General features: G+C 46.5%; 1 long non-coding RNA gene across 1 annotated transcript; it reads right to left on the bottom strand.

Moving 5' to 3' along the window:
* Nucleotides 1–28,532: 28,532 nt before the first annotated feature.
* On the bottom strand, nucleotides 28,533–45,591 carry LOC119971928. Its single transcript, XR_005461947.1, has 3 exons — nucleotides 45,544–45,591; nucleotides 33,344–34,291; nucleotides 28,533–29,083 (listed from the first exon to the last, which is right to left on the bottom strand). It is a non-coding gene; the product is annotated as an uncharacterized LOC119971928 (long non-coding RNA).
* Between the last annotated feature and the right edge of the window lie 26,498 nt (nucleotides 45,592–72,089).

Genomic DNA, 72,089 nt, shown 5'->3' with positions numbered 1-72,089 from the left:
AGTTCTTTGATGAGGTGACGCAGGCAGTAAATGAGGGTAGTGCTGTGGATGTTGCATATTTGGGCTCGCAGGAAGCATTTGATACAATGCCACATGGCACGTTTGTTAGCAAATTAGAAATGTTTGGAATTGATTGCTCCTTGGCAGCATGGATTAGAAGTTAGAAGTTGGCTAAGAGATAGGAAACACAGGATTGATATAAATGGGCATTCCTCAAACTGGAGACGAGTTGAAAGTGGTGTTCCCCAGGGCTCAGTGTTGGGACCCTTGCTTTATCCGATTTATATAAATTATACAAATTTACATTGGTTAGCACAGTGGTTAGCACTGCTGCCTCACAACTCTAGGGTCCCAGATTTAATTCCAGCCTTGGGTAACTGTCTGTGTGGAGTTTGCACTTTCTCTCCATGTCTGTGTGGGTTTCCTCCGGGGGCTCTGGTTCCCTTGTTGCACGTTTTACTATGGGCGCAAAACGCGTTTATTGGGGTGTATTAACTTCCAAGTGCTTAACACCGCTAGGCTCTGTTGTATGTATTTATTCAGCTTTAGGAGTCGCCAGTTGCCGTATAGACAACGTCACTAGTATTCCAAGGTCAAGTTCAAAGTAATAAAGACGATACACCGATTAGTAAGGTCCAAACGATTATATTTATTATACAGTAATAATAAATATTCATGCACACACTAAGAGACTAAGCTATGACTAAACTAAAGTAATCAGAATGCTTATCTAACAGGAACAGGCAAGGTCAGGGAGCGAGGCCTTCGTCCTGGTCTTGGGCTGCAACCTTCAGCAAGCGTTCTGGTCACTGGGGGTTCTAGCAGGCTTAGTTCGCGTAGCGAGCGTCGTACTGGCACTTACGGTTCGGCGGCTGGTGCTCAACGGCTGGAGTCAGAGTGGATCTTCTAGGTCGTGGTCGGAGCTGGAGCACGGAAAAACAGACCGGACAACACGAGGTCCCTATCTTTTATAGGGGTTCCATTGTCCTTCCCTCTTCTCGGGCGGGCTCTACCTATTGGATCAATTTCTTATCGATACTGGATTAATTCCCCAATGCGAGGGGGTCTCCGTGATGGAGGGGGCGTTTCTTATGTCCTTTTGTTTGGAGGTTTCTGGTGCCTCGATGTCTGGGCCTTGATTAGAATGTGTCCATTCAGAACCAAATGTATCTATTGTGTGGGTGTTCAAGTCTGATGGCCTCATTAGCATGCAAAGCGTTTTGCCATTTGCACCTAGCTAAGGTCTTCTCACCTGAGCCCAAACTGGTTTCTGCTGCTGCAGAATGCAAAATGCTCTTTGCAGACTGCTGTTCTGGCTAAACTGTCTGTTTCCCAGCAGTCTTAGCGCTTGACCTAATTTTGTAGCTCAGCATCCATTTTAGGTGGCTACATTCCCTCCTTGTGATCCTCACAATCAAAATATTGTGAAGGATCACAATGTACGTCGCCTTGAGTGCATCTGGGTTGCCTTCTTTGTGTCCCCTGACCTCTTGCCAGTTCCTGGGCTACTCTATCTTAAACTATGGGAGGAAAAATTTTTTTTACCTAACATTCTACTTGGCGCTATGTCAAAGGGGACATGCATTACCATAAACTGGGAACCTCTACCTATCACAATTATCCTTAACTTACTTAAACATTTCCTCACACTCTAAAACCTTAACCATTCACACCACAACATCACATTTCCTAACTCGGCAGTCGAGTATAGGACAATACAATACAGGGTCGAATTTTTATTCATTCTTTACACAGTGCTTTATTCATCATGGGGCAGAGGGGATTGATGAAATCAGAAAATAGGAGATCGAACTCCATAGACGGAAGGGCAAGAACGGGAGGCTCTCCTCTTCCACTTCCTCAACCTGAGGGTCTGTACAAGGATAACGAGGATCACAATCACCAGTAGTGATTCGATTACGTATGACATGGAGTACCATGTCATAAATTTAGTGCACCAGGTCTGAACCTCACTGATCAGAGCTGAGCACTGGGGAGTGGTTGTAAGGGAAACATTTACGGTGGGGGTTGTGGGGGAAACGTGTCTTGTTTCCACACAAACAGATATAACAGTTAACAACAATAGGTGAGCTTCCATCATCTTTATCTTGGTTTTCTTCTTTCTTCCTCCTGTATGGACAATCCTTGCTTCGATCCCTGTCTCGACCTTCGAAAGCTATGGGATCAAGCACAGTATCTGTCAATACACAGTTTAAGATCTTTACCTGTTAGTGCATCTGTCTTTTATATTCCGATTGACCCTTTAAAAATGACTGGCCAAGTCACACCCTGTGACTCCCCTCATTTTTTTTTTTCAAAAGCGAATTTGAAGACCAGAATACACCTAACAATCCTTCTCCTGCGAGCCGTCTCGCAGGCTTTGCTAGTTTACCATCCGAATGTTCCTGGATGTAAATAGCATGTGGGATGGCGGCCGAAGGGCTGCCTAACGAAAAATGAAAACAAAATTTGGAAAGAAACGTCCGAATGAGTTGCGTATGGGCCGCTACGGGTACGAGTTGGATGGGATCCCCGGGTAGGGTGTGCTGTGCCGTACCCGAGTTTGGCTGACCAAAGTGGGTTCTCAGACAGGGCGGGTCCTCAGTGCCGTTTGTCCACTGCCTGAGTAACCTGGATTAAACGGGTACGAATGTGGTTACCGTGACTTGCAGCCTCTATTCGCCGAATAGAGGGGCACCTAAAAACAAGGGAGCCAAGATGCTCCTTTCTGAAAACAGGGAACAAGTCGTGAACCGTGTCGGTTCACCAGAGGATACAACTGAAGTTCTCAGAAGTTTCGGCAGACAAACTATTGGGTGTGTAAGGCTGTCACAAGTCTTACAACTTTGAAAAGATCTCCAATCAAACTGGGTTTTTGGAACCGAAGTTCTCAAAGGTGTCTGCGGACAAACTAACGTGTATGTGAGGTGGTCACAATCTTTTCAGCTGAAAAGAAGATGTCCATCCTCCAACTGAACCATTTACAGTACTGAAACAAACAAACATAAAACGAAGACAAACATATGTGCAGGTTCCATCAGAAAGGACATCGCTTCCCTCAAACGATTCCTATTTTACATCATCTGGACACCTCACTTTTCCTCTGTCTCTGTGAACAGGGTCACAAAGGGGTTGCCGTGTCGGGATTCAGACACCGTGTCGTCCTGCTCTCCCGGATCCCACACCCTTGTGTGGATCAGGCATGCTATTTTCGAATTATGTGACCGGGGGTCACTTTCGTCATTGCGGACAAGTCTGTATGAATTGTCCCTGTGCCATAGTGTTGTGTCAAGTGTGTTGTCGGGGTCATCGGGGTCGGGTGGTGGTTCTGGGTTTTTAAGGTAAGTGACTTCCACGGGGTCACTGGAGTCGGGGTCGTAGTTGGTGCAGTGTGGACTGTATGGCTGTGTGCTGTCGCTGTCCTCAGAGTCAGTGTCTGTCCTGCTGTCTCTGCTGTGGCAGCTTGTGGGCGTATCGGGGCGTGGTCTGTTGTGGTCTGTGGGCGGAGTCGTGGGCGAGTCCGTTGATGAACTGGTCTGTGAGGGGGATGGTGGAAAAGTGTCTCTAGTGGGCGGGGTGAAGTGTTCTGCTGCATCTAGCAGTACATGATGAGCATGGTTAGACTGTGTCCCATATGCTTTAAGCTGGTTAATATGGAACCACGCGGTCTTCCCATTAGGATATTTTACCCTGTAAACTGAGGGGCTAATTTTATCCGAAATTGAGTAGGGACCGGAATATTTTGGAGCCAAAAAACTGCTGGGGTTGTAAACAGATAACATTACCTGTTGCCCAACCTGGAATTCTGTGGGGTGTACGGTCTTATTAAAACAAGCGGTGCGTTGTTGACGGCGTTTTCCCAGCTGAACTGCGGCTGCAATCTGTGCAGACCTCACAGTCTCAACCAAGTCTTTAACCGTCTTTTCGTGTGTGAGGGCTGTCACCTCGGGGCTGGTCATGTCCAGTCCTAAAAGGAATTCTGTCCCTTTCATAGGGCGTCCGGTCATGAGTGTGTGTGGTGTGTAGCCGGTGGAAGTGGAAACAGTGTTCCTTATGAACATGAGTGCAAATGGGAGCACTGAATCCCATGTGGAGTTATTCTCCTGAACCATTTTTCTAAGGGTAGTTTTTAGAGTCCGATTCATGCGCTCCACAATCCCGCTGGACTGTGGATGATACGCAATATGGAAATTTTGTTTTATCCCAAATATTGTCAGGACGTTCCTCATGACCCGTCCTGTAAAGTGAGATCCCTGGTCCGAATCGATACTTCGGGGTAAACCCCATCTCGTGAAGATGTGGTGGGTCAGGATCTTTGCAGCTGTCTTTGCTGTATTTGTTCTAGAGGGGAATGCCTCTACCCATTTGGTAAAGGTGTCGATGACCACCAGAACGTATTTATAGCCATTCCTGCAAGGGGGCAATGGTCCTATGAAATCGATCTGGAGGTTTGTCCAAGGACCGTTTACTGGGCGAGTATGCCGAAGTTGTGCTTTCTTAGAATACCTCTCCGGGTTATTCTGAGCACAAATAAGGCAATTCTCTATGTAATGCGTGACATCAGTCCTGAGATTAGGCCACCAACAGAGTTGCCTGAGGTGCCTCGTTGTTGCATCAATTCCCTGATGCCCGTGGTTATCATGGAATAAAGCAATCATTGCATTCCTGTCCTGCTGCGGGACCACATAAAGTTGTTCCTTAATGATCACACCCTCATGTGTGGTCAGTGCGTGTTTAAAGCTCTCGTACTCTGGCACAAAGTTGCCTTTAAAAACCTCCCGGAGGTCCTTATCCTGCTTCTGTGCTGCCACAAGATCTTTAATATCTGTCTGTGAGATTTGGACTGCGCTCACAGGGGCGCTAGCTGGTGCGCTAGCTGGGGGGGTCCATAAGTGTCCTCGCCTGGAACCTGCCTTAGCCAGTGCGTCGGCCTTTACATTCCCAGTGGGGGATGACCTATGGTGACTTCGTACTTTTATTATGCCGAAGGTCCTGTCCTTCGCTTTTTCCAAAATGTGCTTGAGTAAAGGGGCTGATGGAAGGGGTTTCCCGTCTGCGGAGACAAAACCTCGTGTCCTCCACAGGGGCAGAAAATCGGTCAAACTGTTACAGACATATAAGCTGTCTGAATATATGTCTGCTGGGCTGGGGAAAGAATCGGGGTGGTCCACTATATACGCTATGGCCGCGAGCTCTGCTGCCTGCGCGCCTAAGTGACCTGGTAACTTAAGAGCTATCTCTTCGAGAGCGCGCCCCTGCGCGTCCTCTACATAGATGCCGCATCCTGTGATACGCTCACCATTTAAAACTGTGGAGGAACCGTCTACATAAATCCTCAAGGGTCCACACGTGTCTGTGGGTTGGGGGCTTTGTTTTGGGTTCCCTATCTTCCTGGGGGGTGTCTTTGCTATGAAGGGTCCTGTGTTATGCAGGGGAGCTACAATTTCACAGTCATGGGGCTGTCCTGGGTATTGGAGGTTGTCTGCTAAATATGTGTGTGTGCGGGTCCGTTTTACTGTAATGTCCCGTCCTTGTAGAAGTAGTGTCCACCTAGCTGCCCTAATCTGGCTAACTGAACCGTCCTTCAGTCGTCCGTCTAGGAGTAGCTGTGTGGGTGTGTGTTCGGTCAGAATAGTAATGGGGTTGAGTCCGGTGATGTATGAGAAATATTGCACTGCCCAGAAGACAGCAAGGAGGTGCCTCTCACAGGCAGAGAATCCTTGTTCTACCGGGTCTAACAGTCGGGAGGCATAAGCCACTGGTCTTAGCTGCTCGTGCCGTTCCTGAAGCAACACGGCCGAGAGGGTCAGATCGGTGCTCGCTACCTCTATTGCGTAGGGTGAAAGTTGGTCTGGGACTAGCAGCGCGGGTGCTGCGCTAAGGGCTCGTTTTAACTCCTCCACAGCCTCTGTATGCTGCGGAAGCCATTCCCAGGGGGCTCCTTTCTTAAGGAGGTCTGAGAGTGGGGCGGCTTTTGTCGCGAATCCGTCGATGTGGTTCCGACAATAGCCAACCAGTCCTAAAAACGACCGGAGGGCTGATACATTTTGGGGAAGGGGCAATTTGACGATCGAATCAATTCTTTTGAATTTGATCTCGCGTTTGCCGTGTGTGATGACTGTTCCCAAATACATCACTTTAGTTTCAAAAATCTGGGCCTTTCTTGGGTTAACTTTACATCCAATTGAAGTCAATAGTTCCAGGAGTTCGGCCAGAAGCGTAATGTGCTCTGCCTTTGTGTCTGTCTGCAGTAGTAGGTCGTCTACATACTGTACCAGACATTCGGGTCGGGAGAAATTCTCTAAACCACTTGCCAACTGTCGGTGGAAAATGGAGGGGGAATTGTGGAATCCTTGTGGAAGGCATGTCCACGTATACTGCTGTGATTTGAAAGTGAAGGCAAATTTGTACTGGCACGCTTTTGCCAATGGTATTGACCAGAATCCGTTACTGATGTCCAATACCGTGAAGTATTTGGAGTTGAGTCCCTGCTTGAGCATGGTCTCGGGACTAGTAGCTACCGTTGGGGCTACTGCGGGGGTTACTTTGTTGAGTTCCCGATAATCGATGGTCAGACGCCATGATCCATCGGGCTTCCTCACTGGCCAAATAGGGGCATTATTGGTCGAGGCTACCGTTCTGAGCACACCTTGCTCCAATAAGCTTCCTATCACCTTTTCTATTTCCACCTCTGCTTCCAGGGGAAATCTATACTGTTTCTGTGGTCGGGGGTCCGGTCCGGTAACGTGAACTGGTCCAGTCATTCTGCCACAGTCATGACGGTGACTGGCAAATGCTGTCCTGTGTTTGTTCAGTAGGGCTTTTATTTGTCTGTCGGTGTGGAGTGTAGTCAGGTCAAATGAGTACTCTCCCACTGCGCTAATCCGATTAGCGTAGTCTCCTACTGTGAGGGTGGCTGGTGCTCTGTCTGATCTAGCCATTCGCCAGACACACTGGTTCACTGGGTCGAACGACAAGCTATGAGCGTTCATAAAGTCTATCCCTAGGATGTGTTCTGCTGTCCGGGGAAGATTTACTAAAACTACGGGGTGTTTGGTTGAGATGTTCCCTAGCTGGATCGCTACGGGTGCTGTGATATGTCCCTGCTGCGAGTGTCCGGTGAACCCGCTAAGTGTAATGGTGGAGGTGGTCGGCCACGTGTCTGCGTGTGCCGTGGTCGTAGAGTTAATGGTGGTGCGGGAGCCTCCTGTGTCCCACAGTAACTCTATGGGCTTCCCTTTTACTCTCGCTGTGACTACGGGTCTCCCTGATGAGTCCCATAGTGTGTCACAGACCCAAGTGGGGGAGCCCGAACACCGTCAGTTCGTCTCGTCCACCTTGGTGGGTCCTGACTGTACTGCTACATTGTGGATGGGTTTTGCCTTACTGCGGTTCAGAGTGCCTGTCTGCTGGCCTCTCTGAGATCGCTGGGGTGCATTGCATTCTTTTGCCCAATGCCCTAACTGTCCACAGTTATAGCATTCATGTCCTTTCTGTTGTGGGCTGCTCTTCCCTTCATTTACCCATGCGGGTTTCTGGTGCTCTCTCACTGCCTGAATATCTGCGGCAGCCTGAGCCTCTTCTGGGGATCTAACCTTACTCTTTGCCTGAATTGATTGCTCCCATGCGCGGGACAACCTTTTCAGGACCCATTTCTCATTATGGGCCGCTTCTGAGGGGTCATAACTGTTGCAAGCGCTCTGTCCTGCCTCTGTCGCGTGTGAGATAATGGTGCGCGTCCATTTGACCATATTTTCCCGGTTCAAATGCGCTCTGTTTAACTCGCCGAAAACTGCATTGAAATGAATCCACAGCCTTCCTGCGAATGCTGTGGGGTGTTCGGATCTTTTCTGCCGGCACTTATTCAGATCTTCTACGGGGTAACCTCGATTATACCCGATGGCATCTAAAATGGAGGTGTGCATCTCTTCTAGGGTGCCTCCGGCAACGTTCTGTGGGTCGGGGAGGGCTGCTACTACTGACTGGTCTAAGCTCAGCACGGTGAGCTTAACCTGCTCTCTCTCATCCAGGCCGTACATGGTAGCCTGTTGTTTAACTTTAGCAAAGAACTGGTGGGGGTCTGCGGTGGGGAGGAACGGAGTGATCTTTTCACATGCGTTCCTGAGCTGGGTTACAGTTAAGGGGGTGGTGTAGGTTATATCTGGTGCGCCTTCTGTTATGGCTTTTCTCTGCGTGGTTACTGGGTTCATGGGTGCGGATATGATCTGATCTGTGGGGGGTGGGGGTGCCTGCCTTTTCTGTTGCGCTGCTGGCGCACATCTTCCCTGAACATATCGCTGTGCTGTTTCACTTAGTTCTTGCCAATCTGGGGCATTTTCTCCATCTAACTGGGTTCCAAAGGTGCTTTGGAACCCATTTTGCACCGAAAGCAGCGATTGCAGCTCTGCAATCTGTTTCCTGCATTTCGCGTGGTCCACAGTACTTTGCCTTTGCTCTGTGGTTGCAGCATGGAGTGCTCTCAAAGCTGCTTTGAGATCAGAACATTGCCTCTGCAACGCCTCCACCTGCTTCTCTGATTCCTCCCTTATCAGAACGGCACGTTGCACGTCCTGATAAGCCTTTTCGTACTGGGTCTGGGAACTGCTGAGATGGGCTAGACAAGACTGATGTGCCCTCTTGGCATCATCCATCTCTCTACCTTTCTCCATCAACTTCCCTCTTAGATCCAGATTCTCTTTCTCAATGTCCCTGACATCGACCTTACTCATTCGGTTCCTTTCTTCTAAATCTGCCCGGAGCGTCCTGACGACCTCCTCTGTGCCTCGCAATTGTGCCAAACAGGACACAATCGCCATCGGCTTACATGCTCTACTGAGGTTCTTTTTGTGAATTTGAGAGAGGTTCTCCCACCAAGTATGTCCTATACTCCCGGGACCTGTCTCCTCATTCAAACAAAACTCTTTCCAAAGGGGCCATCCCTTTCCTTGTAAATATTTGCGGAGTTCCAGCTCCCACGTGGGACACTGGCCTACCCTGCTACTGTTGCTGGTCGCTGCGACCACAAACTTTTCTGGATCCATCAGACGTTCCATTGCCTGCATGGCCATTTTCTCTGACTCTCTTTTAGTTAATTTGGAACAGGGGGTTGCTGGGGTTGTGTTTCAAGAAACGGGTACGGCTTACGCTATGTTCCGTTCAAAAACTGCCGAAAGTATGTCGCAACAAAATGCTTTCAGTTTTACCTTACAGCCCTGTTAGTACGCATGCACTAAACACACTTCCGAATTACGCTTATTAGTTTGAACACCTTGAATACTCGTGATTTTCTTTACTTTCTTACTTTCTCTGTAATTTGGAGTTCCAATTCAAATTTCAGGGTCCTGGACGGTGTGGGGTTTCCACTTACAACCGTGTCCCACCAGGGAGTCGCCACTAAATGTTGCACGTTTTACTATGGGCGCAAAACGCGTTTATTGGGGTGTATTAACTTCCAAGTGCTTAACACCGCTAGGCTCTTTTGTATGTATTTATTCAGCTTTAGGAGTCGCCAGTTGCCGTATAGACAACGTCACTAGTATTCCAAGGTCAAGTTCAAAGTAATAAAGACGATACACCGATTAGTAAAGTCCAAACGATTATATTTATTATACAGTAATAATAAATATTCATGCACACACTAAGAGACTAAGCTATGACTAAACTAAAGTAATCAGAATACTTATCTAACAGGAACAGGCAAGGTCAGGGAGCGAGGCCTTCGTCCTGGTCTTGGGCTGCAACCTTCAGCAAGCGTTCTGGTCACTGGGGGTTCTAGCAGGCTTAGTTCGCGTAGCGAGCGTCGTACTGGCACTTACGGTTCGGCGGCTGGTGCTCAACGGCTGGAGTCAGAGTGGATCTTCTAGGTCGTGGTCGGAGCTGGAGCACGGAAAAACAGACCGGACAACACGAGGTCCCTATCTTTTATAGGGGTTCCATTGTCCTTCCCTCTTCTCGGGCGGGCTCTACCTATTGGATCAATTTCTTATCGATACTGGATTAATTCCCCAATGCGAGGGGGTCTCCGTGATGGAGGGGGCGTTTCTTATGTCCTTTTGTTTGGAGGTTTCTGGTGCCTCGATGTCTGGGCCTTGATTAGAATGTGTCCATTCAGAACCAAATGTATCTATTGTGTGGGTGTTCAAGTCTGATGGCCTCATTAGCATGCAAAGCGTTTTGCCATTTGCACCTAGCTAAGGTCTTCTCACCTGAGCCCAAACTGGTTTCTGCTGCTGCAGAATGCAAAATGCTCTTTGCAGACTGCTGTTCTGGCTAAACTGTCTGTTTCCCAGCAGTCTTAGCGCTTGACCTAATTTTGTAGCTCAGCATCTATTTTAGGTGGCTACACCCTCCCACAGTTCAAAGATGTGCAGGTTAGGTGGGTTGGCCACCATAAATTTCCCCTTAGTGTGAAGAAGGTTGGGTGTGGTTGTTGGATTACAGGGATAGAGTGGAAGTATGGGCTTGGGTAGGGTGATCTTCCAAGAGTTGGTGCAGACTCGATGGACCGAACGGCCTCTTTCTGCACTGTAGGGATTCTATGACTTAGAGATGGGTGTTGAGGGTGATATCTCTATATTTGCAGATGGTACTAAGCTAGGGAGAATAATAAATTATGAGGATGACGCTCAGTGACTCCAGAGGGACATTGACAAGTTGGCCAAATGGACAGCGCCTGGAAGATGACTATCAAAGCAAAGAAATGTGAGATAATGCATTTTGGGAGAAGTAACATGTGAGACAATACAGGCTCAATGTACTTGTTGAGCGGAGTACAGGGGCAGAGGGACCTTGGGGTTTAAGTGCATAATTCTCTGAAGGTGGCTAGGCGAGTTGAAACAGTTGTTAAGAAGGCTTATAAGATCCTTGGGTTTATATCCTTGGCAGAGAGTATAAAAGCAAGAAAGTGATGCTACACCTCTACAAATCATTGGTCCAACTCCATTTGGAGTATTGTGTTCAGTTCTGGTCATCTTATTTAAGGAAGGATGTTAAAGTCCTAGAGAGAGTTCATAGGAGATTTACTAGAATTATACCAGGAATGAGGAATTTTAGATACAAGGAACAATTAGAGGAATTGGACTTATTCTCCTTAGAACAGAGAAAATTAAGAGGTGGTCTTATTGAGGTGTTCAAAATTAGGAGCAATTTTACAGGATAAAGAAGGGTCTTTTGTTTCCACTATTGGTATGTCAGTGACTAAGGGTCACAATTTCAAGATGGTCAGCAAGCGAGCTTGGAGTGAGATGAGGAAAAACCTCTTTTTTGTGTCCATATTGTGTCAGACTTGGACAACATTCAGGTTGGGCTGATAAGTGGCAAATAACATTCATGCCACACAAGTGTCAGACAATGGCCATCACCAACATAACGGAGGCTAACCATCACCCCAAGTAATTCAATGGCATTACCATCACTGAATCTCCCACTGTTAACATCCAGGGCGTTACCATTGATTAGGAACTGAAGTGAACTGAGCTAGCCATATAAATACCGTGGCTTCAGGAGCAAGTCAGAGGCTGGGAATTCTGAGGCGAATAATTCCTCCCACCCCCCAAAAGAGCTTGTGCACCATCTACAAAGGTACTAGTCAGGAGTGTGATGGAATACTCTCCACTTGCCTGGTTGAGTGCAGCTCCAGCAACACGCAAGAATCTCAACACCACCCAGGACAAAAGAGCCCGCTTGATCGGCATTCCATCCACATCTTCAGCATTCACCGCCTTCACCACCAATGCACAGTGGCAGCAGGGTGCATAATCTACAAAAAGCATTGAAACAACTCACCAAGGGACCTCCGACGGCACCTTCTGAACCCACGGCCACTGCCACCTGGAAGGATAAGGGCAGCAGACAAATGGGAACACCACCACCTGCAAGTTCCCCTCCAAGCTACACACCATCCTGATTTTGGAACTATATCCCTGTTCCTTCACTGGGTCGAAATCCTGTCCTAATAGCATTGCAGATGTACCTACACCACATGAACTGCAGAGGTTCAAGTCGGTGGCTCACCGCCAGCTTCTCAAGAGCATTGAGGGATAGGCAACAAATACATGCCCTTGCCAGATCCCATGAAAAAATGAATAAAAGTCCCATACTTTAAATTAAAATATATCCAAAGGTACAGTAACAAAATGGCAGTAGATCCCAGGACCTTGCAGCATGCATTTGAAGAAATTAGAAAAACTGTGGGCCTTTAACTTCAAACCCCAAATGGCCCCCAACTTCAAATACAATCAGAAAGTTTTGTAAGTACCAGTGCCAGATCCGGCCTGCCAGACGCTGCTGTCCCTTGCTTCCCAAGCTGTTTAACATACCACAGAACCTCCTCTCGAACCCCGCAGTGCTGGCTAGGTTTTCACAAGACACTACATTTGCAACCGGAGTGTACCCGATCACATCTGAAATGGATAATATCCACATGCAGAAATGCAGTCGGCCCAAGGGTTTTAGATAAAGGCCATTTGACCTGTATTAAGTTCATTATATTCACAGCCAAATGTGTGATATAATTTCAGACGTGAAGGATAGAGCTCGGCAGGGTTATGTGTACTATTTAAGATGTGCTGGGGTTAGTGCAGTTGGAGTTAGTGCAGTTGGAGTAGGGCAGCACGGTAGCACAGTGATTAGCGCTGTGGCTTCACAGTGCCAGGGTCCCAGGATTGATTCACCATTGGGTCACTGTGCGGAGTCTGCACGTTCTCCCCGTGTCTATGCGCGTTTCCTCCGGGTGCTCCGATTTCCTCCCACAGTCCAAAGACGTGCAGGTTAGGTAGATTGGGCATGCTAAATTACCCTTAGTGTCCAAAAAGTTGAGGAGGGGTTATGGGGATAGGGTGGAAGTGAGGACCTAAAGTGGGTCGGTGCAGACTCGATGGGCCGAATGGGCCGTATGTTCTATGTTATAACTTACCCTCTCCGATTGGTGCAGAAAGGTTACACTGACTCTGCAAGAGAAAATTATCTTGAGTACGGACAGATTGAGATCAGAGGAGCAGTGATATTCCCCACACGGCGATTCAAAAAGATGTCAATTATAGAATGTGTAAAAAGTTATTCATACAGTGTCAGATATTAAAAAGTGATTTCAATCATAAACCCATCATGTGGCCATGGTGTCGGTTCTCCTTTTTGCACACGTCAACATTCAGGCCATGAACAGCACATCACTGCTCGTCATTGCCAGGATAGAATGGCAGGTGAAGTTCAGTCCCGCCACACTGTCAATGCTGTGAAATTTTACTCCCTATTTCTTTCACCTGAAAAGTTTCAACTTTTCAAGCAAACCTTTCAACTTGCTATTTCAACAGCATGTTAATAAATTATCTTCTAAATTTCATGCAGCAAGGTTCACTGGAATATCAATTGCATTAACTGGATATGATTTAGCACTGTAGTAAAGAGGCGAATCGGTTTCAAAGCTATTTCGATGATTGTTTTGCTCGGATCTGCAGCTGCACTAACCCCGGCACATCTTAAGTAGTACACATAACCCTGCCGAGCTCTATCCTTCACATCTGAAATGATATCACACATTTGGCTCTGAATGTAATGAACTTAATACAGGTCAAGTATCCTTTGTCCGAAACCCTTGGGCCGACTGCGTTTCAGCATGTGGATATTATCCATTTTCAGATGTGATTGGGTACAGTTCGGTTGCAAATGTAGTGACTTGTACCCATACCAGCCTCCCCGGACAGGCGCCGGAATGTGGTGACTAGGGGCTTTTCACAGTAACTTCATTGAAGCCTACTCGTGACAATAAGCGATTTTCATTTCATTTTTCATTTCATTTCATTTCACTTGTGAAAACCTAGCCAGCACTGCGGAGTTCGAGAGGAGGTTCTGTGCCCCTCCGTGGTATGTTAAGAAGTTTGGGAAACAAGGGACAGCAGCATCTGGCAGGCCGGATCTGGCATGGTACTTACAAAGACTTTCTGATAGTATTTGAATCAGTTATTGCTTTTTGCCTGAGGGGCAGCATATTTTTCTTGAACTTAGCTGTCATGTTAAGGTTTGAGTCAGAAGCAAAAAGAAACTCTCCCAGCGTCTGGGTAGAAGGTAAGGCAAACAACTAAGACTTTCCAAGTCAATGGGTGGGTGGGGTCCAGGGGGTGAAGTTTGTGTTGGTTTGGGTCACAGGCTTCGCCGCTCGAAGAACGTTTGGTTTTTGGATGTGCTCAGTTTTCCGATGAATGGACAAAGGATACTCGACCTATAGCTGAAGATGTGGAGACAATCTATCTCTGGTTTGTAAAGGGCCAGCATATTTGCACTCAGCTTTTTGCCTTAGTTTTATTTGTCGGCCCTCCCTGGCAAATGAGGGAAACGCATCACCATATTTAAGAGTATTTTAATTCAAGCTGCTGAGAAAGCTGCAGTCTGGGAGATTTCAGTTCGCTGGGAATGAAGCACGTAGTGTCCTCCATTGGGAGGTAAGCCTCCAAGCCAAATCCAGAGAGATGAAATGCAGGTTAAATGAGGCTCTCTCTGTCACAAAACCCAGGGTGCTTGTAAAGAAGAGGAAGGAGCTATCCTTGAAGGAAGCCAACATGTATCCCTCAGCAAACACTGCCTAAACCGATTATCCGGTACTTCACGTCATGCTGTTTTCTGGGATTCTGCCTGAAGGATAGCTTCTAAAAGGAATGCATTTGCTGTGGAATGCTCTGAAACCTCTTGAATGCATGGAGAAAACAACGGAGATGCAAGTTATGTCTCTAAATCTATTTTCCGCAGTCTGGCAGCAGACCTGTAGATTCAAGTAAATCAAGTTTAATTATGTGTCAGGCCATGTAGCGTACATTCTTTTACACACAATATAGGGTCAAAAAGACTACAAAAAAGTGGGGGCTGAGATGAGGTTACAGACTTCCGCCTGGGAGTGGGTAGGACACCAGCCTGCTGAAGGGGTTTCCGCATCAGCGCCAAATGAATTCCAGCAGAATTTGAAGCAGCGAAATGATGACACAAAGCTGATTTGAAGTCTTCGCTGCCATTTTCCAATTCCACATGACAGGCAAAACTGTCTTAACTGTTCACAACTGAACACACAAGCAGATGCAAGGTGTGCACCTGCTCAGTTGGAAGTGATTGTGAAGAGGTTGTATTTAATTGTTAGATTCTGGCTGTTGATGTAATTGTACATGAATGGAGCCTTCCCACACTTGTCTCAAAGTTCAATCCTCGACACGAGGTGGGCTTGCTGGTGGTACCGCGGTATGATTTTTTTTTGTCATGCAACATGTTTTGTTAAAAGCAGTTGCTTCCAGGCGTGGAAGGGCTTCCACTGGGGATCAAATGTGACTGGCAGAGTTGAGCGGGCCGACATGAACAGGAGAATGTTTAGCACAGGAGGAAGAGGAGGAGGAGGGTGAGCAGACTGCTCATGCAGCTGGCCATCTCTGCCACGGATCTTCGAAGAACAAATGTTGTCACCTCAACTTCAGCAGCGTGCGAGATACCTTCGGTTTGTAAAATAACTTGTGAGTGAAACCTGTCAAGCGCTGTAGCCAGAACCACAGCCACAAAGTGGGACAAGGACAGCATTGCCTCTGTTTTTTTATATGCCTGACAACTTCAGTGCTGTTGCTGGAGGTGCAGGCAACATCTCGCAGTTTGCAATGCACTGTTCTATAAGGCGCTGTTCGATAAAGTAGGTCACTGAGGTACTCTAAACAAAGGGAAGCACATTAGGGGCAGCAGGGTAGCATGGTGGTTAGCATAAATGCTTCACAGCTCCAGGGTCCCAGGTTCGATTCCCGGCTGGGTCACTGTCTGTGTGGAGTCTGCACGTCCTCCCCCTGTGTGCGTGGGTTTCCTCCGGGTGCTCCGGTTTCCTCCCACAGTCCAAAGATGCGCGGGTTAGGTGGATTGGCCATGCTAAATTGCCCGTAGTGTCCTAATAAAAAAAAGTAAGGTTAAGGGGGGGGTTGTTGGGTTATGGGTATAGGGTGGATACGTGGGTTTGAGTAGGGTGATCATGGCTCGGCACAACATTGAGGGCCGAAGGGCCTGTTCTGTTCTGTGCTGTACTGTTCTATGTTCTATGTTCACATTATAGAGCAAGCCATCTGCATCTTCAAGCAACATTTCCCCTGCCTGGACCAGCCTTGAGGAGCCCTGCAATATTCAGCTGAGAGGCTCACAAGATTTGTAGTAGTACGTTGCATGATGCACAACCTGCACATTATGACAGAATGCCATTGCCAACACAGATCAAGCCAGAAGCTAAAGAGCTGACAGAAGCATAAGGGAGGCGGAGGAAATAGAAGAGGAGGCAATGGAAGAGGAAGTGGAGGAGGAGGAAGGAAAGCTATAAATTAGACAATCTCTTTCTCCCTGAACTCTATCAGATTATTCAGCAGAGATACCGGTCACCTGAACTACACCATCACCATACTCGCCAACGACCCCACTTAGCGTTCCACTATTACTGGCCATCATATTGGCCTCTTTTGCAACACAAAAATAAAAAGTACCACAAAATGCACATTTCCAATCCAAAGTTATAAGTTCAATCATAGCCTGCACGCAGACATAATTGCCCTTGTGCATACCCCTAATGCGTGTTTTCCATGAACCCTTGTGCTCCTACTGGATGCTTCACCAGTAGCTGCAGAGTGCGTGGTGGAAGGCTGCTGACTTCCATCTAAGGAGCCTGCAGATGCCCTTGAAGACAGTCTTGAGTAGCCGTGAGCTTGGCAACCAGGCTTCAGGCTGCATAATGTCTGCTTGGGTGGTCTGAGCGACAGAGAAAGCAAGGGCTGTGGTGGTGTGGCAGAATGGAAACAGCAATGCTGTCATTCTGAGAGAGGACAGCAGGTTCCGGTTCCATGGAGGCGCAGCCACTCTGGCAGGATAGTGCCTCAATAATCCTGCTGAACTCCTGGAGAACAGATTGATGGTCTGCTGTGACAATATAGAAATCCCTTGGAACAGTGGAATCCAAAGTCAGGATGACAGCAGTCTGAGCGTGTAAAGCAGTGCTCTAAGTGTCCATTGCAGTCCCTAGGCCTTTAACAGAAGCACTTTGTATTGCAATGAAAATTGTAACACCAGCCATCAGGCACTGTGTCACCATGGATTCGGTTGGCAGGCTGATTAAACTGGTCACACATTTGAAAGGATGGGCTCCAAACTCTGATCTCTGCCAGGTAGGAGCTGGACTCTTAATATCCTTTACGTTGAGCACAATTTGTTTTGCACCAGGTATTTGAGTGTACATGTCCATCAACTCTGCATCAATGTCCTCATCTGATGCCTCTGAATCAAGAGCTGGCGTGCTACCTCACTCTCTGATCAGCTGCCATCTCTCCCCTCTGTCATGATTCTGGCAAACGCCCTCCTGATATTCCATCACAATCTTTATTCTATCCTAGGACTCATCAATATGCGCAGTGTTAAACACCAGCCCAGAGGCTAAGTGTGTGAGATTGCATGATGGTGCCTCATCTTCTCTGCTGTCTTCTTCCTCCTGTTCTTGGATACCTGGAATGGTCAAAAGATAGCATCGTGGTGAGGGTAAAGGAGAAAGTATTGAGCGCAGGCTTGCACCAGCAGCAAACTCTCAACCGAAACAAGTTGTTAGATGATGGGAGAAGTGGGATGAAAGGAAGTGAATCAGGTGTCCTGCCAGTGGTCACAGCCTCAGCAACGCTCTTTCCCATGATGATAAGCACTGCCCTATGGAGAACAAAACTATACAAGCTCGCTGTTCCTCCTCGCTGAGTGTCCTGCAATATTCTTCGGTGATGTGGCTATCATGATTAAATAGCTGTCCGTTTGTGTCAACGTTTGTGGGTGCCTGGTTTGCAACAGTCTGAAGTGAATGAAGATAGGCTAAATCATATTACTTGAAGGGGTTGAGCACTATTTGACAGAAATTGTGTGTTGGTGAGTACCTGCAGGTGTAGTAAACTGAGAAGTGGATGGGGCGAGTGGTCTAATAAGATATTCCAGTTGACAATTGAACAGTCGAACATTCTCACCTTGACAACTTGTGTCAGATTGTTCAACTTCATTACATTCCCAATAATCAAGCAATAGATTTTTGTGTTGTACGTATATTGATTTGTCATTGATTTGGACAAATTCTGGTCATGTTTCATTGTGGAACTGGTTTGCAGGGTTTGTTTTTACTTAAGAGTGAGGCACTTTCTCTGTTTTTATTTGTAATATTCTGTCTCCAGTCAGCATTATTACAAGCCTCTTAAATATGAACCAACCAATGAGACTGTCTTAGTTAACGACTCTCTTAATCATACTTCAGTTTCCTGGAAATTTTTTAATATGCAGGGATGCAACGCAGGAAGAAGTTGAACGATTTGACACAAGTTGTCAAGGTCAGTGTGTTCAATCGTCAAATGGGCCACCCTATCAGACCACTAGTACTCAACCCCTTCAAATAATATGATTTAGCCTGCCTTCATTCACTTAACACTGTTGCAATCCAGGCACCCTCAAAAACTCACACACTTGGCATGGCGCCTGAACTATTTGTTCCCACTCTGTCCTGGGAATCTGGAGGGCTTCCTGCCCCATCGCTCCGTCTTTTCACATCTAGTACATTCTCAGAAAATCTTGGCGCGTGCTCTCCTGCATGTTCAGTAATTCAGCAATATTTCACGGCACAGATTGAGTTCACAATAGACTCCTCACACTTCTTCCAGCCACAAAGCACCTTCTGTTTATTGGGTGCGGGCTGCCTTTAACTCGTAGCAGCTATTGCATGCAATAAAACGAGCAGTGTGGGTGAGTCGCATACCACGATCCCCACATCTATTTTTATGGGGTCATCCAACTTGGGCCACTATGAGTCTCCCAGTGGGATAAGTTAAAATCCAATACTATAAATGTTGGATGCTGGCTCTGAGTTACTGAGCTCCCAAGATCAGGCTGAAAAGAAAACTGTAAAAACTGCTCCAATATCATCTAATTAAAGTGTATGTAATGGGAAAGATGAGGTGGCTGGTTGGGGAACAACAACTTCCTTTTGTTGCCAAATTCAGATGACATGTAGAACAAATCTGCAATACAAAAAGAAACATAAAGAAAGCTGCCTTTGCACTTTATCAGCAAAGTTGTCCTGCAGTGCTGCCAACCATTTAAATGTTCCATGCTGTTAACTCTTGTATATCAAGATATTGGCAGTACATTTATCATTGCTCATTATAGTTGAGCAATTTGCAGATTTCTAAAGCCTATAATTGTCACTCCAACATCTTCGATATACTTGCACAGCTGGCTTAACCTTATGTTTGCTCATACCCTCAAATGTTCTTCTTATCTCCAAAAAGCAGCTGCAACCAGTATTGAAGAAAATAAATCTTCACATATGATTGCAGCGAGAAAACCTATTTGATGAAAAAAGTGAGATTTTGGCGGCTGTTTATAAGGACCCGGTATTGAATAGTCTATTCATGTGGCGGCACGGTGGCACAGTGGTTAGCACTGCTGTCTCACAGTACTGAGATCCCGGCCCCCAGGAGCTGAACATTCTCCCCATGTCTGCGTGGGTTTCACCCCCACAACCCAAAGATGTGCAAGGTAGGTAGATTGGCCATGCTAAATTGCCCCTTAATTAGAAAAAACAGAATTGGGTGCTCTAAATTTATATTAAGAAAATAAATAGCCGATTCATGTTAATGAGAAGTCCATTTTTTGTTTTTAAGGGAAATTCAAATAGTTTGAATTCAGCAATTTCAGTACAACAGCACAGGAGGTGCATTATTTTCTTCTTTTTGTCAAATGACTTCAATTCAATTACTCGATCATTCAAATCAAACAGCTTTAAGAGTAGATTGTAAAGATTTCCCTCCCCCCACACAACACATCCCCCCCCCCCCCCACCTCTCCACCACCACCACCACCCCTCCCCAACCTTGGAACCATGTTTCTCAGAAACCTGCCTCTTATTTATTTATTTTTTTGTCACTAATATGTGGCAAGGAGTAATAAATAGAACAAGTAAAATTTGATTGATTCCATTCGCACTCTCCAACTAATAGAAGTTCTAATAGACACTAGACCCTGTTTCCAAATGATCTAATTGTTTGGTTCAGGTACCAACAAATCCCAGTGAAAATGTGTCTTTCTTGACCGACCTGTCACAGAATACATAGACTGAAATGCTGACTGTAATTTCAAAATGATGCCGGCATGCAGAGGTCAGGATTCAATTATACATCAAGATGGAATTATAATTATTAATCCGCAACCAGAAAGGAAGCAACGCAGGGGGGAAAGAAGTCTTTGACCATTTAATTTTGGAAATCCAAATTTATGTTGATCCAAATATGCCTGACTGCTGAGGGAAGCATTTTTCCTGATAGAATAAGGGAAGTGCTTTCCTTGCAACTAGTTTTCAGCTTTGACAATAAGTGGTAAACTCTTATAAGGAGGCCCTTCTTATGATAAGATTTTAAAGATGGCCTCTGTGTTAAGGAGGGGTCAGCCTCTGTTGCAGACTGTCAACTCTGAGATAGTACCACAAGGGTTGAAGGTTATCAGTAAGTAGAATTGGACAGGAAGTGTTCCAATTCTAAGGGAAACGTGATTGATGGTTCCAATTGCCTGATTTTATTCCCCCTTGGGAAATAAGAAAGGCAATTATACCTTCAGTTTCTTGCAGGTATTTTTAGCATTGTCAGACAGAGCCAGAAGAGTTCACCCTCACCTTGGTGTTGTATCTCACAGACAAGTGCAAGGCTGAGGAAACTATCCACTGATTGTCCCAGTATATAAACATATCTGTATTGCTGCACGGCGTGCCTTGTTAAAAGTACAGGTATCACAGCATCCCTACAGTGTAGATGGAAGCCTTTTGGTCCATCGAATTTGGAGGACCCTCCGAAATAGCACCCAGCCTAGACCCACTCCCCTGCCCTATTCCTGTAACTCCACCTAACACTAAGGGGTGTCATGTGAATGTTCCTTCAAGAAAAGTGTGCTTTATCAAATGGCTGCAGTGATGTCATTGGGTGGGTGGAGCTGAAAGCTCTTTTTGGCTGTGTGATTAGTTTCGCTTTCAGTTGGAGAGCTGCATGCAAACCAAGCAGATATGTATTGATCTCTCTCTGCAACCTAAAGAATGTCTCCGGATCACTTGATGATGTCAAAGTAATACCTGTTTCTGTAAGGTATGCAAACCTACTGTCTTTGTTAAAAAGGGTTTTTGACTTATGGATGTTGTTTGGAAAGTTATTAAGGGTTATCTATGGAGTACTGTACTTTTTGGGGGGATTATCAGTGTTGGTAGTTGGTAAGATGTTTACTGTGGGTTTATAAAATGTTAACTGGATTTATAGAATAAACATTGTTTTTGTTTAAAAATACTTTTAAACCTCTGTTGCATCACACCTGTAAAGTGGGCCCTTGTGCTTCCCATAACCAAACTCTATTCAAAGTTATGGGTCAGGTTAACTCCATGATAAACTATGGTGTTCCCTAAACCCTGGCCCATAATAGGGGCAATTTAGCCTGGTCAATCCACCTAACCTGCACACCGTTGGACTGTGGAAGGAAACTGGAGCACCTGGAGGCAACCCATGCAGACAAGGAGAGAACGTGCAAACTCCACACAGACAGTCATCTGAGGCCGGAACCAAGCCCGGATCCGTGGTGCTGTGAGGCAGCAGTGCCAACCACTGTGCCACTGTGCCGCCCCAATCTTTTAATAATTCCACACACAACTCTTCGGAGCTACGACCACCAATACTGCCAACACAAATTACGTTGAAGTTACTGAAGACGGCCTAGAGATTCAAGTGAGTGGCACCCTGTTGTTCTTGACCCCAACGTATGTCTGCTTCATACTGATTCTAAATGCTCTACTTGAAAATTTTTGCTCAAAAAGAAAAATCTGCACATTGTGTAAAGCTAAACCTAGAACCTGAGCCTAGTGACTTCATATGGGGGAAAGCCATTCAATATTCTGAGGCTGCATTCAAAACAATCATTGCTGGAAGGGAATATTTAAGGTCTCCTCCAAGCCTACAAGCAAGACCATTCTTTGCATATATTCATCTCCTCCCATCCCCTCCACATAATCACAGGATTGGTATGGTGCAGAAGGTTGCCACTCGACCCATCGGATCTGTACTGGTCTGAAAGAGCATTGGACCAAGTCCCACTCCCCTGCCTTTTCCCTGTAACCTTGCACATTCTTTCTTTTCAGATAGCAATCCAATTCCCTTTCGAGTACCTCGGCCTCCCCCACCCTCTCGAGAAGTTTGTCTCAAACTCCAACCACCTTCTGGGTGAAAACATCTTTCCTCGCATCACTTTTACATCCCTTTCCCATTATTTTGAATCTGTGCCCCCTCGTTGATGCTCCCTTCAGTGGGACAGTAACTATTTACCCTCTTTGTGCTCCTCCTCAGGATCTTGAATACTTCTATCAGCCTCCCCCCCCCCCCCCCCCCCCCCCCACCCCACCCCCCCGCCTCCCCCCACAGTGAATGTAAAATCTGGTCCATTATTGCTGTATCTATAGTATCAGTTAATGTCAACACCCTACTGAGATAGCAACAAGCCTATTTGAAATGTAAGAATAAGGTTTTAAATATTATTGGGTGAATTCCATGAACTTTTTTCAAAATGGCATAATTAAATAAAATCTGAAATTAAACATTATAAAACCTCCACATTGCTACACATACCAAACTCCAGCCAGCAATTAGGGTTCCCCATCTCAAGCACTGTTCCTAAATTGCAGAGATGGAAACTTTGCCAATGTGATATCTATCTCCTGGGATTTCAGTCGGCCTTCGTTGCAGTTTAGCCATATGTTCGCTGATTTCCTCAGAGGTTCCTCCAGCAGTGCAAATTAACACATTTGTTTACTCCGCTTTTCAAAGATGCACCAGATAATATCCCACAAGATATCTTGTGTTGCTCAAAAGACGATTGATTCTGATTTTTTTTCCCCTTCTCTCTAAACCATCCCCTCACCCACCACAGTTCCTCTGGAGCTTTCAATAGTTATATCCATTTCTGTCAGATAAAGGTTCGTAAATAAAATTACAAATGACTATTTGAATTGTTTTGTCAATTCACGTGTGAACATCATCTCCACAATCTCAACTTCAATTGACTTTTACAAGTGGGCCATTAAATGCTGCTTTAAGGATTTTTGCTGGGACATTCAATCCTAATCTAGCGCCGTGTAAAATAAAATAACTCAAAATTGTGAACCATATTTTTTGATCCTCTTAATTTTTTGTTGAATGTAAAGTTGGTTGTTTATTGGTGCACACATGAAAAAGAATGGGCGGAATCCTCCATCGCCCCCATGGGGAGGTTTGGTGGGGAGAGTGGAGAATCTGGCCGGAGATAAAATTCGGGAATCTGCCAGTGTAAAATCGTGTTGCAATTCTTCCAATGGCGGGTTAATAGCGGGTTCGTCTTCCCACTGGCTGATGGCGCGAACATCATTTGCATGAATTTGCTTCTCATGAATGCTCATGAAAACAGCATCCTGTCAGGCCCTCCAATGTTGCGTCATGTCAGTGGCAAATTACATCGGTCTAAAACCCGATTGATAAATTAAGGAGGTGTTCCTCAGTTCAGCAGAGATTTTGAGGTGAGTGCAGCAAAGCCTTTCTGCCATAGTGCTGAGCTGCTTCTGATGCGCTGCTCACCACTCTGCTGGGGCAGACCCGTTCCTGTCCTCCATCTTGATGATAAGCTGGTCTTCATAGACAACATGGTGGTGCTGGACTATGCACTGTCCTGTGTCACTGAGGCAGATCAGTACAATGCCTGGGGCTGAGTAGTACAAGGATCTCCTTTCCCCCAGTGCCACACAACATTGTCTATCTGAACAGCACTGTGTTGCGTGACTCATGTAGCCACTGTAACAAAGGTCTGCTTTCAATCTGGGTGGGGTGCAAGCTCTGGCTTCGGAAGGGGGGTGGTGCCTGACGAAGAAATGGGATAATATGGAAGGAGGGCTGTGCAAAGATGGGAATGGAAGAGGGCAAATACTAGGGAACATTATGGAAGGAGGGCTCTGCAAGGGGGAAATGGTGAGAGCTCACGATGGCAGGCAGGGGGCAATGAGGTGGATGAAGAAGGCAAACAATAGAAGGCACAGGGAAGACCAAGGGGAGATAAGCTGGACCCCGATGTGACTGTATGACCCGCAGACACATAAGGGGGTCTAAAGAACAGCACATGTATTACTGGATGGTGATGCACACAGACTGCAAGTTATGTGGTGGGTCCCTCTTAGTGTGGCACATTAGGGATGGTTCACGCAAACACAGGTCGGGGCTGCAGTGCTTTGGAAAGGTTAAGGTTGTCCATAGTCCTCTAATGAAATCTCTCCTCGTATGTCATTCCTGCCAGCCCAGGAATCAATCTGGTAAACGTTCCCTGCACTCCCTCTATAGCTATAAAATCCTTCCTCATATAAGGAGATCAAAACTGCACACAATACTCTAGATCTGGCCTCACCAAGGCCCTGTATAATTGCATCAAGGCCCTGCTCCTGTACTCAAATCCTCACGCAATGAAGGCTAGCATACCATTTGTCTTCTTTACCACCTGCTGCACCTGCTTGCTTAGGTTCAGTGACTGGTGCACGAGGACACCTAATCTCATTGTACGTTCCCCTCTCCTAATTTATGGCCATTCAGATAATAGTCTGCCTCCTGGTTTTTGCCACCAAAGTGGATACTCTCACATTTATCCAAATTATACTGCATCTGCCATTCATTTTCCCACTCATTCAACTTGTCCAAATCACACTGAAGGATCTCTGCATCCTCCTCAAAGCTCACCTTCCCACCCAACTTGGTGTCAGCTGCAAATTTGGAGATATGACATTTTGTCCCCTCATCTAAATCCTTAATACATGTTGTGAATAGCTGGGTCCTAGCACCGATCCCTATGGTACCCCATTAGTCACTGCCTGCCAATTTGAAAAACACCCGTACACTGCCCCCAATCCCATGCACTTTAATTTTATACACTAATCTTTTATGAGGGACTTTCTGAAAATCCAAATATAGCACATCCACTGGCTCTCCTTCATCAATTCTACTAGTTACACCTCTAAGAATTCCAGTAGATGTGTCAAGCATGATTTCCCCTTCATAAAACCATGCTGACTCTGTACGATCCTGCCACTGTTTTCTAAGTGTTCTGCTATAAATTCTTTGATACTGGATTCTAGAATTTTCCCAACCACTGACGCCAGGCTTACCAATTTATAATTCCCTGCTTTCTGTCTACCTCCCTTTTTGAATAGTGGAGTTACATTAGCTACTCTCCAATCTGCAGGAACTGTGCCACAGTCTTTCGAATCTTGGAAAGTGACCACCAAAAGCATCCGCTATTTCTAGAGCTACCTCCTTCAGGCCCTGGGGATTTTTCAGCCTTCAATCCCATCAATTTCCCCAACACTATTTCTCTACAGATATTGATCATGTTCAGTTCCTCCTTCTCACTAAACCCTGCATTCCCCAACATTTCTGGTATCGTATTTGTATCCTCATTTGCGAAGACAGAACCAAAGTATGTATTTAGTTGCTCAGCCATTTCTTTGTCCCCTATTATGCATTCCCCTGTTTCTGACTGTAAGGGACCTACATTTGGCTTCACCAATCTTTTTCTCTTCATGTACCTGTAGAAACTTTTACAGTCAGTTTTTACGTCTCTGCAAGCTTACTTTCGTACTCCATTTTCCCCTTCTTAATCAATCCCTTGGTCCTTTGCTGAATTCTAAACAGCTCCCAATCCTCAAACCTGTTGTTTTTCTTGGCCAATTTGTATGTGACTCCCTTGTATCAAATACTATCCCTAACTTCCCTTGAAACCCATGGATTGGCCATTTTTCCCATTTTACTTTTGTGTCAGACAGGGATAAATAATTGTTGCAGTTCCTCCAAGCACACATTGAATGTTTGCCATTGACTATCCACTGTTGTCCCTTTAAGTAACATTCCCCAATTGATCATGGCCAACTCACACCTTATTTGATCATAGTTTCCTTTGTTTAGTCTCAGGACCCTAGTCTCAGAATAAACCACTTCACTCTCCATCTTGATAGAAATTCTATCATATTTTGGTTGCTCATCCCCAAGGGGTCTCAGACAACTAGATTCCCAATGATACCATTCTCATTATACAGCATTCAGTCTAGGATGGGCTGCTTGCTAGTTGACCCCTCAACATATTGATCCAGAAAACCACCCCACATACACTCCAGGAATGTCCTTTGCTGAATTCTAAACAGCTCCCAGTCCTCAAACCTGTTGTTTGATCTATGTTCTGTGGGATCTATATTCTGCTTTTAGGATCTCAACCATTTTTTTTTTACCTATGTCGTTGGTACTGATGTGTACCACTACCACTGGCTGTTCACCCTCCCCCTCCAGAATGTTCTGTAACCGCTCCGAGACATCCTTAACCCTTGCAACAGGGAGGCAACGTGACATATTGGAGTCTCATTTGTGGCCACCTAGAAGGATAAAGCAAGCAGGTACATGGGAAAATCATCACCTGCAAGTTTCTCTCCAAACCACACACCCTCCTGACTTGGAAACATATGGCTGTTCCTTCGCTGTCACTGGGTCAGAATCCTGGAACTCCCTCCTTAACAGCACTGTGGGTGTACTTACACCACATGGACGACAACATGGCAACCCCCAGATTCTCAAGAGAAATTAGGGATGGGTAATAAGTATTGGCTTGGACTGCAATGCCTATATCTCACTAATACTTTAAAAAATCATTTAAATAACATTATGAATTATTTTAGTCAAACAAACCTGAAACATTTAATCAGTTTCTTTGACATTCTTTAGTTTTATTCTATTAACAGTCATGTTCTCATTATTATACTTTGCTGTCTCTCTATTTCAGTTGTACCAAAGGGAGGCATGGTAGTACAGTGGTTAGCACTGTTGCTTCGCAGCTCTAAGGGCCCAGGTTCAATTCCCGGCTTGGGTCACTGTCTGTGCGGAGTCTGCACGTTCTCCCCGTGTCTGCGTGGGTTTTCGCCTGGTGCTCCGGTTTCCTCCCACAAGTCCCGAAAGATGTGCTTTGAGATGATTTGGACACTGAATTCTTCCTCCGTGTACCCGAACAGGCGCCGGAATGTGGCGACTCAGGGCTTTTCACAATAACATCTTTGCCGTGTTAATGTAAGCCTACTTGTGACAATAAAGATTTTAAAAAATATATTGAGGATCATATCATAATTGTTTCTTTTATTTTTCCATGAAACGTATCACAAATAAACTACTATATAAACTGCTTTGAGGGCGAGTCAAAAAATTGAAATGAGGTTTCATGTTCGATGGAAGCGAGAATGTTGCAAAACTCAAAGGTGCTTTTCAGAGAAGATGAAGGTTTATAGAATCACAGGGTTTGATAACAAGGCATCACAAGAGCCAGGAGCAGAGATGGGTGGACATTAAAAAGTAGTGCCCAGCTGCACCCAGTCCCTGGGCCGATTTCACAGTGTTGATTGGCAGCCCAGGATTTGAATCTTGCTGAAGAGTAAGACATGTTGTCGAAGCTTTCGTCTTCCATTCATCAGGAAAATACGCAAGAATCCAAAATTTCAAACAGCAATTTATGCAACAGGAGAAAAAGGAGATGATTGGTTGGCAAATCAACATGATTGGCTGAGCCATTGCCATGGAGAAAGCAACGAAGAGAAAACCTTTAATTTCTTGTTGTTTTCCCCACGGCATTGTCTCAACTTCCTAGCAATCAATACTTTTTTTTCCCTGTCTTATAAAATACTGTGATAATTTAAAATTTGGGATACTTACATTTGTCCTGATCAGTGCAAGGTGAAAAGCTTGGACAACACGGTGCTCTATTCAACAATGTTTGCAGAGGCGGAATGGAGAGGCTATGGTGGGGTCATTAGTGACCACGTCAAGTCAATGAAAGGAGGCTCAGTTTGTTTTTCTGAGGGGGGCAGATTAACAGGGAGGCAAACCCAGAGCCCAGTGCTCCAACCAGGCATAGAGGCCCTTCCTTCCTACCTGGAAGCTGCAGCAGCCATAGGCTGCCCCCTGTAAAGAGGATACCTCATCCCCATTTCCCCCTGCCCCCTCCTAACCCCTCATCACAAATAGTAGGATCTGGGATGCTGAAGCTATTTTTTCATTTTAACATTATAAAATTTGGAGACAGGACACTTCCATCATGAAGTACCTTCTCCCTTGTCGAACTTCCATTATGACCTGCTGCTCTGTTCAAACTGAGTAGCCTCTGAGTGGCTCTGCCGCTTCAGGAGTCAGTCTGCCATCCTGAATCAAATAGTAACCCAACCCCCGGCTACTAATTGTGACTCCAGGGAAACAGTCACAAGTAATTGTTTGCCACGCAGTGTGGGCTTCTGACCCTCAGTTCAACCTGAACTGCAGAGTTCAGAAATCCACATGGAAACTCCGGGCCACAAGATTGGAGAAATTAAATAAAATAAATTAATATTTAGCAGCTGGTGAGAGAATTGAGGAAAATAATTTTTGTCTAATATTTATTTCCTTTTTTGTTTTTTCATCCAGTGTTCAACTTATGAGATGCGTGTAAAATATTTCTGGAAGCAGTTAGTTTCAAATCTCTCCAGGACTCTTTATTAAATGTATTCAATTTGTTGAGATTTATAAATCCATCCCTTTATTCTCCCTCGATCTGATTTCATTTGGGCCCAGGTTTAAGGCCGTTGTCTTATAGTTATCATGTAAAGATATCTTCTTCTTTTCAACTCTTTACAAGTTCATAACATCGTGGGGCACATCCTTGGAGCCATCTTTTAATCCCCTAATTGACCGAGGAAACACAAGTTATAATTTCTCTGCTTTATGCTGTGTGGCTTAATATCGGTTTTCTCAAATTACATTCACATCTTCAATGATATCCAAGGTCGAGCAAGTCTCCACAGACTTCTTATTGACAGCATATTTCAGTGAGTGTTGACAGCCGAGCTCAGTGCAAAGACACAGAGTCCACAATTGTAATTTGAAGTGTTAATTGGGATGAAGCTGGTTGACTTCTCAGTTCCTTTATCCATGTAGCCTGCAACAACAGTCTGAAGGGATTGACTCAGTAGGTGGGCCTAAATGAAAAAGACAAATCGCTGGCCATTACCACAAACAGGTTCACATAGAAAAGAGGCAACAACATCAAAGCTGGTGCTCGTTTTGAGGTATTCATCTTCATTGCTTTTAATTCAAATCGACTTGCAGGTCAAATTCCTACTTAAATTGTGAATCCTGATAACCAGCAACTAACCATCTTCCAGCATAACTTGGTTAATCAGAAATTAAATATGAAAGTCTGTACAATCCCCAAGCAGTTTACATACTGTACATTTCATTTGGATTTGGATTTGTTTATTGTCATGTGTACGGAGGTAAAGTGAAAAGTATTTTTGTGCGAGCAGCTCAAACAGATCATTTAGTACATGAAAAGAAAAGAAAACAAAAAGAAAATACATAATAGGGCAACACAAGATACACAATGTAACACAGGCATTGGGTGAAGAATACAGTATTAATCAAGTCAGACCATAAGAGGGCCATTTACGAGTCTGGTAACAGCAGGGAAGAAGCTGTTTTTGAATCTGTTCGTGCGTGTTCTCAGACTTTTGTGTCCCCTGCCCAATGGAAGAAGTTGGAAGAGTGAGTAAGCCGAGTGGGAGGAGTTTTTGATTCTGCTGCCCGATTTCCCCAGGCAGCGGGAAGTGTAAATAAGAGTCAATGGATGAGAGGCAGATTTGTGTGATGGACTGGGATGTGTTCACGACTCTCTGAAGTTTCTTGCGGTCTTGGGCTGAGCAGTTGCCATACCAGGCTGTGATGCAGCCAGATAGGATGTTTTCTATGAAGTGCTTTTTGAAGTGCAGCCCCTGTTATACAGGCAAACATAGTGGCCAATTTACACCCATCGAGGACCTACAATAATGAAGGAGATGATCCGCGAGAAAAAACCCTCTCCGGTCGATTGCTCGACACAACACTTTTTACATTTGAATCAAATCCCTTCTTTATTAGAAACAGTATAAAAATCCCAATGTTTATCACTGCTATGACAAGAAGCGTTTTATCACACACTGTATCCAAAACGCTGAAATGATCCTACCTTCCTTCACTGTTCCTACAAGGTCCACAGCACAGGTTCAAAACAGACAATACCTGTCTAGTAACTCTTTGTGAATTTGTGGAGACTTCACCATTGAGTCGCGCTGTCCAGCCAAAATAGGGATGAGAATTCGTCGTCAAGCTGGAGGCTTGAGGTTCCTCTTTGTTCGTCCTGCAGGCAATTGGTGATACATCCAATTCTGTGGCTACTTTTATGTCCTTCTTGGGACTGTGTGTCTGACCACCCACTTGCACTCCTGCACGCAGCTGTTGACCACCCTCCTTTGTTCGAACAGATCCTAGAAAATGCGAATGCTTTTTGGCCCGATATAACTTCGCACCCGTTATCTTCTGTTACCCGTGTGAAGCATGCTTGTTTACAGCCATTTATCTTACATCCTGTTGCAGCCCGCGCTTTTCCAGCTCAGTTTAAAGGACTTACTTTTGTAGCATCCCTTGTAACTTGGTTATATTTCCCATCATGCTTCAGTGTTCCCTTAACTTGGCCATATTTCCCATTCGGCCATGGCGCAGAGTCAACAAACCAGACGACGTGCATTTATTGATGTAGGTTCATGGTGAAATATTGGCTTGGACAGTGGGGGGAATATACTTTTCTTTGAACGGACCATCAAATCTTTCTCATCTGCATGGGAACATGTCATTTGAGATATGTATATTTCAGTTTAATTTTTTGACTATAAGTCCAGACCCTAGGTTGGCAAGAGCTTAGTCCAAAAAGTGCAACCATCTGAACTCCACAGAGAATGAAATTGATACTGTAAAAGAGTTTGCTTTGTAGGGTCAGGCATCAACATTTGCATCAGGTAGCATGGTGAGTGCTAGTATTAATAAACGTGGCTGCTTGGAATGTTTACTCCAGCGGAATAACAAATTTTTTGACGGATGCTCAGGAGAAAAAGAGAATATCTGAATGATGTCAACTAGGGATGTCAAAGGGTGCCAGAAAGCTTTATTTACTGAGTGGATAGATATGGAAAGGAGGAAAGGAGTTGAGAGACATACAATTCTGGTTCCAGTTATGAAATTACTGTTGTCATTTTGATTGTTTTGGTTTTGCAAGAGTCTGCGCTGCCATGGGTGATGAAAACCGAGTTCCTCTATTTAATTTTCTGCCAAGAAAAATGGCAGGCAAAGTGGTGATGGGAGTTAAAAACGAACACCAAGATAAGTGAAACGAAAGGAATCCCAATTGCCATGTCTGCACCAGATACTTCAGCTTCAACATGTTATCAAAGCAAAAGTACAATTTACAGAACACAAACTCCCAAACCACAAACCTGTTGTCACCAACTCCAATTCTTCAGCAAATTGACATAAAGTGATGCTGTATTCTCCAAGTAACCTCTACAGTAATAAAGAGTACGTTTTAATGCTCTTGTGTCTTTCCAGGCCTTCCCATCAAATTAGCAAGGACAAACGTGGGCCCATTACAGGCAGAGAGAGGGGAATTTATAATGGAGACGAGGGAAATGGTGGAGAAACTAAACAATTACTTTGTGCCTGTCTTCACGGAGGAAGATACAGAAATACTCGAGAGTCAAGGGACTTGTGAAAATGAGGCAGAGTCAACATAGATTCATGAAAAGGAAATCATGGCCGGGATTCTCCCCTACCCAGCGGGGCGGGGGGTCCCGGCGGGACGGAGTGGCGGAATTCTCCGCACCTTTAGGGGCTAGGCCCGCACTGGAGCGGCTCCCGCTTCGCCGGCTGGTGAGAACGGCCTTTGGCGCCCCACCAGGCGGGGCCGAAAGGCCTTTGCCGGCCAGCGGAAGTCCGCGCATGCGCTGGTGCGACAGCGGCTGCTGACGTCATACCGGCGCATGCGCAGCGGAGGGGGTTCTCTTCCGCCCCACCATGGTGAAGGCCATGGTGGGGCGGAAGGAAAAGAGTGCCCCCACGGCACAGGCCCCACGCCCCGCCCAGGACCCCGGCGCCCGCCCGCGCCGCTAATCCTGCTTCCCGCCAGCGGGATTGACCTGTCAATCGCGGGACAGAGAATCGCCACGGCGGGCCCGCCGACCGGTGCAGCACGATTCCCGCCCCCCGCCGATTCCTGGGTGGCGGAGAATTCGGGCCACGGCGGGGGCGGGATTGACGCCGGCCCCGGGCGATTCTCCAACCCCCTGGGGGGTCGGAGAATTCCGCCCCATGTTTGAATAACCTGCTGAAATCTTTTGAGGATGTTACTTGTCGCACAGACAAAGAAGAACCAGTGGATGTGGTTTATTATAGAACATGGGATTAATTTACTGCTATGGCTTGAGAATGGACTGAAAACAGTAGGAATAAATGGGTCATTCAGAGGATAGTGGGCTGCTGCAAGAATCAGTGCTTGGATCACAGCTGTTAACAATCCATATGAGCTATTTGGTTGTGGAGAACAAATGCAAGATTTCCAAATTTGCTGATGATTCAAACAAAGGTGGGAATGCGGTTTGTGAGGAGGATACAGGGAGGCTTCAAGGAAATTTGGACATGTTAAGTGAGTGGGCAACAACATGGCAGCTGGAATATAGTGTGAATAAGTGTGAAGTTATCCACTTTGGTAGAAAAGCAGAAAAGCAATTATTTCTTAAGTGGTGAGAGGTTCGGAAGTGTTGATGTCCAAAGGGACCGGGGGACCCTTGTTGATGAGTCGCTGAAAGCTAGCATGAAGGTGCAGCAAACAGGAAGACAAATTGTTGTTGGCTTTCATTGCAAGGGGATTTGACTGTAGGAGTGAACGTGCCTTGCTGCGGTTGTTCAGCATCTTGGTGAGATCACACCTGGTGAAGGGTCTGCTCACCCAAGGAACGATGAACTTATCAGAGAGTGATTACAACAGAGGTTCACCAGACTGATCACTGGGATGGTGGGATTGTCTTATGAGGGGAGATTAAGAAAATCAAGGCTGCATTCTCTAGAGTTTTAAATAATGAGAAGTCATCTCATTGAAACACACAAAATTCTTGCAGGGAGTGACAGAAGATGATGTTTCCCCTGGCTCGTGAGTCTAGAACCAAGGGACATTCTCATGACATCTAAGGATATAGGGATAATGGGGAAAAATGACAGAGTGGTAGATGATCATCCATGATCTGTTTGAATGGTGGAATAGGTTTGATGGGCCAGTTGACCTGCTTTTTCTCCTATTTCCCTATTCCTATCTGCTGGATCAAATAAGATAGGTATAACCGACTGCCTCTGCATTAAACTGTTATAAAAATACTTACTCTTGGAATGTAGTCAGTCTGGAAACATCTGCATTAGTAGCCCAGCTTTAGTTTCCTCAAGGAGGGGATAGTGGTCTTGAACCATTGCACTCCTTGTAATGTGGTTTTGCTGACAGTGATGTTTGATCGGGAATTCCAGGATTCAGTCCAATAGCAGTGTGTAACCAAGATATTGATCAAGCTGCTTTGTCCTACATGGTGTCGGGCTTCTCAAATCTGGTTCACCTGAACCCATTGAGATACATTGTGAGTATTCCATCACACTCCTCTGATTTTTACCTTGCAGATGTTAGCGGATTTGAGGAGGTGAACCCATTGGACAATATCTAGCATCTGACCTGATCTTGGGCCCATATGTTGGAAGAGAGATAGGAGATTTTTAACCAGTAACGGAAGCAATCATTTTGGGATAAGGCCAGAAAGAGCAGTTGAGAATTATCAAATCAAATCAGTTACATTTCATTGAATGGTGGGGCAGACTCGATTGACCAAATCTCCTACTTCTGCTCCTATGTCTTGTGATCTAATGGAGAGAAATTGTCCAGTGAAGTTTCTGCTCATTAGGTGGAAACTACGGGTACATAAGCCAGACATTCTGCAGAGGCCCTCAGCCATGGCCGTCACCGACTGTGCCACGTCTTGGACACCTCCACTAATGCTGCCAATGTCATACACCAGGCTCTCCACTGCGGCCGTCTCCCTAGCAGTGTTGGCCCCGGTGCCACGCATTGCCAGCGATATCTTCTGCACTCGTAGCCCCTGAGACATCTACAATCAGTTATAGACCTGCTGGAGTATCGCTGCCATCTCCCTCTGAATGTCCTGGCCGCTCACTCTTGTCTCCATCAGCTCCGGGATAGCACGTTCCACAGGCTCAGCATCAGGTAATCTCATGGGAGGCAGGGGAGGGGTCCACCCCAGATGGGCCGGTGCCGTTGGCTGGTGGACCTGCAGAAGAATGGACATGTGGTCAGTGGGGAGGGAGGGCGGGGGATCGATCAGTCTGTATGGCATTATCACCTCACGTGTAACAAGTCCTCCGAGTGGATCCTCACCTCTGCGGCGTGCGCCAGCCTCTGCATTGCTGACTGCTCTGTCCTTGGCCACCCCCATAACCTACTGGGCCTGTTCCTTGAAGGTTATGTCTGGCGCCCTTCCACCAGTCTGGGCCCTCTCCCACTGCTTGTGGGAGAACTTCTCCTGCGGCGACACAGAGGGCATTGTTTGCCGCACGGGTGGTTCACAGTGGTGGGGGCAGGGGGTGGTGAAGGAAGGGTTTGGGGGTGGTTGAGGAGGTTGTGAAGGGAGGGTTGCAGAGCACATGGAGGGTTGGGGGATGGATGCTCGCATGGGGGCGGAAATACCTCTGGGGGCGTGGCACGGAATAGTGTCAACTCACGCATGCTGTCCGGTGTACATCATTGACATTCATGCTGCACTGGAGGCCAGCTCTCCTGGTCACACCTCCCGAGCTGGCAGCCGCTGCCACTTCACCCAAGAGCACTGGCTGTCCTGTGGCTCAACTTCCGGAACTGCGACTGCATCTCGGAGCCTCCCCAGGTACACGTCTCCAAACCTTGGAGCCGGATGTCTCAGCGCAATGGCTGTGAGCTGAGTGGGGCTGGCTGTGCAAGTACTGTTTAATTGCTGCTCGACCTTGTTAGCAGGGGGCTGGCGAACGCAATTCTGGCAAATCGTCTGGCGAGCCTTCATTTGCAATGTGAAGCCCATGGGGCCTCGTTAAGTGGACCAATTAACATCTTTCATCTTATCGACCTCATACCTACTCACCCACCCATTCACTTCCTGTCTCTCACTCACCCATTCATCCATTCACTAATGTTCAACGGCTGGCTTCAAAGCTACCATGCAACACCTTGTGTCAGATAACGGGACCGTGTCCTGTCTTCCCCTACTCTACTCCATCCGAGACCCCTGATGGAAACTCCGCTGTGGAACAGCAAGAACTGGCAGACCCCAGAGGAAATGTACAGCAATGTTGAATCGGGGGCGTCTTTCAGCGCAGTGTCAATCTGACTATTATTGCTGCTGCTCAGAAGATCCTGGCTAAAACATATATAAATTGAATGACATCTGCAAATGAGAGCCTATTCCATGATCACATCTAGATGGTTCTAAAATATATTTATCTTAACCGAAGATTCTACACCAGAAAGCTTTGTATCATCTGCAAACTTGCTAACAGATCCCCTAACAGGATATAGAAGGCTCTGTCAGTGAAAGGTGACATTTTCCCCACATTCCTGCTTCCAGGCATTTTTTTTCCTGATGCCTCTGCCACATTCCACACCAAGCCCATCAGGAGACCAAGACTGTCCCTCACTGTTAATGGGGGGCAGCTACTTAAGAGTAGCTGCCTTGCCATGTTTCCGCCTCTCCTCCGCTCAGTCAACTTGACAAGGCTCCCTCTGACTGTCTCCCATTGACAGAATGTCCAATAAAATCAGGAAGAGTTGGCTTGCAAAATTCATCAAGCAGCCACACTCATCATGGCCAGCTTAACTTGACCACAGGCAGGCCCAACTCCCATTGTCAACATTACAGAACCAGGAGCTGAAATGCTCACTAAAAGTGAAAGGTGACAAATGATAGTTCTGTGATGACCAAAATATTTTTGTTAACGTGGTCAAAATACTTATTTAACTTTGTTGTGGCTTCAGTAGATTACACTTTTTAAAATCAAGAAACCTAGTATTAAGAATGAGTGTTGGACAGAGCTGTCAAATGCTGGATATATATTAAAAATGACATTCTGTTTCTCATTCTATAAATTTAACACCTGTTACCTTAACCTCACTACATTGATTCTCAAAGTTCTCTCAGTTAAGCCCTTCTCAAATGGCGACTGATCATGTAACCCGCACCTAAATTATAACACGATATACCACTAAAGGTAAGGAAATGCAGCACATCAGGAATGTTTTAATCAACCTGAGAAGAAAATATTTACTTATCACAATCAGTGAGCTGGGTGCGCATGCTTCTCACAACACAGTACTGAAATATTTATTTTAAACCTCCCCTCTCCTGAACAAAGCTGAACTCCGCTGCCAACAACCAGCCCGTGGGCCTCTCTGGCAGTTTGCAGCACTTTTTGATGCACAGTCCCCTCCGAGGTAAGACACTCAGCTGGCAGTACTTTGCTTATATGTCAGCCACACACCTCTCCCGTCAAAGCAGCCTCCGAACCAACACTCAATTATTTTGCTGAAGCTCTGGACTCTGTTCAGAGACCAACGTGCTTGCGGAACCCAGCTTGAGAACAACTATCTCAGAATACCCGTGCAGAAAGAGTGAGAATAAAGAAATAAAGAGGTGTAGCATCATATGCAATCATTGCTGGCCTCATATTTGACTCCTGTCTAATGATCCCTTTTATGTATTGCCCTTTGCGATATTGTCGCAGAAATCATGGTTTTTGAAATCTGAATGACTTAACTTTCCTGATCTCGGGATAATTTTGCTAACACAGTGGTTAGCACTGTTGCTTCACAGTGCCAGGGTCCCAGGTTTGATTCCCGGCTTGGGTCACTGTCTGTGCGGAGTCTGCACGTTCTCCCCGTGTCTGCGTGGGTTTCCTCCAGGTGCCCCGGTTTTCTTCCCACAAGTCCCGAAAGACGGGCTGTTAGGTGAATTAGACATTCTGAATTCTCCCTCCGTATACCCGAACAGGCGCTGGGGTGTGGCAACTCGGGGACTTTCCCAGTAACTTCATTGCAGTGTTAATGTAAGCCTACATGTGACATTAATAATGGTTAGCATATTTTTTTTACCCTCACTGTTTGGGTGGTAATCTGTTGGATTAACCCAACACTGATGGAACTATTTGATTTTGATTGAAGCTCCCAAACAGGCAGTGAGAGATATAATAGCAGATAGGTGGGCACATCTCAGAGAAGTGTAACAATAACAGGGTAGTAATAATAGGGAGTTTCAACTTCCACAATATTAATTGATTTAGTCAAAGTCTGAAAGGCTTAGAAGGGGCAAAATTAGGCGGCACGGCTGCGCAGTGGTTAGCACTGCTGCCTCGCAGCACTGAGGACCCGGGTTCGATCCCGGCCCTGGTTCACTGTCCATGTGGAGTTTGCATATTCTCCCTGTTCCTGCATGGATCTCACCCCCATAACCCAAAGATGTGCTGGGTAGGTGGATTGGCCACGCTAAATTGCCCCTTAATTGGAAAAGAAAAGATTTGGATACTTAAAATTTTAAAGAAAAGACGGTCCAAAATCCTTCAGGTGTATCCAGGAGAGCTTCTTGAGCCAGCATGCAGAAGGTCCTACAAGAGAGGGGGCAATACTCTACCTAATTTTAGGGAATGAAGGCAGGTCGACGTGTCAGTGAGGGAGCAGTTCAGTGATCGTGACAATAACTCGGTGAGGTTTAAGTTACATAGAATAGAACATGAACATAGAACATACAATGCAGAAGGAGGCCATTCAGCCCATCGAGTCTGCACCGACCTATCCCTGTAACCTAATAACCCATAACCCCTCCTAACCTTTTTTGGTACTAAGGGCAATTTAGCATGGCCAATCCACCTAACCTGCATATCTTTGGACTGTGGGAGGAAACCAGAGCACCCGGAGGAAACCCAAGCATGGGGAGGAAGTGCAGACTCCGCACAGACAGTGACCCAGCAGGGAATCGAATCTGGGACCCTGACACTGTGAAGCCACAGTGCTAATCACTTGTGCTACCGTGCTGGCCATTAAGGTAATTATGGAAAATGAAAAGATGGGCCAGAAATAAAGCTTCCGAATTGATTGAAGGCTGATTTTAATAGGGTAAGAACCCTGGAAAGTGTGAGGTGATGTATTTTGGGAGGACTAACAAGGCGAGGGAATACACAATGAACGGTGGGATGATAGGAAATACAGAGGACCACTGGGGCTTTGGGCTGCATATCCATAGATCCCTGAAGGCAGCAGGACAGGTAGATAAGGTGGTTAACAATGCATATGGGATACTTGCCTTCATTTGCTGAGGTATAGTATATAAGAGCAGGGAGGTTATGATGGAGCTGAATAAAATGCTCGCTGTGCCACAGTTGGGAGTACTGTGTGCAGTTCTGACCGCCACACTATCGGAAGGATGTGACTGCTGCAAAGAGGGTGGAGAGGAGATTCACCAGGATGTTGCCTGGGATGGAGGGTTTCTGCTGTGCAGAAAGGCTGGTTAGACTGTGGCTATTTTCCTGAGAGCAAAGAAGGATGGAGGGGACATGATCGAGGTGTACAGAATTATGAGGGACATAGATAGGATTGGTAGGACGAAACCTTTGCCTTTGGTCGAGGGGGTCAATAACCAGGAGACGAAGATTTAAGGTTTGGGGTAGCATATTTAGAGGGGATTTGAGGAAAAAACCTTTTCAACCAGAGGGAGGTAGGAATTTGGAACTCACTGACTGAAAGAGTGGGAGAGGCGGGAACCCTCACAACATTTAAGGGGCATTTAGAGGAGCACTTGAAATGCCATAGTATACAAGGCTACGGACCAAATACTGGCAAATGGGATTAGAATAGGTGGATATGGCCGGCACAGACACTGTGGGCCAAAGTCAAAGTCACTATTAAGGTGATAAGTGAACATAAAGTACAGCTGGAAATCTCCTCAGATCTGTACCTGTTCTCTTATCATAATTTTACCAGAAATGCACAAAACCTCCCTTATGCCAAAATCCTAACAAATTGGTGACAGCGCAGCAGTAACAGCTCAATGTGGTCTCTTTATTGTTGAAATGGAGAAAGGAATGAAGAATTTTAATTTATTTAGTTTCTTTGATGTTTCTTTCTAACACAGGAGACTGGGTGGAAATTTATATAATTATATAATTGTGAGGGGTTGAGATAGAGCGCCCAATGAGGACTTACTTCCCTTAACAGAGAGTTCAATAACCAGTGGCATAGATTTCAAGTAATTGGTGGAAGAATTAGAGGGAAGTTGAGCAGAATGTTTTACTGTCCAGAAGGTGATGGGAATCTGGAATGTGCTGCTTAAAATGCAGCCGAGGAAGAAGCACTTCACGCGTTTGAAAACATACTTGGATATGCACTTATAATGCCATAACCTACAGGGACCAAAACCCACAATTCAAAAGTTGGAATGTGGCATTGGACTGGTTAGGTCTTTACAATAATAATCTTTATTATTGTCACAAGAAGGCTTACATTAACACTTTGAGACTCAATGTCCTCCTGACGGTATCCCTCAGTGTTCTAAAAGAACACAATTTGGCAAATAATCAGCAAGGAATTAAATATGTCAGAATAGATTTGAATGGAAAAGTTAGCAGATTGAACTAATAAAAGACAGCTTTGCTTCTTTAATACTTTATGGTAATATACAAAAGCAATCTGTTCCATAATAACCTCAGAAGATTAGAAACTTTGGTTCAAAGGAAAATAGTAAAGATGGCAAATTTAATTCAGATGAAATTGTTACATTGGCCGACTTTGGTTTGCTCAACCATTATCTGTCCTGTCCTATTTCCCTTTCTATTGATTAATGCAGATTATTTGATGTTCGCATATTACACCCATTACCCACAATTAAAATTACCTGCATACTTTCTTCTCACAGTTGTAAGATAAAATGTGACAGATATTATTGGCAGAAATGTTTTTAGTTTCTCATAAAAATATAATTGTGCCTGAAATGTGAATTGGCTAATTCTGCCTGAATTAATCAAATCATCTTGTCGCTTGTCGATAATGAAAGCATTTCAGAGGTGAAATGCTTCAGAAAGGCGATTCACATTATCCATTTGAATGATATTTTTCGTGGCCTTTTAGTTGGGTCTTGTGGAGTTTGTCCAACTATCCAGTACAAGTCAAAGAGATTAAATTGTGCCTTCTATCCCTCAAAAACATCCTAACAGAAGACAGTAAGAGCGGGAGATATTCCTGGTCAGCCATATGATAGAAGGAACTCTCTGCCATAAACACCCATAGCTCCAGGCTACAACATAATAATAATGTTTTATTGTCACAAGTATGAAGTTACTGTGAAAAGCCACTCGTCGCCACATTCCGGCGCCTGTTCGGGTAAGCTGGTATGGGAATTGAACCCGCGCTGCTGGCCTTGTTCTGCATCACAAACCAGCTGTCTAGCCCACTGAGCTAAACCATCCCTATGCATGTAACAGTCCATCTTGCCACCGTAACCTGGACTCCCTGAGTGAGCTGTAGCACACCCGCACCACCCCCACCACCACAAGTAGTTTGACCACTGTCATTAATGGCTAGCTCCTATTTAGAGCAAGATCTGGTAACATCAGTGAAGAGAGACATAGGCCAGAATTTTATGCCCCCTCCCCTTGGTGGCTTCTGAGGAGAAGGGGAGTGTGAAATTGAATGGATGAGATTCCCTCTGGGGTCCCACCTGTCCCAACATGGAGGTGATTTTACGCTGGGGCGTGCAGGCCCTTGCCCCAATTAAATCCCTTAACTGGCCACTTAATCGCCACTTAAGGGCCTTTAACCACCCAGCCTCAATTTCTAGGCTGTTGGGCAGATGACAAAACGGGGAAGGGGGGCACCCGAAAACGAATAGAGTTCGATCTCAGGCTGGAAAGTGGGTGCCTCCATCAGATGCCCTCTTCTGATCGGCTGCTCTCCCCTGAAGGCCGGTGACCTGCGGACCCCTGTCCCCCACCTTGGTCTATTGTCTGCGGCCCTGATCACCCCCTTCATAACTCTCACTGTTCTTCCCTACCCTCTTCCCCCTGGGAATCCTGTCACTTACCTCTCCTCCGATTCCTGGCACTTTTTGCCAGACAGCTCCATGCACTGCCTAATCCAGACACTGCAGCGCAGTTCCTGGAGGGACTGGAGAGCTGCTGGGCTAGCAGATTGGCCGGCAGGTCCTGAAAGCAAGACTTCCTCCCGGTGATGGGTTGAAGTCCGCCCTTATGCCAGTCAACACTTGTTAGAGGTGAAATTACATCAGGCCTGCTCGAGTCAACGGGGATGTGTCAGCTGCCTCTTCCCATCATCCTGAAACTCTGGACCATGGATATTTTGGAGTAAAACACACTGCAGAATATGAAGCAAATGAGGAGCTATCTCAGTAGTATCATCTGGGAACTCTATGCACAATGTATGAACAACACTTTATGATGTCACTGTAATTATCTTAAGCAATTAATGTTGAATCTGATTCCAACAAAACTCCGCTTCTCAAATATCAGCTCTCTTAAAACATCAGTATTTTGGGGGTCACCCTTGGCTTGCCAAGTGGTGGCACAGTGGCACAATGGTTAGCACTGTTGCTCACAGCTCCAATTCCAGCCTTGGGTGACTGTCTGTGTGCAGTTTGCACTTTCTCCCCGTATCTGTGTATGTTTCCTCCGGGTGCTTCAGTTTCCTCCCACAGCCCAAAGATGCGCAGGTTAGGTGGATTGGCCATGCTAAATTGCCCCTCAATGTCAAAGATGATAGGTGGGGTTACTGGGTTACGGGGATAGAATGGAGGCATGGGCCTAAGAATGGTGTTCTTTACAAGGGCTGGAGCAGACTCAATGGGCTGAATGGCCTCCTTCTGCACTGTAGGGATTCTATGATTCTATGCCCTCCCTCTCAATGAACGTGTGGGATGGACAGTACATGTTGGCCTTGCCGACAATGTTCAAATCCCGTAAATGAATAAAAAAAACGGGCAACCTTTTGTACTCAGATTTTTTAATTCACCGATCGGACTTGGGACTGAGGGAGACATCCTATGCAAGAGGTGATGCATTACTAACTTCTCTCTGGCATGTCGATGATCACAGATCTGAACATGCTGCGTCAGTCTTTTACTTACCATAACCTGAACATGCTGTGTCAGTGTTGGCACTCAACATAATTACAGTGCAAAACAACATTCATTCACAAACTCAAATCATGTACTGAGTACTTAGTGGTTTTAACAAGAACAAATGTTATTTGAGCAGGCAATTTAAAGGAGGAGTCGAACATGAGCTCTGTACTTTACAGCTGCATTTTAGGAGATGGTGGGATTGTACCTTACAAATTTACTTTGGGTCATGTATTTTCTTCCCCATGTAATAAATTCCAACTTTGGACTGATTTGAATGTGTCAACAGGAGATTGACCCCACATCATGCTCATGGCAATCTGTTTGGGGTGTGCACATGTGAGTAAATTGTCTCGATTGGTTTCTTTCCCCATTAGTTAGGGAAATATATGAGCTGAACTCAACATTTCCTGAAAGATAATTCCCAGAAGTTTTGTAAATTATAAAATAAATATTGGGAACCAATTGTCTCACCTCAGTGGATCACAAATGTCTGCTCTCGATTAAGGAACCAAATTGGTGGCACAGTAGGACAGTGGTTAACACTGTTGCTTCACAGCGCCAGTGACCAGGGTTCGACTCCCGGCTTGGGTCACTGTCTGTGCAGAGTCTGCACATTGTCCCCATGTCTATGCGGGTTTCTTCCGGGTGCTCCGGTTTCCTCCCACAAGTCATGAAAGACATGCTGGTTAGGTGAATTGGATGTTCTGAATTCACCCTCAGTGTATCCAAACAGACGCCGGAGTGTGGCGACTAGGGGATTTTCACAGTAACTTCATTGCGATGTTAATGTAAGCCTACTTATGACACTAATAAAATATTGTTAATAAAAAAGAGCAGGGAACGAGGGCAGATTTTCCTCAGTGCAGTCAGATGGACAGAGCGAGGCGACAGAACGCTGCTGGATAATGTCAGGATCAAAGTCCAATGTCTTTATGCTGCCAGAGTATATTCATGGAGGCAACAACATGGGTGGATGGATGTTATGCTTGAAGGTGACGGGAAGATAATTGAACCGATTCAAGAGGTAATTTTATGACTATTAATAATTTTGCGAGAGGCACAAGAGCCTCGTGAGCTATGAGGAGGTGGAAGATCAGTTGTAGGTCAGCCTTGGTTGCAGTTGGCAGTGATTATGAGGGGCAACATTGTAGGGGGTGTGATAGTGTAATGCCAACCTTGAAGCCAACCCGCAAACTTGCCAAACGCAGGTGAGGCATTTAGATTGAGTACCCTCTCTGACTGCCCCATGCTGGCACAGTGGTTAGCACCACTGCCTCACAGAGCCAGGGATCCGTGTTCAATTCCAGCATTGGGTCACTGTCTGTGTGGAGATTGTGCGTTCTCCCCATGTCTGTGTGGACTTCCTCCAACCGTCGCTCCGGTTTCCTCCCACAGTCCAAAAATGTGCCGGTTTGGTGGATTGGCCGTGCTAAATTCCCTGTTAGTATCCAAAAAGTTTAGTTGGGGTCCTGGTTTATGGGGATAGGGTGAGGGCGTGGGCATAGGGAGGGTGGTCTGTCAGAGGGTCGGTGTAGACTTGATGAGCCAAATGGCCTCCTTCTGCACTGTAAGAATGCTATGATTCTATGATTCTTCTTGTCTGTACAGAATAAAGGGAGGGAGAGACGGGCGCAATTCTCCGCTGCCCACGACGGGTCGGAGAATAGCGGGAGGGCCTTCCCGACATTTTTCCAGACCTCCCGCTATTTCCCCCCCCCCCCCCCCCCCCACGGCCGCTCCACGACACGAATCGCTGCTCGCCGTTTTTTTACGGCGAACAGCGATTCTCCCCTAGCCGATGGGCCGAGTTCCCAGGCCTTTACGCCCGTTTTCACGAATGCAAACACACCTGCTCTCACCGTTCGTGAAAACGGCCGCAAAGTGCCATTCCCGACAACCATGGCACCGGGTGGCATGGGTCCCAAACCTACGCACTCTTTGTTCCTCCGCCGCCCCGCAGGATCAGTCTGCGGGGCAGCTGAGGGGCATGATGGCCCGCGCATGCGCGGGTTTGACGCATATGCGTGATAACGTCATCTGCGCATGCGCGGGTTGGAGCCATCCAATCCGCGCATGCGCGGCTGACGTCATTGCGCGCGTCAGCCGCCGTGACCCTTGGCGTGCGGGCTTAGCGACGGTTGCTAAGCCTGCGATGCCGTGCTTCGCGGGGTGGCGCTGCTAGCCCCGACCGGGGGGGGAGAATCAGGTCCCGGGAGGGTGCGCGGAGGCTGCCGTGAAACACGGCCAGTTTCACAGCAGCCTTTACGACTCTCCGCATTTGCGGAGAATCGCGCCCACTGAGTAATGAGTGCAGAATGACTCTAGCTCACTCAAGCTTCTGTTCATCCTGAATGAACATAATTCCCTCAGAATCCACATAGCTCATGAGCATCTCCAACAAGGCATCGGAGAACCTGGACAATGGCCTTGCTCTGCTTTCTGCCATTTTCTGAACTGTCAACAGATCTTCCCCTCAGTTTTCTTTGGGATTGTTGCCTTTTAAAGACGTTGCTGGCATTGTATGACCTATGACCCCGAACGTTCTTCAACCGTGCTGCCTGACGAACTGACGCCAATGTCATCAGCCATTAACTGGACAGTCCCAACAATACCAGAGTTGCGCTAATGCAGTCAGTCTGAACTTGGTCTTTCATTATCATAAGTATGATATAAATTACATATGTTCAAATTCAAATATTTCTTCGATGTTTCAGGAATGCTACAATACTTCTGCAATCTGTTGCTACTTAATGCTTTTAAGATTTTCAATGAATAAGAGGATTACTTTGCCCTTGCCATTTTATCTCCTAATGTATCTTTACTTAAAGCAGGATGTTCACTGAAGATACCAGAATGTACTTCAATGGATTAAAATGGATAGATGAAATAACCGCTTATCAAAAGAGTCAGGTCTATTTCCAAGGCAGATAAGAAATATATCCTGCTGTTTTACTGGCAAAGCCAACAGATAAATAAAGTAATTGCTTACAGCTTGTAGTCAAATATGAAAAGCGTTGAATCTATACACAAATTCCTCAAGGGAATCTTGAGAACAAATGCACCATTTTAAGTGACAGACAAATAAGTGACATGCTATATATTTTAAATAAGTTTAATCACTGAATGTTGTCATTTGACTGATTTTTGTTGTCTGTTGATATAAAGGTCTTGGGCTGGGTGTGGGGAGGTGTGTTGGGGGGTGGGGGGGTACAATGGGGCCAGCTGGATGATCTCCTTCTCTGCCTGACCAGCAGAAGTTGCTGAAACATGGGGCGGGATTCTACAATAATGGGGCTATGTCCCCCACACCCGTGAAAAAACGCGGGCGAATCACTCCAGACTTTCCTGAAGAAAGTCCAGAGCAATTCACTTACCTGGAGGGGGTGCTCCTCGCAGTTCCGGCTGCCAACTCAGGGCTCTGCACTTCCGGTCGGGGATCCACGCAAGCGCACGGCTTGTGTTGGCTGCTCCGCGCGACGTGGCGGACCCACACCACACACATAGTGTACCAAAAACATAGCCCCCCCCCAGATCGCACTCGCCCGCAGATTGGTGGCCCCAATCGGAAGCTTGATGGTCCTGGAGGCCCTCCCCGCCCCGTGAAGGATCACCCCACCAGGGTGGCCACGGACTGAGTCCGCAGCCGAACCACGCCGTTGGGAAACTCGGCCAGTTGATGTTGGAGAATCGCCGCGGGGGCCTATTTCAATTGTCCCCGACCGGCGCCGTGCCGCCCGCGCCCGGTCACGATTTCGGCGCGGAAGCTCGGAGAATCCCACCCCTGATATGCAGCAGAATGGCAACGTTACTGGAGTAATCCAGAGGCCAAGTCCTCTGGAGATGAGTTCAAATCTCACTGAAGCAGAGGAATACAAATTTAGTTAACTAAAATGTTTCTTGAGGGTTAAACCATGTTATCTGAGGAATAGCAACAATCAGCTTGTCATAAATACTCCCCTGGTTCACTCATGGCCTTTAGCGAAGGAAATCTGCTGCCCAGACCCAGTCTGTCCTACATGTGACCCCAGACCCACAGCAATATGGTTGAGCTTTTCTGGAACACTGGAGCAGGTTATAGACAGAAAGGTCGGTATAGGTGCAAGGTATGAGGATTGAAATGACAAGCAGCCGGAAATTTAAGTTTGTTTGTTGACTTAACTATTTGTAGATATTCTGCAAATTCCTCACCCAGTCTGTGTTTGATCTCGGCAGCGTAAATGGAATAAAATTGTGAACAGTGAATGCTAAATTGAAAGAAGTACAAGTGTGACGAATGTAGAAATTGATATGTATCATATTTTATATTTGTGGCCATAATGTTATTAAAAACCCTGGTTTAAAATATATACAGGCAGTGTGTCTATTAAAGCTGTAAGTAAAATGTCATAAAAGGTGAGGTAATGTTTGATTTTAACTATTTACTTGTTTACAGAGAGATGGCTAATAGAATCTTTCTTTGATTGCTGGAGATTCCCTGGAAAGTAGATCATTTATGAGAGATTGTATTTAGGCCTATCTAAGTACGTGGTGGGTCATCTTAGTAGAATACAGATGATGCAATTAACGGGAGGAGCCAGGTCTGTCTGTAGTTTGCAGTTTTGTGAAATGCTGTTCGGTTAAGCAAACGTTTCTGTCAGACAGAAATGTGGATCTGCTCTTAAAAAGGCTCTCTCTCCAAAGGTCTGCAGAGATTTTAAAAAAGTAACTATTTTGTTAACTTTATATATAAGTGGCATTTGAAATGTATTGGGTTGCTCAATTAGAATTAGTGGCAAGTGTAGATGGTGAGGTAAAGCCTTTCCTATTTTGTAGTTTTTGTAGCCTATCTCAAGTTTTTTTATTCATTCATGGGAATGTTGGTGCACCAGCTCCCTGAAAGAGCACCCTACCCAGCCCACACCTCCACCCTATCCCCATAACCCAGTAACCCCACCCAACACTAAGGGCAATTTTGGACACTAAGGGCAATTTAGCATGGCCAATCCACCTAACCTGCATATCTTTGGACTGTGGGAGGAAACTGGAGCACCCGGAGGAAACCCATGCACACACGGTCGCGGGCAGCTATACGGGGCTGGGCCGCCGATTCTCCGGCCGCTCTAAAAAGGCAGAGTCCTGCCGGCGCTGTCCACACCTGGTCGCAGCCGGCGGGAATTCTGCACGCAGGGTCGGGGGGGGCGGCCTGTGGGGGACGGGGGAGGGGGCTGTGACCCCGTGGGGAGTGGGGGGCCCTCGATGGGGCCCACCGATCGGCGAGTAGGCCTCTCGCTCCCTGGGCCTATTTTCTTCCACGCCGGCCCCTGATCTGCCACGCCATGTTGTGTCGGGGCCAGCGCGTTGAGGGAGGCCACCGCGCATGCGCGGATCCTGTGGCGCACAGTTCGCGGCGGGGTGGGAGGTTGGAGTGGCCTGAAACGCTCCAGCGCCGTGCAGGCCCCCTGTAGGGGCCAGAATCGGTATGCCCAGCGGCCAGTTTCACGACGGCATTTCCAACGGCGTGGACACTCTGCCGCCGAATGGGAGAATCCTGCCCAGGAATATTAATTCACAGGAATGTTAGAGTCTAGAATGTCAGAGTCCAATGAGGGTTCCATCATCTCGAAGTTAAAGTCCAGGTGGGTTGAGCTCCCTGAAAACAGTCGGTGTCAATTTCTTCAAAGTTGGTGATGATGCAGCAAGATGAGTTGGGGCTTGGGGTGGAATTTCCCTGAATTACACGCGTTCCGTTAGCAGGTCTGTAAACGAGCCTTTTTCCCACCTACCACACATTGTTGTTTTACATTGTATCATCCGTTAAGCACCTTATAAATAGTGTAGGCGCAGGAAACAGGCTGCCTCACTGGCAGGCGACCTCTGGTTCATCCAACATGCTGTTACCTCACAGCTCCCTCACTCCCGGTGCAATATTTAAATGGTAGTCATGCGCACAGTTCTCAATGCTTCTAGCCCAGGACGGCTCCATTGAAGAGATGTTCCCAAAACCTAAGAAGAATGCTGCCCCTAGGATTCAATTATGCCGGATTTCAGCATCTGTTGGAGGCTGTGGAGGCCCATCACAATGTCTTCTACCCCTGCTCGGGCCAAAGGAGAGGAAGCAAAGCCATGACTCCGGCTTGGGAGATGATGGCAGCGGTGGTCAGTGCGAACGCTGCCCAGAGGGGTGTCAACCACCCAGTGCAGAAAGGGAGACACGGTGGCACAGCAGTTAGGACTGCTGCCTCAGAGCGCCAATGACCCGGGTTCGATTCCGGACTTGGGAAACTGTCTGTGTGAGGTTTGTATGTTCTCCCGTGTCTGTGTGGGTTTTCTTCAGGTACTCTTATTTCTTCCCACAATTCAACGATGTACAGGTTAGGTAGATTGGCCATGATCAATATGCGGGCTGACAGGGATAGGAGTGGTCCTAGGCAGAGTGCTCTTTTGGAGAGTCGATTCTGGCTTGATGGGCCAAATGGCCTCCTTCTGCATTGTAGGGCTCTTATGGAAATCACAATGAATAATATCGTCCATTCCACCATGGAAAATATACCATCTCATCACTCTCAACTCACAAGGTCATCACACATCTACAGGGATCTCATTCACTCCCAGCACAATGGACATCACCACTTACTCTCTCACACATACATGTGCATTGCCATCTGGCTCCATCCACTCTGCTGCTGTCGGAATACAAAGCTGAAGCTTAGGTGTGCTCCATATTGGAAACTGCATGTGACCCTGAGGGCATCATGGTGCCAGAGAATCTTACAATTTTCCAATATTACAATCCCGGACCAGAAGACCCCACCATGGCTAGGATACTGTGGTGAACTGTAGGACTGTGATGAACGAATACTTCGCTCCAGGAGTGATTCCACACACAAATAGGGATATGGTTTGCTAAAACAAACATTATTATTAACGCAGGATTAAAATATCTTTCACTTCACAGAAGAAAATAGCCATTAATAGAAATTACCCATGAAACAACGCTTAACAATAAAATGAAGCAATCCATAGAATTCCTACAGTGTAGAAGGTGGCCATTTGAGTTTTACCAACTCTCTGAAAGAGCACTCTATCTCGGCCCACTCCCCTGCCCTATCCAGTATCTCCATAACCTCGACTAACCTGCACATCTTTGGACACTAAGGGACAATTTTCGCATGGCCAATTCACCTAACTCTCAATGATAAAAATAATCTTTATTGTCACAAGTAGGCTTACATTAACATTGCAATGAAGTTACTGTGAAAATCCCCTAGTCGCCACAGTCCAGCGCCTGTTCGCGTACACAGAGGGAGAATTCAGAATGTCCAAATTACCTAATAGCATGTCTTTCGGGACTTGTGGGAGGAAACCGGAGCACCCGGAGGAAACCCACGCAGACACAGGGAGAACATGCAAACTCCGCACAGACGGTGACCCAAGCCAGGAATCGAACCTGGAACCTGGGAGCTGGGACCCTAGAGCTGTGAAGCAACAGTGCTTTTGTGCGGCCTGTGGAAGGAAACCGGAGCACCTGGAGGAAACCCACATGGACATTGGCAGAATGTGCAAACTCCATATGGTCACCCAAGGCTGGAATTGAACCCGGATCCCAAACCACAGTTCCACCATGCCGCTCCGAACCACTATCTTTATCTCCCCTCAAACAACATCCGTCTCAAGACAAAATCCACTTTTAAATTCAGTTAACAGCCTCCGGAATACTTGTTGCAAAGGGAGTCTTGGATAAACCACTTTGAGAAAATGATATCCTTCAGGAACCTGCTGCCAATTCTTCCCTGTCTCAACTCATTGTTTAAACTCCCAACCTTTGAAATTGCTCCTATCCTGTTTAAAGGCAAATATTTAACTCATCGTCTTGAGATCAACTGTTTCTGGTCTGTCCCTGCTCAAATCTTTAACTGAACTGTTTTGAAATAAACTGCGATTCTGTCCACAGACAGATCTAACCTCACTGTATTGAGAGTGGGGGCTTGTCTAGACCCATCGCAATTTAAAATGAAACAATTTTATGAACTGCAAACTCAACACCTGACTACTTAAGCCACTGGCTCCTCCCATTAACTACATCATCTTACTAAAACTAAGCACAATGTCACTATCTACTTCCCAGGGAACACTCTTGCTATAAGCAAAAGTCCATTCGCTCAAACTTTTACAATGCTTTAATTGCACCCCTACCTTGAAAAGGTCAAGCTGGTTTCCAAACCAGGACTTTTAAGAACATGACTGCAGCGGTCACACATTAACCAGGCCTTTAACCCCGATCCGGCGGGGGGTCGGAGAATCCCGGCCCATTTGTTCTTTGCACATGTGTTGGGTGGATTTGATATTTATGGAAGATAATAACACTGTTGCTATCTTTTGGCTATGAAATGTATCACAGGTTGATCAACATTTCAAAAATGAAGACAAGTTGTGGTAATTTTAATTGTCACTTGTATACTTTACCTCTAAGCTATGCAGAGATGTGCCAGGACTTTATTTACCAGGATTTCTAGAAATGTCTTCTTCAAGCTGACAAGTCTTTTCTCCCAGCAACTTATACGAGTTCTTCGATGGACTCTGTGTGCCCACATTTGGACTGAATCAATCAAGCACAAGCACATGGAGCATCAATAGTACATGGACTCACACAATCAGACACAGAACAATTGAACAATTGCACACTTCAGTCACCCGGATTTTAATATGGAAACAGGGAGTCCACACCGAGTAAAAATAAGAACAAAGTGTTATTTACAAACTATATATAAACACTTCCCAGTAGACCAGGTTTGAGACCATGAGACATAGGAGCAGATTTAGGCCATTGGGCCCATTGGGCGCGATTCTCCGCTTCCCCATGCCGGGTGGGAGAATCGCGGGAGGGCCGGGCGACTCATTTCACGCCCCCTTGGCACCCCCCGCGATTCTCCCACCCCCCGCTCGGAAGAATCACCGCTCGCCGTTTTTCACGGCGACCGGCGATTCTCCGGCCCGAATGGGCCGAGCGGCCTGCCGTTCACGACCGTTTCACGATGGTGGCAACCACACCTGGTCGCTGCCGTCGTGAACATGGGCGCCAAAGGCCTGTTTGAAGCTTGTGGGGGGCGGAGAGGGGAGTGAGCACCACGGCCGTGCTCGGGAGGGGACTGGCCCGCGATCGGTGCCCACCGATCGTCGGGCTGGCGTCTCAAAGGGACGCACTCTTTCCCCTCCGCCACCCCGCAAGATCAAGCCACCACATCTTACGGGGCAGCAGAGGGGAAGACGGCAACCGCGCATGCGCGGGTTTGAGCCATCAGCCGTCGTGACGTCAGCCGCGCATATGCGGGTTGGAGCCGGCCAACCTGCACATGCACGGCTGACGTCACATAGGCGCCGCCAACGCGTCACTCTTGGCGCGCCGCCCGTCGGCCAAGAGTTACGGAGAGCCACTCCTAGCCCCGCTGGGAGGGGAGAATAGGGGACGAGGAGCGGCCTCCGAGGCCATCGTGAAACTCGGCCAAGTTCACGACGGCCCTCCCAATTTTTCCCGGAAGCGGAGAATTCCGCCCATTGAGTCTGTTCCACCATTCGATCACGGCTGATATTTTTCTCATCCCCATTCTCCTGCGTTCTTTCCATAACCTCTGGGGAGCTCGTACTCTACAAGGAGCGTGGGGAAGGCAAGCATTCCCACCCCTGAGGTCCCATGAGGGATATTAAAGAATGACAACCTGGTGAAGCAGATCCCCCATTCATTATTAACCTGATCAGAATTTATTTTGAATGGAGTGTAAATTGGGCTGGCTCTGAAAAGCGCATGTAATCTCTTGTGCCAGATTCTTACCAGTGTGATTAAGGCAAACATGTACCCTGTTCATATTTTCTGTGTAACGCTTCAATCTGACACTATACTATGAACTTTCAGTTAATACTTTTAAAATTTACACAGACTATTAAAATGGCAACTGTAAATCATGTGACCTTTGGCAATTTTATGTTCCAGACAGTCAAGAGTCTTAAGCAAAAAGCTAATTAAATATGGATCTGCATAGCCATCTGGGAAATTCACATGTCCCTTTGTTTAAGGATGGATTATCAACGGCAGAACTACAGAATTCCAGCCAGCCCAGCTCTCTGTTTCACCATGGACAAAAATGGAACATTGAAACTCAATTTAAAGTGTTTAGGATGAATGAGAATGAATCCTATTGACCTTCCATTCATTGTATTAAGATGGTTTCTGCAGTAGAAAGGATTAATGATGACGATATAAATAGTCAGTCTGTATCAGCAGCTCTCTGAATCAAACCAGAGCGAAGTTAAGCTTCTCCAAGATGATAACAGGTGGTGGCAAAGGGGAAAAAAATGGAAAAAGCATAAAGAACCCAGCAACGGGAACAAATTGGTGGCATGGTGACACTCTGGTTAGCACTGGTGCCTCACAGTGCCAGGAACCCGGGTTCAACACCAGCCTTGAGCGACTGTGTGCGTGGAGTTTGGCATGTTCTCTCTGTCTCTGCGTACCTTCATCCAGGTGCTCCGGTTTCCTCCCACAGTCCAAAAATGTGCAAGTTAGGTTGATTGGCCATGCTAAATTGCCCCTCAGTGACCAAACGTTAGGTGAGGTTGCGAGGATGGGGCAGGGGAGTGGGCCTGGGTAGGGTGATCTTTTGGAGAGTTGGTGCAGAGTCGATAGGCCACATGGCCTCCTTCTGCACTGTACAGATTCTATGAAGAGAAAAGATGGCAGGGTTAGGGGAGTGTGAGAAAGATTCCAACAGAATTAGTAAAAACGCCAGAGTGAAAAAAGAAGAAAAGCCATGGAGAAAACCTTCGTTTCACTACAGTGCTTTGAACATGTGGAAGGCCCGAATCAAGCCGTGAAGTAGCAGAGCTGCTGTTCTAGGTTTACCAGGTACAGGACAGCTCCAAGACTAGCAGGGAAGGCTAGCAAGGAATAGGTTAGTACTCTTCTCCACATCATAGGAACTTGTGCAGATAAAATAATGGTCAGACAGGGAATAAACAAATAAACGGTGACATGTGAAGTGATTATCAAAGTCGTTGGACCATTTTTCAGCCTCAGACGGAGGCGTGGGAGGAATGATAAGTACTTTTTTTAGACGACACTAAGATTGGTAGGTTACTTAACAGTGAAGAAGAGGGTCATAGGTTACAGGAAGATATAGATGGGTTGGTCAGATGGGCTGATCAGTGGCAGGTGGTATTTAACACTGATAAGTACAAGATGGTGCACTTTAGAAGAAGAAACAGGACAAGGGAGTATGTAATGAATGGCTGGACACTAGGAAGCTCAGAGGAACAGATGGATCTTGGGGTACTTGTTCATAGATCCCTGAAGGCGGCAGCAGAGGTGAATAGTGTGGTTAAGAAGGCATATGGGACACTATGGCATAGAATATAAGGGCAAGGTGGCTATTTTAGAGCTGTACAGGACATTGGTTAGATCACAGCTGGAGTATTCTGTGCAGTTCTGGTCACCCCACCATAGGTAGGAGGTGATTGCACTGGAGGTGGTACAGAGGCAATTCACCAGGATGTTGCCTGTGATGGAGCATCTGAGCTATAAGGATGATGTGGAGATGCCAGCGCTGGACTGGAGTGAGCACAGTAAGAAGTCTTACAACACCAGGTTAAAGTCCAACAGTTTTGTTTCAAACACTCACTCGTGTTTGAAACAAACCTGTTGGACTTTAACCTGGTGTTGCAAGACTTCTTACTGAGCTATACGGGGAGATTGGATAGGTGTGGATTGTTTTCTTTAGAACAGAGAAGGCTGAGGGGGGATATGATTGGGGTGTATAAGATTATGAGTGGTTTGGACAGGGTAAATAGGAAGCAGCTATTCCCCTTGGTTGAGGGGTCAATCATAAGGGGGCATAGTTTTAGGGTGAGGGGCAGGGCATTCCGTAGGGATTCGAGGGCAAACAAAATTAACTCAGGGGGTGGTGAGAATCTGGAATGCACTGATGCACTGCCTGAGGGGTCGTGGAGGCTGCAAACCTCAGAACATTTAACAAACACTTGGATGAGCTCTTGACACACCATCACATTCAAGGATATGTGACAAGTGCTGGTAAATGGGATGAGAGCCAGATTAGGAGTAGTCATTGTCAGTGCAGGCTCGATGGCCCAAAGAGCCCCTTTTCTGTGCTGCACAACTCTGAGACTTTCTGACTCCAAATGACAGAAATGATGCATATGACCCACAACCAAGAGTGTTAACTGTTAAGAGGAAATGTTCGCACAGATTTGCAAATGAAATGAAATGAAATGGGAAGACAAGGCAAACATAAAAAATTCAGGACAGTATTTTGTAAAAACTGAAACTAGTGCTGTGAAGCGAGAGCCAAAGAATCTGGTAGAACTACGTCAAAACTTTGAGAACACAGGCTGAAGATTTCCCAGGAATGGCAGGTGAAGAAACTGCTAATTCATTTCCAGGAAGGGCAGCTTGCCTCAAGCAAGAAACAAAGGGACTAACTAGAGCTAGGAAAACAATGTCCCTGCTGAAAAACTTGTCAAAGATAGGTTCCCATGTATAATTGACCACATAATTTCTACCAGCAACAGTTCAATGAAATTTGAAAGGGAATAAGAGCAGATGAAGAATGTGGCAAAACTAGAGAATTCTGGAGAAATGGATGACCGGAATACATTCTTAATAATTTCATCCCAAAGCTGTACTTCGAGCAACTAAAATATCCCAATGTCATGGATGACCTGCTTATTTATGATGAGAGGTTGGTCATACTAAAAGTTTCGGACTTGGTAGCCTTCACATAATACACAAGCGACACATAGGCATCATAAAGTGTCATGTTTGAGTGCAAAATTCTGTTTGTTGGCTCGGGATCTCAAAATTACAGGATGAGGGAGACCTTTTTGGTTTGTTTTTAACTTTTCCATTTACAGATGAAATGAGAATGAAATGAAAATCACTTATTGTCACGAGTGGGCTTCAATGAAGTTACTGTGAAAAGCCCCTAGTCGCCACATTCCGGCGCCTGTTCGGGAAGGCTGTTACGGGAATCGAACCGTGCTGCTGGCCTGCTTGGTCTGCTTTCAAAGCCAGCGATTTATCCCTGTGCTAAACAGCCCCAGATAGAGACAGTTCCATCAAAAAACCGTTGAACGAGCTGCAATTCCTCGAAACGGCAAAGGAAATAGGCAGAAATACCTTAAGTGGGTCTTCATAACAAACAAAAAGAGAAGGATTCCCCAACCTGTTCCCACGTACAAGTTTACCAACCTCCGAGAAATTTGACTGCAAGAAATCTCACAGTCCGCTGAGGAATCCTTCGCTTTACCAGGCCGTTCCTTCAACCTTAAAGCACCAGCTGCATCTCAGCAACTCTGGGCTTTCCATGAAAGAGGCTGAGATAATTAAAAACCTATTACCTTCATCTGTAAATAATCTTTTAGCATGTGAGAGAGCGTGTGTGAGTGAGTTTGCGGAACATTACATTAAATATGGGGTAAATGTGTGATTTTAAAAAAACTTTATTTTGAACTCACAAAAACCTGCTGCTGGGCTTATTTAATTCGGCCCCACACTCTGAGGGCAATTGAACAAACTCATCGCACATGCAGAGATACTGATCACAGGCAGAAAACGAAACGCATAAATTCTGTCTGTGACACATGCTGCACTCAGGCTGGAGGAGGCTCTTCTCTCGGCTCAAGAGAACACAAAGGAAAGAACAGCCAGAGGTCAAATCTTCTATTTTCACAAAGAGCAGCAATTCTCAAAAGAGGTATAAAGTTTCGGAAAATTGTACCATTCTCAGCTGCTGGCAGTGGAGCTGAAATCTCAATGTTTGCTGCTGACAATTTTCTGACCGTTACATTAAAAAGTTGTGTGCAGCACAATTCTGAATTTCCAATTTATGCGGCTGGCGCCGAATCCCCTGATAGCCGCACAGACCTGTGTCGTTTCCCCTACAGAAGGTAATCTTTGCCAGGGAACAGTTTGACAGGTATTTTGTTTAAATAAATTTAGAGTACCAATTAATTTTTTCCAATTAAGGGGCAATTTAGCATGGCCAATCCACCTAGCTTGCACATCTTTGGGTTGTGGGGGTGAAACCCACGCAAACACGGGGAGAATGTGCAAACTCCACACGGACAATTACCTAGATCCGGGAACGAACCTGGGACCTTGGCGCCGTGAGGCAGCAGAGCTAACCCACTGTGCCACAATGCTGCCCAGACAGGTATTTTAAAGGCAACAAAAAAATGTGCAAAATGGTTTTCTTCTATGTTGAAGATTCAGTAATTCTATACATCTATGGAAATGCCAACTTCTTATTACTCAGGCAGAAATTCAGTATCCAAATAAGTATTTCCCAAATGGCAGGAGAAACAGCTTGAAATTGACTTTTGTTTAATTAAAAGCAACAACAAAGATCTTCGGTCTTTCAAGTTTTCATTTTTAAATTTAATGGTAAAGATATAGCAACATTTTAAGAGTGGTCGATGGCACTTTGAGGGCTTAGTGATCTACATGGAATTAGCTATTCTCTATGACCCAGTTTGTTTCCTCAATCCAAACTCAATTTCTTTACATATTTCTACAGTAGCATATGAGGTGGCCAATTTCACAGCAAAGAACAGTTACTTGTGACTGAAGGAAAATTATACAGTTCTGTCTCGTAAGTCACTGTCCCTTATTCAGATAACCTTTATGTTTTCCATTTACTGCATTTCTACTTTAATCTCAATAAATATAGGGACAGTACTCAGATGGCACTTACCTTCGAGCAAAGAATACATCATCTGCGTGTAAAATGTATCACTACATACCATCAAATGGAGAGCACAGGTTGTACGTTCAGGTTCAAACCCAATCTGCATCATTCTTCTTGGCTTGCTCTTTTTTGCCTGTTGCACCTCCCATTAAAGTAATGACTGGGTGACCTGCACTCACTTGTTATCTTTGGAAGCAATCAGGAGGGCACTTCAGTCAAAGCTCAATGCTGGTGTTCAAGCTGGGATTCCCCGCTGATTTTTGTATGGCTCATTAGGATGGCGTATTTTGCTAGATGAAAAGCCAGGATAATGGTTCACAATACCATTCCTCACGATTGTAAAACTGTCTGAGTGGTCGGCACACATTTTCACTATTTATGCACAGACAGTAGATGATTTTGTACGCCAAAGGGGTCCAATCAGTCAGCAAGCAAACTGCCACTCACCTGGAGATTCTTTGTCATCCCTCAGATAGGATGTATTGGACCAGTCAGCATTAACTAATTTTTTTTTATAGCTAATTTAAAGCTTTGGTTCTAACATCAATAAAGGATTTTCTTTCATAAAGTAAATAAACACACTTCTGTTTATCAGCCCTTGAGCCTAATTTTAATACAGGTTGAGTACCCCTTATTGAAAATTCCGAATAGCTCTGAATTTCGCACTTTCTTTCGAGCGTCACAATCCATGTTTCCAGTAAAAAAGAAATAACATGGGGTTGACCCGAGATCCGTTAGCTGTGCGACGTTTCACAACTCTGAGTTCTCGGTGTCGGCAGTTCTGAGCACTGTGTCCCATTCCTGTCGGGAGGGAAGCCGCATAATGCCCGTGTCCTCCCCCCAACCCCCCCGTCAGATACAACATTGACCGGCGACTCCGAGCAATGTCCGAGGGTTTGTGCAGCTTGGTATTCCAAAATTTAAAAAATTCCGAAACCCGGGACACTCTCGGCCTTAAGCATTTTGAATAAGGTAGTCTCAACCTGTAGTTGCACAGCCGAACAGTTCAATATGACTTGAAGCAAGATGTCGAGCCTCCCCAGTGGTATTATCCCACAGTATCAATCAATAGGAAATATTGTGCCCTGACTTCCGAGCTCCAACGTGTCATATCTGGGGTACAGTAAAGATGGACTGTAAACCATCCCTGAAAATTCCCTGATAGGAATTGCATGGCAATAGCTTTGGTTATGCAAATTCCTGATGGCAGTTGTCTGACGCTCGGAGTTAACTGAAATTGGAACTTAAATCACAAACTTCACATGGTTCCGACTGGGTTTCATCAATAGTTACTCAGAAAGAGTTAAGACCATTTCTAGCTTCTGAGTAATTAGACCCACATAAGACAGCCCCCCCCCCCCATAGGACTCCCCCCGCACTCCTGAAGGCACAGAGGTGTTCCCCACCCCTCTACCACTACTCCCACAGCCCCAGGCCCTACAAGGGCTCCCCCACCCCATCACCACACGGGACCCCCCACCCACCTCCCTTCTGTGGGCTTCCCCCACCACCATGATAACCTGCCGGCGTCCATGGGACTTTGCCCATCCCCCAATACCCCCCCACAGGCCTGACCCAACAAGACTCAATCCCCCCAACATGACCCAAGCCCTGGCCCACCCAAATCCTACCCATTTACTTTATACAATTAACTTGTCAATGACCTTTAAATCTAGCTGGGCCTTTAAACTAATCTGATTTACGGCAGCTAGTTTCGTAAATCAGGCAGAATGGCTTATTACCTTTGATGCTACAGCCCTCAACTCTAGGCCCCAGGGATGCGCTACACTCCTGTAATTTCACCCGACCTGAGGCGAAAGACGAAGAGAGGTACAATTGCCTGGATTAAGAGCTTTTGAGTAAAGTGGCAATCCAGCTCAATTGCCACTGCATCAGAAAATAAGGCCCATTCTATTTTCTTTCAGTTATTAGACTTGTAAAGTTATAATAATCAATTTTTAATAACTACCTCTGTCAATTCAAGGTGCTATTTTCACACAAACATTTGTAGGCACTTTTCCAGCAATTTTAATGGACCAGTTGAACCAGTAACATGAGGCGGATTATTAAAACATGAATATTAACGTGAACGTTTTTGAAACTTTTCACATTGCACGCAACAAGACAAATGCAAAAATGGCAAATTAAAAAATATATATATTACCGCAGAAAGAATCTGCTGATTGGTTGACAAGTTAACTCTGATTGGCTGAACGTTGCCATGGAGAAGGCCGTGCACCATTTTGAATTACCCACCAGCACGGGGGTAACACCTCGACGAAGCAGAGAAAACTTGCTGATCAATCAGTACATTTTTTCTACTATTACATAAATTTGAAATTTGACATTCTTTGACTTGTCCTGATGATGAATGTCTTCAGCAATATTTATCTTTTTTTGCAAATATTGAATTTCAAAATTAAAACAGCAAAACTGAGTGTTTCCATTCTGCATATTCTGTGTGAAAGTGCAATGTTTGAAAGCTAAATAAGTAAGTTAAGGGTAGCAATAAAATAGAGTAAAGGGTTTTGCTTTTTGGAGGAGTATTCATCATTGGATTCATGTTCTTGCTGTAAAGAAAATATTTATTCGGTGCGTTTCAGAAAAATAAATTTAAAAATAAAAAAGTTCTTCACATTAGCATTGGAAAACCCCCAGAGATGCCCCTTACCTGAATATATAAACCAAGACTGGGGGGCCGTTTCTCTGGCTGTGTTGAATCTGGTGCAAATCCCCCTATGTGGAGAAAATATCGGCAGAGTCCCGAAATGGGATTTGCGCTGGGCATGATATTCATGGCCCGCTCCTGTTGATGTAATCTGGTTCATGCCCTCGCTGGACATGAACAGAATTAGCATATTCAAATCAAAATGTGAATATGCTGAGAGTGATTGAAGCAGATTCATCCAACTCCCAGTACTCATCCCCCTCCCATGCCCGTGAAGCTGGTAGAAATCACACACCACCCGCGACCAGACGTAATAATTATGCCGGGGGCCTCTTGAGGACACCTCAGTTCCCAGGTGGGCCAAAGCACTGCTCTTTGGCACCCAGGCAGTGTCAAGTTGGCACTCTCAGTGTGCCGGGCGTAGTGCTCGCGCCAAGTAGCTGGGAATGAAAGGGGACAGGGCATAAAGAGGATCATGAAAGAAGGGTGCAAAGAAGGGGGGGGAGCTGTGAAGGGGGCCATGAAGTGGGGGCCATGAAGGGGAGAAATAGGAAGGGGCATTTAGCTCCCACATAGTGGAGTGTCACTTACCTAGGGAGGGGGTGCTGGTACCGATATTGGGGCGGGGGGAGGGGGGGCTGATGCCTGGTGAGAAGGGAGGCCCATCATTCGGAGGGTCTCGATGCCAGCATTCCTTGGGGGACTAGTTGGGTGGGGGTTGATGCTGGCGAAGATCCTGGTGGGGGGGGGGGGGGGGGGGGGGGTTACTGAAGCCCCAGCGCTGACAAGGATGGTGGTGTTTTGGTGCACTGAAGCCCTGATGCCGGCGATGGTGGTAGGGTGGGCACTGAATTCCCAATGCCGATGATATTGGAAGAGGGAGGGGGGTGCCTTTGTAAAGTTCACTTTGAAACGAGCATCTCAATCTCTGTGGAGCCAGGCTTGCCGGCATGATTAGGCTTCACCCCTCTCAGAGCCAGTGAGTGTAAAACCCGTCCCCCTACAAAAATATTTCTAAGTGTGGGTGGATTGCAATCTGGACGGTGGCGATCCGTGTGGCAGGAATTGGAGCATGGGCGGAATTCTCCGCCTGTGATAGGCCGAGTGCCCGCCGAGATAAGCCGAGTACCGTCGGCGCCGTTCACGTGTGGTCCTACCCAGCGGGACCTCGGCATTCATGTTGCGGGGGGGGGGGCCTGTTTGAGGGTAGGGGGGATCCGACCCAGGGGGTGCCTCCATGGTGGCCTGGCCCGCAATCGGGGTCTACCGATCGGCGGCCGGGCTTATCCTGGTGGCCTATGGTCCTCCACGCCAGGCCCCTGTAGCTCTCCGCCATGTTGCGTCGAGGCCGACGTGGAGAAGGCAACCCCTGCGCATGCGTGAATTCGCGCCGGCCGTAGTGCGCATGCGCGGACCCGTGGTGCCTGTTCTGATGCCGGTATCGGCAGCTGGAGCAGCGTGAGGCTCTCCAATGCCATACTGGCCCCCTGTGCGGCACAGGTTCGCTGCTCCTCGGGACCTGTTGACGCCGGCGTAAAACGCTCCGCCGTTTATGACGGCATCAATACTTAGCCCCAGAATCAGAGAATCCCGCCCCATGTTTCCCACCGGAGACTACAGTTAGAAATGTTTTGGGAGAATTTCCCCCTGTGCCTCTGAGAATTACAGGTGTAGCATCACTCTGTCAGGAATGAATTTCCCAATTGCCATATAAATACATGAATATTCTATGAACACAGCACAAACATTGTTCCCATAAGCTTCAAGAACATTAAAGTATCTTAAAGGCTGGTTATAAAGGAAAACCTCTCGGTAAGTTTAAACACAGTCTATTGTGTGGCGATATGTCTTTCAGCAGGATGAAACCGCTGTTCGAAACATAGTGCATGCTTCAAACCCGCAGGGGATGGAACATAGAACCCCTCTGAGAAGCTTAGTTTATGCTGCGGAATTGTGTAAGATCAAGGGTCAAATAACAGACAGCATTGGAAGCAGCCATTGGAAACATAAGTAGTTTACACTCAATGAATCTTTCTCTCCCCTGCGGCCCCTACCTCTTCTATTACACAGCAGACTGCTGTACAATTCCAGTCCCAGGAAAACCGAGCAAAGCTACATTTAAACCAAACACGATTTGTTGCTCTGCATCTGTTCCAGATTCAGATTTACTAAATTGTTTGCAACATGGGCAGATTAGTCACAGGGAAAGGGCACCTTTGGCAATAATATCGGCAGTCCACCTGCTCAGAAGTTGATATCTTTTCACTTTGCAAATGAAAAGCGACTGGACTTGGCTGAGAAGCCAGGCCTGAGCTCCCCCTTTGCCATGCGAATACATTAATGCTGTCTATATTAACAGACAAAAAGAGAGAGCTGAGTAGTCTGCCAGAGTCCGAGGAGCATTGGCATTTTCACAGGTTACGATACCAGAAGATTTTCATCTTCCAAAACACAGTTCTGTTTTTATATTTGAGTAAAGGCATCTAACTTAATCACCGTGAGTCATCCAAATTTGATATGAAAGATTATTTTGGGTTTTTAAAAATTTATTTTCAGTTTCTCCCAGGAAGTGCACTGAAATGTATCATTTATAACAACAACAACTTGCATTTATCTAGCAACTTTAATATTAGGGTGGCACGGTAACACAGTGGTTAGCACTGTTGCTTCACAAGGCCAGGGTCCCAGGTTTGATTCCCGGCTTGGGTCACTGTCTGTGCGGAGTCTGCATGTTCTCCTCATGTCTGCATGGGTTTCTTCCGGGTGCTCCAGTTTCCTCCTATAAAGTCCTGAAAGATGTGCTGTTAGGTCATTTGGACATTCTGAATTCTCCCTCCATGTAGCCAAACAGGCGCCGGAGTGTAGCAACTGGGGGATTTTCACAGTAACTTCATTGCAATGTTAATGTAAGACTACTTGCAACAACAATAAAGATTATTATTATCATAAGGCCCTTCACTGGAGAATTATTAAAAAGAATTAAATTGGGCCATATAAGGAAAGAGAGAAGGGAGTATGTTTGGAGCAGGAGTAGGCCATTCATCGAGCATGCACCACCATTCAACATGATCGTGGCTGATCATCCACTTCAATGCTTTTATCCCTTATATTCTCCCCATGGGCCCGATTATCCCACTGCGCTATACTCAGCGCTGATCTCGTTGCAGTGGGAGCCTCGTGGACGAAGCCCTAATCGGACTTTGCGATGGGCGCAAAACCGCGTGTGAGCCACCCTTCCCGTGGTACCCGGCACGATCGGATAATCATATTGAAATGGATTCTTTAGAAATGCAAGGTCTGTTTTTGGCCACATTCTCCTGGCACCTGGGGGTCACTGGCCGCACTGCCGAGGCCTCAACTGGGCGCAGATTCGTACTGGTCTCCACCACGGAGACCAGGCATGATGACCACTTCAAGGGTCTCAGAGGCCATTGGAACTCCCTGAATGTTCGGGGACGGGAAGGTCAGAACCCTGGCACTCCCTCTGGCACACAGGCACCATGGTAGTGCCAGGCTGGCATTCTTGATCATCAGCAAAACGATGGAAAACAATGTCAACAATGCAATCAAGCGCCACTTACTCAACAATAAGCTACTTTTTTGATGTTCAGTTTGGGTTCCTCCAGGGCCCCATCTCCTGACCCCCAATACAGCCCGAGTCCAAACATGAACCAAAGGGCCGAACTTCAGAAGTGAGGTGAGAATGACTGACCTTGACATCAAGGCGTTATTTGACCAAGTGTGGCATCAAGGGACCCTAGCTAAACTGGAGTTAATGGGAATCAGGAGGATAACTCCTTAATATTTTTATACCTTTCAATTAGATCACCTCTCATTCTTCTAAACTCTAGGGAATAATAGAAAAACTGATATTTTTTAAATGGGGAGAAATTATTACTGTTGGTGTTTCGATAAAAAATTGCTGTCCTTCTACAAGGAACCTGAAAAGTTAGGAGGCAGGTAGGGCAAGCAGTTAGGAAGGCAGACTTTATTGCAAGGAGGTTAGAGTGCATGAGTATGGAGCTCTGGCTGCGATTGTACAAAGTGTGGTGAGATCTGGACCAGCCTGCAGTATTGGTTTATAATCTGAGGGAAGGATTGAATTATCTTGGATTGGGTTCAACAATGATCCACGGGAATGAATCCTGGGATTAGAGGGGATAGTTCGAAGAGGGATTGAGTAGAATTGGACCCATGCTCTCTGAATGAGAGGTGATCTAATTGAAGCCTGAAAGGGTGGATGGTGAGAAACTGCTTTCTCTGTGGAACAGGCGTGGAAAAGGGGGGCAGAAGTCTCAGGAAAGGGGACAGCTATTTTATTTTAGGCTGAGAGAGGGAGACATATCTTCACTCAGTATGTTGTGAACCTTTGGAATTCTGTCCTTCAGAGGGTTGAGGTATCTCAGTCATTGGGAAGGATTTTCCACCAGCACCCCCCCCCCCCCACCCCCCCCCCCACCACCACCCACCACCCCACTCACCCCCATGGCGTTACTTGAGGAGAGGGCCTACAATTGGCTGGTGGCGGGACCTTCCAGGCCCAGCGCTGTCAATAGGGTATCCCATTGTTGACGCCCTCTTCCGCCAGGAAGCATGTGGCAGGGGTTGCCATTGGCAGGATTGGGAACGGGTGGAAGCCCCCACCCAACAAATATATTCAAATCTGAGATTGAGATCTTTTTAGACACTAGGGAAATCATGGGGTAAGGTAATCAGACAGGAGAAGAAAGTTGAGGTCAAGGGAGAGCCATGATCTTATTAAATGGAAGAGTGGACTCTGGTATTTTGTTTATTATGTTCTTATTGATTTAGTAGACAATGTAGACACATTTGACACATTTCAGACAATTGTTGCTCTGGTTATTATCCATGGGAGATATTCTTTGGCAGCAAAAAGCTAACCATCGACATGGTCTTGTTCCCCGAAAGGGTTTAGGAGATGAAAGTCTGATGCATGAATACATGTAACAATTTCCTATATATCAGAATCTTTGTGTGCTGTCACACTCACAGAGAGATATGTTTATGTTTTTACTGTCTGGACACTAAGCGTTAACATTGGACATTAATATGAAGCTTTGCCAGGGTAGAAAACAGAATGGGCAATCTGACAGGGAAGATCACACAGTGAGAACAGAATTCACCTGATTACTTTTCTTGTGAAAGCAATGGCAGGAAAATCTGTCTGCTTCTGCTCAGAGCTTGTAAACCTCTTCCTTGGATTTGGATGTGTTTATCGCTGAGGCAGGGCTCGGCACCCACACGGTCATGGAGAAAATTGAGTTTAATTTGTACACTCAAGAGAGCGGAAGATTTCTCTGTTGACGTCGTTGGGAAGGGCACGCTGCACTGTGAGGGAGAGTCAAAGCAGTTCAAATAAAAATGGTGGCTGCAGCACCAAAAAGCATCCCGTTATCCGACGGCACTTTGCCGTTTCATTTGACTCGGAGAGTTTCACTCAAGGAGGCTGCTCGTAGAACGGGGCACCATTTTGATCATCAGCCACAATCTCCCCCGCCAGACCCCCCCCCCCCCCCCCCACACTCCATTTTATTCAAAACTCCCACTCATCTTCCCAGCCATGGAGAGGTCCCGGGGAACCACGCCTCATCCCCATTCAATTGACAACCCCCCCCCCGCCCCTCCCCCGGGACTGGGCCTGAACCCTGGGAATACTGGCACTGCCAGTCTGCCAACCATGACCGTTCCCCTGGCACAGTGGCAGTACAACCCGGGTGGTCTGGCGGCGCCAGGGTGCCTGGGTGACGGTGCCAGTCTCCAACGGCCTTGGAAACCCCCCAAGGTACCGTCATGGCTGGTCCACTTTTGTTTGGACCAGTACTAAACAGCGGCCTGGCAAGGTCGCCCAGTAAGTACCGTTGAGTACCGGGCACCGGGTGAATCTGGCATTTGGGTATTTAAATGAGACGTTCGGCTCATTTGAAAATGCAGATCGGGATTTCCCCCAGCGAGGGCATGATCCAGATCGTGCCAGGTGGAGTGAACCGGGTGACCCTCAAATGACCGGTCACTGGCGGGGAGCCCAATTTGGGGCTCACACAAATATTCACCCATTACATCTGGCTCCACACCTGGCACAAAGGAATCTCTGAAACGCACCCCACGTAAAACCTGAGGGTTCTTGCTGCTGCTGTAAATAGTAATGAATTTCCCATATATATAATATATAAACTATCTATCATTTTAAAGTTGACATTTGTGATATGCATTTAGGAGACCTGCATTATCGTGATGCAGTCTGACAGTAACAACAGGAAGTGCAGTGCAGTGGTAATAGTTTTCTGTGCACGTATCATTAACAAATTAGGCAAAGCATCAGTCCCCTGGAAGCTACTCAACCAAAATACCGTGTACAAATATAGCACTTTTCATTTAGATGCTGCAAGACCAGAGAAATAGGAGCAGGAATAGACCATTTAGCCCATTCGGCCTACTCCACCATTCGGTATGATTATGGCTGATCCAGGACTTTACCTCCTTTCCCCTCCCACCCCCGCTACACATATTTATTGATTCACATGGAGACCAAAAACCTGCCTGTTCCAGCTTTAAATGTATTCAACAGCGGAGCATTGAATACACTCTGGGGCAGAGGTTTCCAAAGATTTAGATATCGAGTGCAATAATTTCTCCTCATCTCAGTCCGAAATGACCGTCTCCTTATCCTGACACTGGGCCCCCGTGGTTTAGATTCTCCAGCCAACAGAAACAACCTATCAAAACCCTAACAGATTTTTAAGTGTTTTAACGTGCTTCGAAAGCCTGTTAACAAACAAACTTTGATATCCAACCACATGGGAAGCTGCTTTGTGCAGGTGACTTAAAAGTGGTCAGAGTTGGGGCGCGATCTAATGGCCATGCGGCACCCGGAAAGTAGCTCTCCCCAGCACAGTGTGGCTGATAAAAGCCAGGAGACCCCGCTCTGGGGATCTACACGACGCGCAATGCCTCGTGAGATCCATAAAAATGGCGCCCTGATCTCGCACGACACTGGGGAGTTCTGGCGAACGGAGCTCCCCACTGTACAAAACGGGCCTATACGCAGCCTCGACCATGCATTTCCAGCTGAGGCCCCTTGTACAACATGAGCTGGGTTATATAACCATGTGTTTTCGGCTCAGAGCGAGCGCCAGGAAACACGTCGCTAAACGCGCACGCTATGGGATTTTGTTCCCATTTAGTTGAATCGAGCGCGTAGGTTGTAAGGAGCACCTTGAAGGACAAAAACAAGAATGAGTGGCAAGAGAGGTTTAAAGAGGGAATTTGAGGGCTCAGGGCCCAGACAACTGAAACAGGGGGCGGGATTGTCCGACCCCCCCCCCCCCCCCCCCCTCCCCGGCCGGGTCGGAGAATTCCCGGGGGGCGGCTTCAATCCCGCCCCGCCGCCCCGCCGCTCCGACGCCAGCTGCCCTATTCTCTGCCGTCGGTATTTGGGCGGGGGCGGGGTTTATGCCGCGCTGGTCGGGGGCCGTTGGCAGCGCCCCCCGCCCCCAGCAATTCTCCGGGCCCCGATGGGCCGAGCGGCCGTCATTTCCTGGCCAGTCCCGCCGCCGTGAATTGGACATGGTCCATCATGGCAGGACCTGGCTTGGAGGCCGTTTAGGTGAGACCTCGGGGGTGCGTGGGAGGATCCGGCCCAGGGGGAGGAGCCCCACGGTAGCCTGGCCTATGGTCGGGCCCCATCGATCTGCCGGCGGGCCTGTGCCATGGGGGCACTCCTTCCTTCTGCACCGGCATCCGTAGGCTCCACCATGGCCAGCGTGGAGAATAAACCCCCCCGCGCATGCGCAGGAAGCACACCGGCCGGCGGTTGTGCGCTTGCGCCAACACGCACGACCCTTAGGCGCCAATTGGTGCGGCGTCAACCCCTCCGGTGCTGGCCTAGCCCCCGGAAGTGCGGAGCATTCCGCAACTTCCGGTTGGCCCGACGCTGGAGCGGTTCGCGCCGTTCTTGGCACTGGCGTCGGGCCATCCCGCCAATTGCGGGAGAATCCCGCCCAGGATTTCCCAATAGTGAAGCGATTAGAAAATAAAATAATCAAAGCTCCAAGAAATGAATGTCGGCAGATATATGACAGGAGGAGGTTCTAGAGATAGGGAGAGAGGAAGTCATGGAGGGATTGGAAAGTAACGATGATAATTTCAAAATCCAGCTGTTGCTTTGAACTGGGGGGGAGCATATGCTTCCTCTTAACATCAATAGCATACCTTTAAATGTTCTTAGTACATCAGGCTACCTGAGCAGTTTGATATGCATATTCAAACTGAAATCGTATTATAGCTGATGTGAACTTACAATGAACCGGAAACATTATATCAATGCAGAGTGGGTTAACAGGAAAAAAACCTCTGGTTAGTTTAGGCAGACCAAGCCTGCAGGAGTTACTGAACACAATGCTCAAATTCCAATCTTTATTCCTGTAATTGAACTCAACATCAGTTGTGCATTGTTCAAGTTCAAAAATGGTGTCAGGGGAGGCGTATGCAAGTTTTCACTCAATTTCTGCATCATATCTCATCTCTATCTATGTGCGGAGGATGTTTAATGACAAGTCTGCCCTCTACTTGCCCTGAAATATGATTGACAGACTCAGTATATTTATAATCTTTTTCTTGGACTTCTCAGCCACATTAATGGAAAGCACATGAATCCACCCTCTTCACCTTTTGGCCCACACCTGTCATTAAATTTTATTGCCACAGAAATGATTTACTTTCAAGTCAGGGACAATAAACACGTGTGCCATATCTGCAACTGCGTTGAAGGTGCCAAGATTAATTTGTTGCACATTCTTAGTGTTTGGGTGCTTTTGTTTCACACTAGTCCTTAAAATATATAGAGAAAAGCGGATCTGGGAGGATAAAGGGGCATGAGAAAGAGCAAGGCTGGGAGCGGAGCCAGGGAGATAAATGAGCAAGGGTAAGAGCGAGGCTGAGAGCAGAACAGGGAAAATAAAAGATCATGAGAAAGAGCCAGGCTAAGGGAGGAGCCGAGAGATAAAAGAGTGCGAGAAAGAGAGAGACTGAGAGCAGAGCCAGAGAAATTATAGATCATAGAATTTACAGTGCAGAAGAAGGCTTTTCGGCCCATCGATCTGCACCGGCTATTGGAAAGAGCCCCCTACCCAAGGTCCACACCTCCACCCTATCCCCATAACCCAGTAAACCCATCCATCACTAAGGGCAATTTTGGACACTAAGGGCAATTTAGCATGGCCAATACACCTAACCTGCACATCTTTGGACTGTGGGAGGAAACTGGAGCACCCGGAGGAAATCCACGCAGACACAGGGAGAACGTGCAGACTCCGCATAGTGACCTAGCAGGGAATCGAACCTGGGAACCTGGCGCTGTGAAGCCACAATGCTAATTATTTGTGCTACCGTGCTGCCCATTAGGTAGTTATGGACAAAAGTGAGCCGGAAATAAAGCTTCTGAATTGATTGAGGAAACCCACGCACACATGGGGAAAATGTGCAAACTCCGCACAGACAGTGACCCAAGCCGGGCATCGAACCTGGGACCCTAGAGCTGAGAAGCAATTGTGCTATCCACAATGTTACCGTGCTGCCCTAAAAGAGCAAAAAAAAGAGAGAGACTCAGAGTAGAGTTGGGGAGATAAAAGCGCAAATGAAAGAGAGAGACTGCGAGTGGAGTGCTAGTTTAGAGTTTGGAGCTCCTGAGGTGATGTCAGGATTCAAAAGTAATGCAGAGCAAGTGGAAGTATCTGATTGGGTAAGTACGGTCGGGTAAGTTTTTACTACTTTTAATGCTTATAGTTTGCAAAGTCTACATTTTGTGGTCTATAGTTTTTAAGGGTCATATTCTATCGTAACAAGACCTAGGGAAGAAAGGCCCAAGAGTGATTTTGTTTTAAGTATTTTCCAGAAAGTTTAATTTAAAGGGGTAAGAAATGGGAGGAGTGCTCCTCCTGCAGTATGTGGGAGCTGGGACATTTCCAATGCCCGGGGTCAGCAAGTGTCTCCAGCTGCAGCTCCTGGCAGCCTGGATTTCAGAACTGGTTCTGTCGCTGATGACACTGTGGAGCATCCACATGGTGGAGAGTATTGTGGACAGAAAATAGAGAGAGGTGATCACACCGCAGTCTGATACTGCATGGTTGGCTCTGCTGCACAAGGGAGGAGCAAAAATTGTGGGAATCCAATAGTTGGAAATGTAGTTATAATGAGAATAGATAGGGGATTCTATGGCAGCAAATGAGACTCCACGATGGTATGTTGCCTCTCTGGTCAAGGATGTCTCAGAGCAAATAAAGAACGTTATGGAGGGGGAGGGTGAACAGCCAGTGGTCATGTTACACAATGGTACAAACAACAAATAAAAAGGGACGAGGGCCTAAAATCATAACATGGAGCGTTAGAAAGAAAGTTGAAAAGTAGGACCTTAAAGATAGTGATTCCAGGATTACTACCAGGGCCACATGATAGTCAGAGCAGAAATAACAGGTTAATTATGATGAATAGGTGGCTGAAGAGATTGTGCAAGGGGGAGGGTTTCAGATTCCTGGGACATTGGACAGGTTCTGGGAGAGGTGGGGCCGGTACAAACTGTACGGGTTACTCTTGAGTAGGAGCTGGACTGGGAAATATTTGCTCGAGTGTTTGGGGACTGTTGAACCTAAAATGGCGGGGGGGAAGGGGGGGGGGGTGGGGGGGGGGGGGGGGCTGTGCAAGGAGCCAGAGGAGGGGAAACTCAGAAAAAAACAAAGTGAGAAATAAGAGAAGCAATGGCAAGAGAAATGAGAGACCAGAATCAAACGGGACAGCAGTGAAAAATAATGGGAACGGGACAAGGAATGTTAAAAATACAAGCCTTAAGGGTTTGTATCTTAATGTGCGAGCATTCACAATAAATTGAATGAATTAAACATACAAATAGATGGAAATGGATATGATATAGTTGTGATTACAGCAACATCGTTGTAAGGTGACCAGAGATGGGAATTGAACATACAGAGAAATTTACTATTTAGAAAGGACAGACAAAAAGGAAAAGGTAGTTGGGTGGCATTGCTGGTTAAAGATGAAATTAATGCAATAGTGAGGAAGGACATTAGCTCTCACGATGTTGAATCAGTGTGAGTCAAGCTGAGAAACACCAAGGAACAAAAAAAGTTAGTGGGGGTTGTATATAGACTCCCAAACTGTAGTGGTGATTTTGGGAATGGCACAGAACAAGAAATTATAGAGGGATGCGACAAAGGAACTTCTGTAATAGGTGACAGTAATCTGCATATAGATTGGGCAAATCAAATTAGCAGAAATACCATAGAGGAGCAATTCCTGGACTGTGAATGGAGAGGTTTTCTGAACCAATACATTGAGGAATCAACAAGATAGAGAACAGGCCATCCTAGATTGGGTATTGTGTAATGAGAAAGGAATAATTGGCAATCTATTTAGGTGAGATCCTTTGGGGATCAGCAACCATAATATGATAGAATTCTTCATCAAGATGCAGAGTGACATAGTTGATGCTGAGATGAGGACCATGAATCTAAATAAAGGAAATCACGATGGTATGAGGTGTGAGTTGTTGGCTATGATGGTTGGGGGCTGTTACTGCAAGGGAGGGCAGTGAATAGGCAATGGCCAACATTCAAAAAGCGCATGGGTGAACTGCAACAATTGTTCATTCCTGTCTAGCACAACAAAAACAGGAAATGTGGCCAAACCATGGCTTACAAGGGAAATGAGAGATAGCATTAGATCCAAGGAAGAGGCTTATCCACTGGCCAGAAAAATACCCAGCAGACCTGAGGATTGGAAGCAGTTTAGATTTCAGAAGAAGACCAAGGAACTGATTAAGCAGGAGAAAATAGAATACGAGAGTAAGCTTGCAGGGAACATAAAAACTGACTGTAACAGCTTCTATAGGTAAGTGAACAGAAAAAGGTTGGTGAAGACAAATGTAGGTCCCTTACAGTAGGAAACAGGGGAATTTATAATGGGGAACAAAGAAATGGCAGAGCAACTAAATACATACTTTGGGCATGATTCTCCCCAAGAACGTCTAAGTGCAAGATTGTACGGAAGTGCCCGCCCACCCACTGAGAAATCCTGTCTGAGGTCAATGGACCTTTATATACTCCCTGTCCTGTCCCTGTGGCATCTCTGCTGCAGGCGCGGCTGAAGAATCCAAGTGATATTTTGGACACGTCTGGTGGGGTGTTTTCCATCAGCTTTTTGGGTGAGAACCAGGCCAGTATTCACCCACACTTGGACATTATTTTGGGTCTTGGGAAGGTTCTTCCCGGCCTAGGCCAGGCTTCAAAATATTTCAGCAGTGGGGAGCTGAACGCGTCGGTGGGACCGGCTCCTCAGTGATCGGGGGCCATTTTAAAAGGGTGCCCCAATCTTTCAGTGAGCTGGAGGGCCCCCATAGACCCCACTCCCTGCATGCATGGACATTATTCCCCCCTCCCAAGTGAGCACACCCTGCTATGGGGCTGCTGGCAGACCCCCTCCTCTTTCAGGA

Source organism: Scyliorhinus canicula, chromosome 9 (assembly GCF_902713615.1).
Source record: "Scyliorhinus canicula chromosome 9, sScyCan1.1, whole genome shotgun sequence".
Lineage (NCBI taxonomy): Eukaryota > Metazoa > Chordata > Chondrichthyes > Carcharhiniformes > Scyliorhinidae > Scyliorhinus > Scyliorhinus canicula.
Note: the sequence above shows the minus strand (reverse complement) of the source record. Positions and strands in the feature narration are given on the sequence as shown.